General features: G+C 36.0%; 10 non-coding genes across 10 annotated transcripts; all 10 read right to left on the reverse strand.

Moving 5' to 3' along the window:
• Nucleotides 1-1,867: 1,867 nt before the first annotated feature.
• Nucleotides 1,868-1,950, reverse strand: TRNAL-CAG (transfer RNA leucine (anticodon CAG)). Its single transcript has one exon. It is a non-coding gene; the product is annotated as a tRNA-Leu (tRNA).
• Nucleotides 1,951-4,931: 2,981 nt separating this feature from the next.
• Nucleotides 4,932-5,004, reverse strand: TRNAL-CAA (transfer RNA leucine (anticodon CAA)). Its single transcript has one exon. It is a non-coding gene; the product is annotated as a tRNA-Leu (tRNA).
• Nucleotides 5,005-22,026: 17,022 nt separating this feature from the next.
• TRNAL-UAG (transfer RNA leucine (anticodon UAG)) lies at nucleotides 22,027-22,109 on the reverse strand. The gene has a single exon. It is a non-coding gene; the product is annotated as a tRNA-Leu (tRNA).
• Nucleotides 22,110-28,074: 5,965 nt separating this feature from the next.
• Nucleotides 28,075-28,157, reverse strand: TRNAL-UAG (transfer RNA leucine (anticodon UAG)). Its single transcript has one exon. It is a non-coding gene; the product is annotated as a tRNA-Leu (tRNA).
• A 995-nt stretch (nucleotides 28,158-29,152) lies between these two features.
• On the reverse strand, nucleotides 29,153-29,225 carry TRNAF-GAA (transfer RNA phenylalanine (anticodon GAA)). Its single transcript has one exon. It is a non-coding gene; the product is annotated as a tRNA-Phe (tRNA).
• Nucleotides 29,226-30,060: 835 nt separating this feature from the next.
• On the reverse strand, nucleotides 30,061-30,143 carry TRNAL-UAG (transfer RNA leucine (anticodon UAG)). Its single transcript has one exon. It is a non-coding gene; the product is annotated as a tRNA-Leu (tRNA).
• Nucleotides 30,144-34,031: 3,888 nt separating this feature from the next.
• On the reverse strand, nucleotides 34,032-34,114 carry TRNAL-UAG (transfer RNA leucine (anticodon UAG)). The gene has a single exon. It is a non-coding gene; the product is annotated as a tRNA-Leu (tRNA).
• Nucleotides 34,115-41,153: 7,039 nt separating this feature from the next.
• Nucleotides 41,154-41,226, reverse strand: TRNAF-GAA (transfer RNA phenylalanine (anticodon GAA)). The gene has a single exon. It is a non-coding gene; the product is annotated as a tRNA-Phe (tRNA).
• Nucleotides 41,227-46,118: 4,892 nt separating this feature from the next.
• TRNAF-GAA (transfer RNA phenylalanine (anticodon GAA)) lies at nucleotides 46,119-46,191 on the reverse strand. The gene has a single exon. It is a non-coding gene; the product is annotated as a tRNA-Phe (tRNA).
• A 4,892-nt stretch (nucleotides 46,192-51,083) lies between these two features.
• On the reverse strand, nucleotides 51,084-51,156 carry TRNAF-GAA (transfer RNA phenylalanine (anticodon GAA)). Its single transcript has one exon. It is a non-coding gene; the product is annotated as a tRNA-Phe (tRNA).
• Nucleotides 51,157-60,948: the final 9,792 nt, after the last annotated feature.

A 60,948-nucleotide genomic window follows, 5' to 3' on the forward strand; every position in this document is an offset into this window, starting at 1 on the left:
AGTCAGCAGAAATGTTACCATTCCTTGTGATTAAAAACTTGTCACACCACCCCAAAAAAGTCAATAAATAACATTTTTTATATGCGTACTTTTCGTCTGCATTAATTTTTAAACCTCCATTTATTTTGTTTGGATATTAGAAATGTTAGATTTCTCACAAATACGGTGATGCACCACATTTCTTCAGAAACTACTGTTTGGCCACACAGCAGGGCTTTGAAAGGAAGAGCCCTATTTGGGTTTTGCAATGCAGATTTTGCAGGAATACCTTGCAGATGAAATTTGCAGAGTACCAAAACAGCAGAAAACCTCCCAAAGTGACCACATTTTAGAAATTATTTTGCACAATGAGTTAATCAACACCTGCAATTACTATTGTCAGCCTATAGGTGTTTTTACTCTGAACCATCCAGCATTGCAAGTATGCCAGTTTAGTGCCCAGCTTTTGCTTGCAGAGACAAGCAACCCATACATTTTTAAGTGGGCTCTACTCACTGGAGCAATGTCAAATATGTAGATGCTTTGTCTCACCATTAAAGTAGAAACCTCCTATATTTCAAATTAAAGATGACGGACCTGTGTGGAGCTTGTGTTTTTTGCCTTTTTGACGTTGTCCACAGCATATTTTTTAAGGACATTTGTCTCAGTAATGCCTCAGTGTTTCAAAGTCAAACAAGCTGACTATAATCATTCAGCTAGTGTCTGATAAGTGCTGTCTGTTTCAGCTATCAGGTTACCTTTTAATCCTCTTACAGCTAAGTCAATCTGAAATAAAACAAAATAGAGGAAAAATTACTAAAAAACATTCATGTGTTCAAAAGGAAAAAGTTACCGTTTCTCAAATTTTTAACATTTTGTTTTCTGTAGATAGTTAAGATTTTTAGGCCTTTTGATCATGATCAGTCCATGTGCTTTGTTTAATATCTCCTTAAAATGTAAACGGTGAAGAAAAAGCATTTTGCCAAAACCCGGGATTGGACCAAGGACCTTTAGATCTTCAGTCTAACGCTCTCCCAACTGAGCTATTTCAGCCATATCTATACATTTTCTGGGGGGTTTGACACTCTGCAAATGTCAAGTGTCACACCTGGAGGGATATATTATAATTTTTCATTTGACTGTTTTTTGAAGCATGATTTCTATTTGAAACGCCTTCCATTTTGCTGTACATATTTAATAACATTCATTAACTATTTGTGAATGAGTAGAAAAAGACAGCAATTTTGCCATTGAATTTTTACATTTTCAGTTTGTCTCCATGCACCAGTATAATTCTGACCCTGTGCTTCTAGAATAGGTCATGGTCACACATAAAACACAATTTGCATGCATAATGTTACATCAAGTTTTATTTTTTATGAGATGCAAACAATTGGAGCAAAAAAGAGACAAAAATTTAGAGAAAATATTTTATTGATTGTTAAAAGTGAGACCATTTGTCCCAAAATGTGCTGAAACATGTCAGAATGACATGGGCATTTCACATTTTTTAAACTATGATTACCTACTTGTTAAGTTTTTGTTTATTAAGTATCGTTATGGTCTATTGATGTATGAGGTGAAAACTATGAAAGTAGACTTACCAGCAAATCCGTTTCTAGATATATTTCATGACAGCACTGTAGAAGGTTGATTCCCTACCCTAATAGGGACAGAGAACACAAAGAGGTGAAATAGTCCCTCCTCATTGACTGTCCAAAGGATTTTTCTAGTGCCAAAAGAACAACAGACATATGCACAAAAAATCTGTTTGATGTTCCTAGAGTTCTTTTTTGAGAGGACAAATTCAGATTCACTCCAAAGACTCTCAGGAAATTTTTCAAAACCACATTACATGAAGATAAAGTTACTTGAAATTAAATGTTGATGTCAGAAGTGGGATTTGAACCCACGCCTCCAGGGGAGACTGCGACCTGAACGCAGCGCCTTAGACCGCTCTGCCATCCTGACTTCGATATGCAATTGGAACTTAACTCCTTCCATGCTAGTCAGCAGAAATGTTACCATTCCTTGTGATTACAAACTTGTCACACCACCCCAAAAAAGTCAATAAATAACATTTTTTACATTCGTACTTTTCGTCTGCATTAATTTTTAAACCTCCATTTATTTTGTTTGGATATTAGAAATGTTAGATTTCTCACAAATACGGTGATGCACCACATTTCTTCAGAAACTACTGTTTGGCCACACAGCAGGGCTTTGAAAGGAAGAGCCCTATTTGGGTTTTGCAATGCAGATTTTGCAGGAATACCTTGCAGATGAAATTTGCAGAGTACCAAAACAGCAGAAAACCTCCCAAAGTGACCACATTTTAGAAATTATTTTGCACAATGAGTTAATCAACACCTGCAATTACTATTGTCAGCCTATAGGTGTTTTCACTCTGAACCATCCAGCATTGCAAGTATGCCAGTTTAGTGCCCAGCTTTTGCTTGCAGAGGCAAGCAACCCATACATTTTTAAGTGGGCTCTACTCACTGGAGCAATGTCAAATATGTAGATGCTTTGTCTCACCATTAAAGTAGAAACCTCCTATATTTCAAATTAAAGATGACGGACCTGTGTGGAGCTTGTGTTTTTTGCCTTTTTGACGTTGTCCACAGCATATTTTTTAAGGACATTTGTCTCAGTAATGCCTCAGTGTTTCAAAGTCAAACAAGCTGACTATAATCATTCAGCTAGTGTCTGATAAGTGCTGTCTGTTTCAGCTATCAGGTTACCTTTTAATCCTCTTACAGCTAAGTCAATCTGAAATAAAACAAAATAGAGGAAAAATTACTAAAAAACATTCATGTGTTCAAAAGGAAAAAGTTACCGTTTCTCAAATTTTTAACATTTTGTTTTCTGTAGATAGTTAAGATTTTTAGGCCTTTTGATCATGATCAGTCCATGTGCTTTGTTTAATATCTCCTTAAAATGTAAATGGTGAAGAAAAAGCATTTTGCCGAAACCCGGGATTGGACCAAGGACCTTTAGATCTTCAGTCTAACACTCTCCCAACTGAGCTATTTCTGCCATATCTATACATTTTCTGGGGGGTTTGACACTCTGCAAATGTCAAGTGTCACACCTGGAGGGATATATTATAATTTTTCATTTGACTGTTTTTTGAAGCATGATTTCTATTTGAAACGCCTTCCATTTTGCTGTACATATTTAATAACATTCATTAACTATTTGTGAATGAGTAGAAAAAGACAGCAATTTTGCCATTGAATTTTTACATTTTCAGTTTGTCTCCATGCACCAGTATAATTCTGACCCTGTGCTTCTAGAATAGGTCATGGTCGCACATAAAACACAATTTGCATGCATAATGTTACATCAAGTTTTATTTTTTATGAGATGCAAACAATTGGAGCAAAAAAGAGACAAAAATTTAGAGAAAATATTTTATTGATTGTTAAAAGTGAGACCATTTGTCCCAAAATGTGCTGAAACATGTCAGAATGACATGGGCATTTCACATTTTTTAAACTATGATTACCTACTTGTTAAGTTTTTGTTTATTAAGTATCGTTATGGTCTATTGATGTATGAGGTGAAAACTATGAAAGTAGACTTACCAGCAAATCCGTTTCTAGATATATTTCATGACAGCACTGTAGAAGGTTGATTCCCTACCCTAATAGGGACAGAGAACACAAAGAGGTGAAATAGTCCCTCCTCATTGACTGTCCAAAGGATTTTTCTAGTGCCAAAAGAACAACAGACATATGCACAAAAAATCTGTTTGATGTTCCTAGAGTTCTTTTTTGAGAGGACAAATTCAGATTCACTCCAAAGACTCTCAGGAAATTTTTCAAAACCACATTACATGAAGATAAAGTTACTTGAAATTAAATGTTGATGTCAGAAATGGGATTTGAACCCACGCCTCCAGGGGAGACTGCGACCTGAACGCAGCGCCTTAGACCGCTCGCCCATCCTGACTTCGATATGCAATTGGAACTTAACTCCTTCCATGCTAGTCAGCAGAAATGTTACCATTCCTTGTGATTAAAAACTTGTCACACCACCCCAAAAAAGTCAATAAATAACATTTTTTATATGCGTACTTTTCGTCTGCATTAATTTTTAAACCTCCATTTATTTTGTTTGGATATTAGAAATGTTAGATTTCTCACAAATACGGTGATGCACCACATTTCTTCAGAAACTACTGTTTGGCCACACAGCAGGGCTTTGAAAGGAAGAGCCCTATTTGGGTTTTGCAATGCAGATTTTGCAGGAATACCTTGCAGATGAAATTTGCAGAGTACCAAAACAGCAGAAAACCTCCCAAAGTGACCACATTTTAGAAATTATTTTGCACAATGAGTTAATCAACACCTGCAATTACTATTGTCAGCCTATAGGTGTTTTTACTCTGAACCATCCAGCATTGCAAGTATGCCAGTTTAGTGCCCAGCTTTTGCTTGCAGAGACAAGCAACCCATACATTTTTAAGTGGGCTCTACTCACTGGAGCAATGTCAAATATGTAGATGCTTTGTCTCACCATTAAAGTAGAAACCTCCTATATTTCAAATTAAAGATGACGGACCTGTGTGGAGCTTGTGTTTTTTGCCTTTTTGACGTTGTCCACAGCATATTTTTTAAGGACATTTGTCTCAGTAATGCCTCAGTGTTTCAAAGTCAAACAAGCTGACTATAATCATTCAGCTAGTGTCTGATAAGTGCTGTCTGTTTCAGCTATCAGGTTACCTTTTAATCCTCTTACAGCTAAGTCAATCTGAAATAAAACAAAATAGAGGAAAAATTACTAAAAAACATTCATGTGTTCAAAAGGAAAAAGTTACCGTTTCTCAAATTTTTAACATTTTGTTTTCTGTAGATAGTTAAGATTTTTAGGCCTTTTGATCATGATCAGTCCATGTGCTTTGTTTAATATCTCCTTAAAATGTAAACGGTGAAGAAAAAGCATTTTGCCAAAACCCGGGATTGGACCAAGGACCTTTAGATCTTGAGTCTAACGCTCTCCCAACTGAGCTATTTCAGCCATATCTATACATTTTCTGGGGGGTTTGACACTCTGCAAATGTCAAGTGTCACACCTGGAGGGATATATTATAATTTTTCATTTGACTGTTTTTTGAAGCATGATTTCTATTTGAAACGCCTTCCATTTTGCTGTACATATTTAATAACATTCATTAACTATTTGTGAATGAGTAGAAAAAGACAGCAATTTTGCCATTGAATTTTTACATTTTCAGTTTGTCTCCATGCACCAGTATAATTCTGACCCTGTGCTTCTAGAATAGGTCATGGTCACACATAAAACACAATTTGCATGCATAATGTTACATCAAGTTTTATTTTTTATGAGATGCAAACAATTGGAGCAAAAAAGAGACAAAAATTTAGAGAAAATATTTTATTGATTGTTAAAAGTGAGACCATTTGTCCCAAAATGTGCTGAAACATGTCAGAATGACATGGGCATTTCACATTTTTTAAACTATGATTACCTACTTGTTAAGTTTTTGTTAATTAAGTATCGTTATGGTCTATTGATGTATGAGGTGAAAACTATGAAAGTAGACTTACCAGCAAATCCGTTTCTAGATATATTTCATGACAGCACTGTAGAAGGTTGATTCCCTACCCTAATAGGGACAGAGAACACAAAGAGGTGAAATAGTCCCTCCTCATTGACTGTCCAAAGGATTTTTCTAGTGCCAACAACAGACATATGCACAAAAAATCTGTTTGATGTTCCTAGAGTTCTTCTTTGAGAGGACAAATTCAGATTCACTCCAAAGACTCTCAGGAAATTTTTCAAAACCACATTACTAAGTTTTGTTTGACCTCATCTAATCAATAAATGAAGATAAAGTTTCTTGAAATTAAATGTTGATGTCAGAAGTGGGATTTGAACCCACGCCTCCAGGGGAGACTGCGACCTGAACGCTGCGCCTTAGACCGCTCGGCCATCCTGACTTCGATATGCAATTGGAACTTAACTCCTTCCATGCTAGTCAGCAGAAATGTTACCATTCCTTGTGATTAAAAACTTGTCACACCACCCCAAAAAAGTCAATAAATAACATTTTTTATATGCGTACTTTTCGTCTGCATTAATTTTTAAACCTCCATTTATTTTGTTTGGATATTAGAAATGTTAGATTTCTCACAAATACGGTGATGCACCACATTTCTTCAGAAACTACTGTTTGGCCACACAGCAGGGCTTTGAAAGGAAGAGCCCTATTTGGGTTTTGCAATGCAGATTTTGCAGGAATACCTTGCAGATGAAATTTGCAGAGTACCAAAACAGCAGAAAACCTCCCAAAGTGACCACATTTTAGAAATTATTTTGCACAATGAGTTAATCAACACCTGCAATTACTATTGTCAGCCTATAGGTGTTTTCACTCTGAACCATCCAGCATTGCAAGTATGCCAGTTTAGTGCCCAGCTTTTGCTTGCAGAGACAAGCAACCCATACATTTTTAAGTGGGCTCTACTCACTGGAGCAATGTCAAATATGTAGATGCTTTGTCTCACCATTAAAGTAGAAACCTCCTATATTTCAAATTAAAGATGACGGACCTGTGTGGAGCTTGTGTTTTTTGCCTTTTTGACGTTGTCCACAGCATATTTTTTAAGGACATTTGTCTCAGTAATGCCTCAGTGTTTCAAAGTCAAACAAGCTGACTATAATCATTCAGCTAGTGTCTGATAAGTGCTGTCTGTTTCAGCTATCAGGTTACCTTTTAATCCTCTTACAGCTAAGTCAATCTGAAATAAAACAAAATAGAAGAAAAATTACTAAAAAACATTCATGTGTTCAAAAGGAAAAAGTTACCGTTTCTCAAATTTTTAACATTTTGTTTTCTGTAGATAGTTAAGATTTTTAGGCCTTTTGATCATGATCAGTCCATGTGCTTTGTTTAATATCTCCTTAAAATGTAAACGGTGAAGAAAAAGCATTTTGCCGAAACCCGGGATTGGACCAGGGACCTTTAGATCTTCAGTCTAACGCTCTCCCAACTGAGCTATTTCAGCCATATATATACATTTTCTGGGGGGTTTGACACTCTGCAAATGTCAAGTGTCACACCTGGAGGGATATATTATAATTTTTCATTTGACTGTTTTTTGAAGCATGATTTCTATTTGAAACGCCTTCCATTTTGCTGTACATATTTAATAACATTCATTAACTATTTGTGAATGAGTAGAAAAAGACAGCAATTTTGCCATTGAATTTTTACATTTTCAGTTTGTCTCCATGCACCAGTATAATTCTGACCCTGTGCTTCTAGAATAGGTCATGGTCACACATAAAACACAATTTGCATGCATAATGTTACATCAAGTTTTATTTTTTATGAGATGCAAACAATTGGAGCAAAAAAGAGACAAAAATTTAGAGAAAATATTTTATTGATTGTTAAAAGTGAGTCCATTTGTCCCAAAATGTGCTGAAACATGTCAGAATGACATGGGCATTTCACATTTTTTAAACTATGATTACCTACTTGTTAAGTTTTTGTTAATTAAGTATCGTTATGGTCTATTGATGTATGAGGTGAAAACTATGAAAGTAGACTTACCAGCAAATCCGTTTCTAGATATATTTCATGACAGCACTGTAGAAGGTTGATTCCCTACCCTAATAGGGACAGAGAACACAAAGAGGTGAAATAGTCCCTCCTCATTGACTGTCCAAAGGATTTTTCTAGTGCCAAAAGAACAACAGACATATGCACAAAAAATCTGTTTGATGTTCCTAGAGTTCTTCTTTGAGAGGACAAATTCAGATTCACTCCAAAGACTCTCAGGAAATTTTTCAAAACCACATTACTAAGTTTTGTTTGACCTCATCTAATCAATAAATGAAGATAAAGTTTCTTGAAATTAAATGTTGATGTCAGAAGTGGGATTTGAACCCACGCCTCCAAGGGAGACTGCGACCTGAACGCTGCGCCTTAGACCACTCTGCCATCCTGACTTCGATATGCAATTGGAACTTAACTCCTTCCATGCTAGTCAGCAGAAATGTTACCATTCCTTGTGATTACAAACTTGTCACACCACCCCAAAAAAGTCAATAAATAACATTTTTTATATGCGTACTTTTCGTCTGCATTAATTTTTAAACCTCCATTTATTTTGTTTGGATATTAGAAATGTTAGATTTCTCACAAATACGGTGATGCACCACATTTCTTCAGAAACTACTGTTTGGCCACACAGCAGGACTTTGAAAGGAAGAGCCCTATTTGGGTTTTGCAATGCAGATTTTGCAGGAATACCTTGCAGATGAAATTTGCAGAGTACCAAAACAGCAGAAAACCTCCCAAAGTGACCACATTTTAGAAATTATTTTGCACAATGAGTTAATCAACACCTGCAATTACTATTGTCAGCCTATAGGTGTTTTCACTCTGAACCATCCAGCATTGCAAGTATGCCAGTTTAGTGCCCAGCTTTTGCTTGCAGAGGCAAGCAACCCATACATTTTTAAGTGGGCTCTACTCACTGGAGCAATGTCAAATATGTAGATGCTTTGTCTCACCATTAAAGTAGAAACCTCCTATATTTCAAATTAAAGATGACGGACCTGTGTGGAGCTTGTGTTTTTTGCCTTTTTGACTTTGTCCACAGCATATTTTTTAAGGACATTTGTCTCAGTAATGCCTCAGTGTTTCAAAGTCAAACAAGCTGACTATAATCATTCAGCTAGTGTCTGATAAGTGCTGTCTGTTTCAGCTATCAGGTTACCTTTTAATCCTCTTACAGCTAAGTCAATCTGAAATAAAACAAAATAGAGGAAAAATTACTAAAAAACATTCATGTGTTCAAAAGGAAAAAGTTACCGTTTCTCAAATTTTTAACATTTTGTTTTCTGTAGATAGTTAAGATTTTTAGGCCTTTTGATCATGATCAGTCCATGTGCTTTGTTTAATATCTCCTTAAAATGTAAATGGTGAAGAAAAAGCATTTTGCCGAAACCCGGGACCTTTAGATCTTCAGTCTAACGCTCTCCCAACTGAGCTATTTCGTCCATAACTATACATTTTCTGGGGGGTTTGACACTCTGCAAATGTCAAGTGTCACACCTGGAGGGATATATTATAATTTTTCATTTGACTGTTTTTTGAAGCATGATTTCTATTTGAAATGCCTTCCATTTTGCTGTACATATTTAATAACATTCATTAACTATTTGTGAATGAGTAGAAAAAGACAGCAATTTTGCCATTGAATTTTTACATTTTCAGTTTGTCTCCATGCACCAGTATAATTCTGACCCTGTGCTTCTAGAATAGGTCATGGTCGCACATAAAACACAATTTGCATGCATAATGTTACATCAAGTTTTATTTTTTATGAGATGCAAACAATTGGAGCAAAAAAGAGACAAAAATTTAGAGAAAATATTTTATTGATTGTTAAAAGTGAGACCATTTGTCCCAAAATGTGCTGAAACATGTCAGAATGACATGGGCATTTCACATTTTTTAAACTATGATTACCTACTTGTTAAGTTTTTGTTTATTAAGTATCGTTATGGTCTATTGATGTATGAGGTGAAAACTATGAAAGTAGACTTACCAGCAAATCCGTTTCTAGATATATTTCATGACAGCACTGTAGAAGGTTGATTCCCTACCCTAATAGGGACAGAGAACACAAAGAGGTGAAATAGTCCCTCCTCATTGACTGTCCAAAGGATTTTTCTAGTGCCAAAAGAACAACAGACATATGCACAAAAAATCTGTTTGATGTTCCTAGAGTTCTTTTTTGAGAGGACAAATTCAGATTCACTCCAAAGACTCTCAGGAAATTTTTCAAAACCACATTACTAAGTTTTGTTTGACCTCATCTAATCAATAAATGAAGATAAAGTTTCTTGAAATTAAATGTTGATGTCAGAAGTGGGATCTGAACCCACGCCTCCAGGGGAGACTGCGACCTGAACGCTGTGCTTTTGACCGCTCGGCCTTTGACCGCTCGGCCATCCTGACTTCGATATGCAATTGGAACTTAACTCCTTCCATGCTAGTCAGCAGAAATGTTACCATTCCTTGTGATTACAAACTTGTCACACCACCCCAAAAAAGTCAATAAATAACATTTTTTATATGCGTACTTTTCGTCTGCATTAATTTTTAAACCTCCATTTATTTTGTTTGGATATTAGAAATGTTAGATTTCTCACAAATGCGGTGATGCACCACATTTCTTCAGAAACTACTGTTTGGCCACACAGCAGGGCTTTGAAAGGAAGAGCCCTATTTGGGTTTTGCAATGCAGATTTTGCAGGAATACCTTGCAGATGAAATTTGCAGAGTACCAAAACAGCAGAAAACCTCCCAAAGTGACCACATTTTAGAAATTATTTTGCACAATGAGTTAATCAACACCTGCAATTACTATTGTCAGCCTATAGGTGTTTTCACTCTGAACCATCCAGCATTGCAAGTATGCCAGTTTAGTGCCCAGCTTTTGCTTGCAGAGACAAGCAACCCATACATTTTTAAGTGGGCTCTACTCACTGGAGCAATGTCAAATATGTAGATGCTTTGTCTCACCATTAAAGTAGAAACCTCCTATATTTCAAATTAAAGATGACGGACCTGTGTGGAGCTTGTGTTTTTTTGCCTTTTTGACTTTGTCCACAGCATATTTTTTAAGGACATTTGTCTCAGTAATGCCTCAGTGTTTCAAAGTCAAACAAGCTGACTATAATCATTCAGCTAGTGTCTGATAAGTGCTGTCTGTTTCAGCTATCAGGTTACCTTTTAATCCTCTTACAGCTAAGTCAATCTGAAATAAAACAAAATAGAGGAAAAATTACTAAAAAACATTCATGTGTTCAAAAGGAAAAAGTTACCGTTTCTCAAATTTTTAACATTTTGTTTTCTGTAGATAGTTAAGATTTTTAGGCCTTTTGATCATGATCAGTCCATGTGCTTTGTTTAATATCTCCTTAAAATGTAAACGGTGAAGAAAAAGCATTTTGCCGAAACCCGGGATCTTTAGATCTTCAGTCTTACGCTCTCCCAACTGAGCTATTTCGGCCATATCTATACATTTTCTGGGGGGTTTGACACTCTGCAAATGTCAAGTGTCACACCTGGAGGGATATATTATAATTTTTCATTTGACTGTTTTTTGAAGCATGATTTCTATTTGAAACGCCTTCCATTTTGCTGTACATATTTAATAACATTCATTAACTATTTGTGAATGAGTAGAAAAAGACAGCAATTTTGCCATTGAATTTTTACATTTTCAGTTTGTCTCCATGCACCAGTATAATTCTGACCCTGTGCTTCTAGAATAGGTCATGGTCGCACATAAAACACAATTTGCATGCATAATGTTACATCAAGTTTTATTTTTTATGAGATGCAAACAATTGGAGCAAAAAAGAGACAAAAATTTAGAGAAAATATTTTATTGATTGTTAAAAGTGAGACCATTTGTCCCAAAATGTGCTGAAACATGTCAGAATGACATGGGCATTTCACATTTTTTAAACTATGATTACCTACTTGTTAAGTTTTTGTTTATTAAGTATCGTTATGGTCTATTGATGTATGAGGTGAAAACTATGAAAGTAGACTTACCAGCAAATCCGTTTCTAGATATATTTCATGACAGCACTGTAGAAGGTTGATTCCCTACCCTAATAGGGACAGAGAACACAAAGAGGTGAAATAGTCCCTCCTCATTGACTGTCCAAAGGATTTTTCTAGTGCCAAAAGAACAACAGACATATGCACAAAAAATCTGTTTGATGTTCCTAGAGTTCTTTTTTGAGAGGACAAATTCAGATTCACTCCAAAGACTCTCAGGAAATTTTTCAAAACCACATTACTAAGTTTTGTTTGACCTCATCTAATCAATAAATGAAGATAAAGTTTCTTGAAATTAAATGTTGATGTCAGAAGTGGGATTGGAACCCAAGCCTCCAGGGGAGACTGCGACCTGAACGCAGCGCCTTAGACCGCTCGCCTTAGACCGCTTCGATATGCAATTGGAACTTAACTCCTTCCATGCTAGTCAGCAGAAATGTTACCATTCCTTGTGATTAAAAACTTGTCACACACCCCAAAAAAGTCAATAAATAACATTTTTTATATGCGTACTTTTCGTCTGCATTAATTTTTAAACCTCCATTTATTTTGTTTGGATATTAGAAATGTTAGATTTCTCACAAATGCGGTGATGCACCACATTTCTTCAGAAACTACTGTTTGGCCACACAGCAGGTCTTTGAAAGGAAGAGCCCTATTTGGGTTTTGCAATGCAGATTTTGCAGGAATACCTTGCAGATGAAATTTGCAGAGTACCAAAACAGCAGAAAACCTCCCAAAGTGATCACATTTTAGAAATTATTTTGCACAATGAGTTAATCAACACCTGCAATTACTATTGTCAGCCTATAGGTGCTTTCACTCTGAACCATCCAGCATTGCAAGTATGCCAGTTTAGTGGCCAGCTTTTGCTTGCAGAGACAAGCAACCCATACATTTTTAAGTGGGCTCTACTCACTGGAGCAATGTCAAATATGTAGATGCTTTGTCTCACCATTAAAGTAGAAACCTCCTATATTTCAAATTAAAGATGACGGACCTGTGTTCAGCTTGTGTTTTTTGCCTTTTTGACTTTGTCCACAGCATATTTTTTAAGGACATTTGTCTCAGTAATGCCTCAGTGTTTCAAAGTCAAACAAGCTGACTATAATCATTCAGCTAGTGTCTGATAAGTGCTGTCTGTTTCAGCTATCAGGTTACCTTTTAATCCTCTTACAGCTAAGTCAATCTGAAATAAAACAAAATAGAGGAAAAATTACTAAAAAACATTCATGTGTTCAAAAGGAAAAAGTTACCGTTTCTCAAATTTTTAACATTTTGTTTTCTGTAGATAGTTAAGATTTTTAGGCCTTTTGATCATTATCAGTCCATGTGCTTTGTTTAATATCTCCTTAAAATGTAAACGGTGAAGAAAAAGCATTTTGCCGAAACCCGGGATTGGACCAGGGACCTTTAGATCTTCAGTCTAACGCTCTCCCAACTGAGGTATTTCGGCCATTTCTATACATTTTCTGGGGGGTTTGACACTCTGCAAATGTCAAGTGTCACACCTGGAGGGATATATTATAATTTTTCATTTGACTGTTTTTTGAAGCATGATTTCTATTTGAAACGCCTTCCATTTTGCTGTACATATTTAATAACATTCATTAACTATTTGTGAATGAGTAGAAAAAGACAGCAATTTTGCCATTGAATTTTTACATTTTCAGTTTGTCTCCATGCACCAGTATAATTCTGACCCTGTGCTTCTAGAATAGGTCATGGTCGCACATAAAACACAATTTGCATGCATAATGTTACATCAAGTTTTATTTTTTATGAGATGCAAACAATTGGAGCAAAAAAGAGACAAAAATTTAGAGAAAATATTTTATTGATTGTTAAAAGTGAGACCATTTGTCCCAAAATGTGCTGAAACATGTCAGAATGACATGGGCATTTCACATTTTTTAAACTATGATTACCTACTTGTTAAGTTTTTGTTTATTAAGTATCGTTATGGTCTATTGATGTATGAGGTGAAAACTATGAAAGTAGACTTACCAGCAAATCCGTTTCTAGATATATTTCATGACAGCACTGTAGAAGGTTGATTCCCTACCCTAATAGGGACAGAGAACACAAAGAGGTGAAATAGTCCCTCCTCATTGACTGTCCAAAGGATTTTTCTAGTGCCAAAAGAACAACAGACATATGCACAAAAAACCTGTTTGATGTTCCTAGAGTTCTTTTTTGAGAGGACAAATTCAGATTCACTCCAAAGACTCTCAGGAAATTTTTCAAAAACCACATTACTAAGTTTTGTTTGACCTCATCTAATCAATAAATGAAGATAAAGTTTTTTGAAATTAAATGTTGATGTCAGAAGTGGGATTTGAACCCACGCCTCCAGGGGAGACTGCGACCTGAACGCAGCGCCTTAGACCGCTTGGTATTAGACCGCTCGCCTTAGACCGCTTCAATATGCAATTGGAACTTAACTCCTTCCATGCTAGTCAGCAGAAATGTTACCATTCCTTGTGATTAAAAACTTGTCACACCACCCCAAAAAAGTCAATAAATAACATTTTTTATATGCGTACTTTTCGTCTGCATTAATTTTTAAACCTCCATTTATTTTGTTTGGATATTAGAAATGTTAGATTTCTCACAAATGCGGTGATGCACCACATTTCTTCAGAAACTACTGTTTGGCCACACAGCAGGGCTTTGAAAGGAAGAGCCCTATTTGGGTTTTGCAATGCAGATTTTGCAGGAATACCTTGCAGATGAAATTTGCAGAGTACCAAAACAGCAGAAAACCTCCCAAAGTGACCACATTTTAGAAATTATTTTGCACAATGAGTTAATCAACACCTGCAATTACTATTGTCAGCCTATAGGTGTTTTTACTCTGAACCATCCAGCATTGCAAGTATGCCAGTTTAGTGCCCAGCTTTTGCTTGCAGAGACAAGCAACCCATACATTTTTAAGTGGGCTCTACTCACTGGAGCAATGTCAAATATGTAGATGCTTTGTCTCACCATTAAAGTAGAAACCTCCTATATTTCAAATTAAAGATGACGGACCTGTGTTCAGCTTGTGTTTTTTGCCTTTTTGACTTTGTCCACAGCATATTTTTTAAGGACATTTGTCTCAGTAATGCCTCAGTGTTTCAAAGTCAAACAAGCTGACTATAATCATTCAGCTAGTGTCTGATAAGTGCTGTCTGTTTCAGCTATCAGGTTACCTTTTAATCCTCTTACAGCTAAGTCAATCTGAAATAAAACAAAATAGAGGAAAAATTACTAAAAAACATTCATGTGTTCAAAAGGAAAAAGTTACCGTTTCTCAAATTTTTAACATTTTGTTTTCTGTAGATAGTTAAGATTTTTAGGCCTTTTGATCATGATCAGTCCATGTGCTTTGTTTAATATCTCCTTAAAATGTAAACGGTGAAGAAAAAGCATTTTGCCGAAACCCGGGATTGGACCAGGGACCTTTAGATCTTCAGTCTAACGCTCTCCCAACTGAGTTATTTCTGCCTTATCTATACATTTTCTGGGGGGTTTGACACTCTGCAAATGTCAAGTGTCACACCTGGAGGGATATATTATAATTTTTCATTTGACTGTTTTTTGAAGCATGATTTCTATTTGAAACGCCTTCCATTTTGCTGTACATATTTAATAACATTCATTAACTATTTGTGAATGAGTAGAAAAAGACAGCAATTTTGCCATTGAATTTTTACATTTTCAGTTTGTCTCCATGCACCAGTATAATTCTGACCCTGTGCTTCTAGAATAGGTCATGGTCGCACATAAAACACAATTTGCATGCATAATGTTACATCAAGTTTTATTTTTTATGAGATGCAAACAATTGGAGCTAAAAAGAGACAAAAATTTAGAGAAAATATTTTATTGATTGTTAATGTTAAAAGTGAGACCATTTGTCCCAAAATGTGCTGAAACATGTCAGAATGACATGGGCATTTCACATTTTTTAAACTATGATTACCTACTTGTTAAGTTTTTGTTTATTAAGTATCGTTATGGTCTATTGATGTATGAGGTGAAAACTATGAAAGTAGACTTACCAGCAAATCCGTTTCTAGATATATTTCATGACAGCACTGTAGAAGGTTGATTCCCTACCCTAATAGGGACAGAGAACACAAAGAGGTGAAATAGTCCCTCCTCATTGACTGTCCAAAGGATTTTTCTAGTGCCAAAAGAACAACAGACATATGCACAAAAAATATGTTTGATGTTCCTAGAGTTCTTTTTTGAGAGGACAAATTCAGATTCACTCCAAAGACTCTCAGGAAATTTTTCAAAACCACATTACTAAGTTTTGTTTGACCTCATCTAATCAATAAATGAAGATAAAGTTACTTGAAATTAAATGTTGATGTTAGAAGTGGGATTTGAACCCACGCCTCCAGGGGAGACTGCGACCTGAACGCAGCGCCTTAGACCGCTCGGTATTAGACCGCTCGCCTTAGACCGCTTCGATATGCAATTGGAACTTAACTCCTTCCATGCTAGTCAGCAGAAATGTTACCATTCCTTGTGATTAAAAACTTGTCACACCACCCCAAAAAAGTCAATAAATAACATTTTTTATATGCGTACTTTTCGTCTGCATTAATTTTTAAACCTCCATTTATTTTGTTTGGATATTAGAAATGTTAGATTTCTCACAAATGCGGTGATGCACCACATTTCTTCAGAAACTACTGTTTGGCCACACAGCAGGGCTTTGAAAGGAAGAGCCCTATTTGGGTTTTGCAATGCAGATTTTGCAGGAATACCTTGCAGATGAAATTTGCAGAGTACCAAAACAGCAGAAAACCTCCCAAAGTGACCACATTTTAGAAATTATTTGCACAATGAGTTAATCAACACCTGCAATTACTATTGTCAGCCTATAGGTGTTTTCACTCTGAACCATCCAGCATTGCAAGTATGCCAGTTTAGTGGCCAGCTTTTGCTTGCAGAGACAAGCAACCCATACATTTTTAAGTGGGCTCTACTCACTGGAGCAATGTCAAATATGTAGATGCTTTGTCTCACCATTAAAGTAGAAACCTCCTATATTTCAAATTAAAGATGACGGACCTGTGTGGAGCTTGTGTTTTTTGCCTTTTTGACTTTGTCCACAGCATATTTTTTAAGGACATTTGTCTCAGTAATGTCTCAGTGTTTCAAAGTCAAACAAGCTGACTATAATCATTCAGCTAGTGTCTGATAAGTGCTGTCTGTTTCAGCTATCAGGTTACCTTTTAATCCTCTTACAGCTAAGTCAATCTGAAATAAAACAAAATAGAGGAAAAATTACTAAAAAACATTCATGTGTTCAAAAGGAAAAAGTTACAGTTTCTCAAATTTTTAACATTTTGTTTTCTGTAGATAGTTAAGATTTTTAGGCCTTTTGATCATGATCAGTCCATGTGCTTTGTTTAATATCTCCTTAAAATGTAAACGGTGAAGAAAAAGCATTTTGCCGAAACCCAGGATTGGACCAGGGACCTTTAGATCTTCAGTCTAACGCTCTCCCAACTGAGCTATTTCTGCCATATCTATACATTTTCTGGGGGGTTTGACACTCTGCAAATGTCAAGTGTCACACCTGGAGGGATATATTATAATTTTTCATTTGACTGTTTTTTGAAGCATGATTTCTATTTGAAACGCCTTCCATTTTGCTGTACATATTTAATAACATTCATTAACTATTTGTGAATGAGTAGAAAAAGACAGCAATTTTGCCATTGAATTTTTACATTTTCAGTTTGTCTCCATGCACCAGTATAATTCTGACCCTGTGCTTCTAGAATAGGTCATGGTCGCACATAAAACACAATTTGCATGCATAATGTTACATCAAGTTTTATTTTTTATGAGATGCAAACAATTGGAGCAAAAAAGAGACAAAAATTTAGAGAAAATATTTTATTGATTGTTAAAAGTGAGACCATTTGTCCCAAAATGTGCTGAAACATGTCAGAATGACATGGGCATTTCACATTTTTTAAACTATGATTACCTACTTGTTAAGTTTTTGTTTATTAAGTATCGTTATGGTCTATTGATGTATGAGGTGAAAACTATGAAAGTAGACTTACCAGCAAATCCGTTTCTAGATATATTTCATGACAGCACTGTAGAAGGTTGATTCCCTACCCTAATAGGGACAGAGAACACAAAGAGGTGAAATAGTCCCTCCTCATTGACTGTCCAAAGGATTTTTCTAGTGCCAAAAGAACAACAGACATACGCACAAAAAATCTGTTTGATGTTCCTAGAGTTCTTTTTTGAGAGGACAAATTCAGATTCACTCCAAAGACTCTCAGGAAATTTTTCAAAACCACATTACTAAGTTTTGTTTGACCTCATCTAATCAATAAATGAAGATAAAGTTTCTTGAAATTAAATGTCAGAAGTGGGATTTGAACCCACGCCTCGAGGGGAGACTGCGACCTGAACGCAGCACCTTAGACCGCTCGGTATTAGACCGCTCGCCTTAGACCGCTTTGATATGCAATTGGAACTTAACTCCTTCCATGCTAGACAGCAGAAATGTTACCATTCCTTGTGATTAAAAACTTGTCACACCACCCCAAAAAAGTCAATAAATAACATTTTTTATATGCGTACTTTTCGTCTGCATTAATTTTTAAACCTCCATTTATTTTGTTTGGATATTAGAAATGTTAGATTTCTCACAAATGCGGTGATGCACCACATTTCTTCAGAAACTACTGTTTGGCCACACAGCAGGGCTTTGAAAGGAAGAGCCCTATTTGGGTTTTGCAATGCAGATTTTGCAGGAATACCTTGCAGATGAAATTTGCAGAGTACCAAAACAGCAGAAAACCTCCCAAAGTGACCACATTTTAGAAATTATTTTGCACAATGAGTTAATCAACACCTGCAATTACTATTGTCAGCCTATAGGTGTTTTCACTCTGAACCATCCAGCATTGCAAGTATGCCAGTTTAGTGCCCAGCTTTTGCTTGCAGAGACAAGCAACCCATACATTTTTAAGTGGGCTCTACTCACTGGAGCAATGTCAAATATGTAGATGCTTTGTCTCACCATTAAAGTAGAAACCTCCTATATTTCAAATTAAAGATGACGGACCTGTGTGGAGCTTGTGTTTTTTGCCTTTTTGACTTTGTCCACAGCATATTTTTTAAGGACATTTGTCTCAGTAATGCCTCAGTGTTTCAAAGTCAAACAAGCTGACTATAATCATTCAGCTAGTGTCTGATAAGTGCTGTCTGTTTCAGCTATCAGGTTACCTTTTAATCCTCTTACAGCTAAGTCAATATGAAATAAAACAAAATAGAGGAAAAATTACTAAAAAAAATTCATGTGTTCAAAAGGAAAAAGTTACCGTTTCTCAAATTTTTAACATTTTGTTTTCTGTAGATAGTTAAGATTTTTAGGCCTTTTGATCATGATCAGTCCATGTGCTTTGTTTAATATCTCCTTAAAATGTAAACGGTGAAGAAAAAGCATTTTGCCGAAACCCGGGATTGGACCAGGGACCTTTAGATCTTCAGTCTAACGCTCTCCCAAGTGAGCTATTTCGGCCTTATCTATACATTTTCTGGGGGGTTTGACACTCTGCAAATGTCAAGTGTCACACCTGGAGGGATATATTATAATTTTTCATTTGACTGTTTTTTGAAGCATGATTTCTATTTGAAACGCCTTCCATTTTGCTGTACATATTTAATAACATTCATTAACTATTTGTGAATGAGTAGAAAAAGACAGCAATTTTGCCATTGAATTTTTACATTTTCAGTTTGTCTCCATGCACCAGTATAATTCTGACCCTGTGCTTCTAGAATAGGTCATGGTCGCACATAAAACACAATTTGCATGCATAATGTTACATCAAGTTTTATTTTTTATGAGATGCAAACAATTGGAGCAAAAAAGAGACAAAAATTTAGAGAAAATATTTTATTGATTGTTAATGTTAAAAGTGAGACCATTTGTCCCAAAATGTGCTGAAACATGTCAGAATGACATGGGCATTTCACATTTTTTAAACTATGATTACCTACTTGTTAAGTTTTTGTTTATTAAGTATCGTTATGGTCTATTGATGTATGAGGTGAAAACTATGAAAGTAGACTTACCAGCAAATCCGTTTCTAGATATATTTCATGACAGCACTGTAGAAGGTTGATTCCCTACCCTAATAGGGACAGAGAACACAAAGAGGTGAAATAGTCCCTCCTCATTGACTGTCCAAAGGATTTTTCTAGTGCCAAAAGAACAACAGACATATGCACAAAAAATCTGTTTGATGTTCCTAGAGTTCTTTTTTGAGAGGACAAATTCAGATTCACTCCAAAGACTCTCAGGAAATTTTTCAAAACCACATTACTAAGTTTTGTTTGACCTCATCTAATCAATAAATGAAGATAAAGTTTCTTGAAATTAAATATTGATGTCAGAAGTGGGATTTGAACCCACGCCTCCAGGGGAGACTGCGACCTGAACGCAGCGCCTTAGACGGCTCGGTATTAGACCGCTCGCCTTAGACCGCTTCGATATGCAATTGGAACTTAACTCCTTCCATGCTAGTCAGCAGAAATGTTACCATTCCTTGTGATTAAAAACTTGTCACACCACCCCAAAAAAGTCAATAAATAACATTTTTTATATGCGTACTTTTCGTCTGCATTAATTTTTAAACCTCCATTTATTTTGTTTGGATATTAGAAATGTTAGATTTCTCACAAATGCGGTGATGCACCACATTTCTTCAGAAACTACTGTTTGGCCACACAGCAGGGCTTTGAAAGGAAGAGCCCTATTTGGGTTTTGCAATGCAGATTTTGCAGGAATACCTTGCAGATGAAATTTGCAGAGTACCAAAACAGCAGAAAACCTCCCAAAGTGACCACATTTTAGAAATTATTTTGCACAATGAGTTAATCAACACCTGCAATTACTATTGTCAGCCTATAGGTGTTTTCACTCTGAACCATCCAGCATTGCAAGTATGCCAGTTTAGTGCCCAGCTTTTGCTTGCAGAGACAAGCAACCCATACATTTTTAAGTGGGCTCTACTCACTGGAGCAATGTCAAATATGTAGATACTTTGTCTCACCATTAAAGTAGAAACCTCCTATATTTCAAATTAAAGATGACGGACCTGTGTTCAACTTGTGTTTTTTGCCTTTTTGACTTTGTCCACAGCATATTTTTTAAGGACATTTGTCTCAGTAATGCCTCAGTGTTTCAAAGTCAAACAAGCTGACTATAATCATTCAGCTAGTGTCTGATAAGTGCTGTCTGTTTCAGCTATCAGGTTACCTTTTAATCCTCTTACAGCTAAGTCAATCTGAAATAAAACAAAATAGAGGAAAAATTACTAAAAAACATTCATGTGTTCAAAAGGAAAAAGTTACCGTTTCTCAAATTTTTAACATTTTGTTTTCTGTAGATAGTTAAGATTTTTAGGCCTTTTGATCATGATCAGTCCATGTGCTTTGTTTAATATCTCCTTAAAATGTAAACGGTGAAGAAAAAGCATTTTGCCGAAACCCGGGATTGGACCAGGGACCTTTAGATCTTCAGTCTAACGCTCTCCCAACTGAGCTATTTCTGCCATATCTATACATTTTCTCGGGGGTTTGACACTCTGCAAATGTCAAGTGTCACACCTGGAGGGATATATTATAATTTTTCATTTGACTGTTTTTTGAAGCATGATTTCTGTTTGAAACGCCTTCCATTTTGCTGTACATATTTAATAACATTCATTAACTATTTGTGAATGAGTAGAAAAAGACAGCAATTTTGCCATTGAATTTTTACATTTTCAGTTTGTCTCCATGCACCAGTATAATTCTGACCCTGTGCTTCTAGAATAGGTCATGGTCGCACATAAAACACAATTTGCATGCATAATGTTACATCAAGTTTTATTTTTTATGAGATGCAAACAATTGGAGCAAAAAAGAGACAAAAATTTAGAGAAAATATTTTATTGATTGTTAAAAGTGAGACCATTTGTCCCAAAATGTGCTGAAACATGTCAGAATGACATGGGCATTTCACATTTTTTAAACTATGATTACCTACTTGTTAAGTTTTTGTTTATTAAGTATCGTTATGGTCTATTGATGTATGAGGTGAAAACTATGAAAGTAGACTTACCAGCAAATCCGTTTCTAGATATATTTCATGACAGCACTGTAGAAGGTTGATTCCCTACCCTAATAGGGACAGAGAACACAAAGAGGTGAAATAGTCCCTCCTCATTGACTGTCCAAAGGATTTTTCTAGTGCCAAAAGAACAACAGACATATGCACAAAAATCTGTTTGATGTTCCTAGAGTTCTTTTTTGAGAGGACAAATTCAGATTCACTCCAAAGACTCTCAGGAAATTTTTCAAAACCACATTACATGAAGATAAAGTTTCTTGAAATTAAATGTTGATGTCAGAAGTGGGATTTGAACCCACGCCTCCAGGGGAAACTGCAACCTAAACGCAGCGCCTTAGACCACTCTGCCATCTTGACTTTGATATGCAATTGGAACTTAACTCCTTCCATGCTAGTCAGCAGAAATGTTACCATTCCTTGTGATTAAAAACTTGTCACACCACCCCAAAAAAGTCAATAAATAACATTTTTTATATGCGTACTTTTCGTCTGCATTAATTTTTAAACCTCCATTTATTTTGTTTGGATATTAGAAATGTTAGATTTCTCACAAATGCGGTGATGCACCACATTTCTTCAGAAACTACTGTTTGGCCACACAGCAGGGCTTTGAAAGGAAGAGCCCTATTTGGGTTTTGCAATGCAGATTTTGCAGGAATACCTTGCAGATGAAATTTGCAGAGTACCAAAACAGCAGAAAACCTCCCAAAGTGACCACATTTTAGAAATTATTTGCACAATGAGTTAATCAACACCTGCAATTACTATTGTCAGCCTATAGGTGTTTTCACTCTGAACCATCCAGCATTGCAAGTATGCCAGTTTAGTGGCCAGCTTTTGCTTGCAGAGACAAGCAACCCATACATTTTTAAGTGGGCTCTACTCACTGGAGCAATGTCAAATATGTAGATGCTTTGTCTCACCATTAAAGTAGAAACCTCCTATATTTCAAATTAAAGATGACGGACCTGTGTGGAGCTTGTGTTTTTTGCCTTTTTGACTTTGTCCACAGCATATTTTTTAAGGACATTTGTCTCAGTAATGTCTCAGTGTTTCAAAGTCAAACAAGCTGACTATAATCATTCAGCTAGTGTCTGATAAGTGCTGTCTGTTTCAGCTATCAGGTTACCTTTTAATCCTCTTACAGCTAAGTCAATCTGAAATAAAACAAAATAGAGGAAAAATTACTAAAAAACATTCATGTGTTCAAAAGGAAAAAGTTACAGTTTCTCAAATTTTTAACATTTTGTTTTCTGTAGATAGTTAAGATTTTTAGGCCTTTTGATCATGATCAGTCCATGTGCTTTGTTTAATATCTCCTTAAAATGTAAACGGTGAAGAAAAAGCATTTTGCCGAAACCCAGGATTGGACCAGGGACCTTTAGATCTTCAGTCTAACGCTCTCCCAACTGAGCTATTTCTGCCATATCTATACATTTTCTGGGGGGTTTGACACTCTGCAAATGTCAAGTGTCACACCTGGAGGGATATATTATAATTTTTCATTTGACTGTTTTTTGAAGCATGATTTCTATTTGAAACGCCTTCCATTTTGCTGTACATATTTAATAACATTCATTAACTATTTGTGAATGAGTAGAAAAAGACAGCAATTTTGCCATTGAATTTTTACATTTTCAGTTTGTCTCCATGCACCAGTATAATTCTGACCCTGTGCTTCTAGAATAGGTCATGGTCGCACATAAAACACAATTTGCATGCATAATGTTACATCAAGTTTTATTTTTTATGAGATGCAAACAATTGGAGCAAAAAAGAGACAAAAATTTAGAGAAAATATTTTATTGATTGTTAAAAGTGAGACCATTTGTCCCAAAATGTGCTGAAACATGTCAGAATGACATGGGCATTTCACATTTTTTAAACTATGATTACCTACTTGTTAAGTTTTTGTTTATTAAGTATCGTTATGGTCTATTGATGTATGAGGTGAAAACTATGAAAGTAGACTTACCAGCAAATCCGTTTCTAGATATATTTCATGACAGCACTGTAGAAGGTTGATTCCCTACCCTAATAGGGACAGAGAACACAAAGAGGTGAAATAGTCCCTCCTCATTGACTGTCCAAAGGATTTTTCTAGTGCCAAAAGAACAACAGACATACGCACAAAAAATCTGTTTGATGTTCCTAGAGTTCTTTTTTGAGAGGACAAATTCAGATTCACTCCAAAGACTCTCAGGAAATTTTTCAAAACCACATTACTAAGTTTTGTTTGACCTCATCTAATCAATAAATCAAGATAAAGTTTCTTGAAATTAAATGTCAGAAGTGGGATTTGAACCCACGCCTCGAGGGGAGACTGCGACCTGAACGCAGCACCTTAGACCGCTCGGTATTAGACCGCTCGCCTTAGACCGCTTCGATATGCAATTGGAACTTAACTCCTTCCATGCTAGACAGCAGAAATGTTACCATTCCTTGTGATTAAAAACTTGTCACACCACCCCAAAAAAGTCAATAAATAACATTTTTTATATGCGTACTTTTCGTCTGCATTAATTTTTAAACCTCCATTTATTTTGTTTGGATATTAGAAATGTTAGATTTCTCACAAATGCGGTGATGCACCACATTTCTTCAGAAACTACTGTTTGGCCACACAGCAGGGCTTTGAAAGGAAGAGCCCTATTTGGGTTTTGCAATGCAGATTTTGCAGGAATACCTTGCAGATGAAATTTGCAGAGTACCAAAACAGCAGAAAACCTCCCAAAGTGACCACATTTTAGAAATTATTTTGCACAATGAGTTAATCAACACCTGCAATTACTATTGTCAGCCTATAGGTGTTTTCACTCTGAACCATCCAGCATTGCAAGTATGCCAGTTTAGTGCCCAGCTTTTGCTTGCAGAGACAAGCAACCCATACATTTTTAAGTGGGCTCTACTCACTGGAGCAATGTCAAATATGTAGATGCTTTGTCTCACCATTAAAGTAGAAACCTCCTATATTTCAAATTAAAGATGACGGACCTGTGTGGAGCTTGTGTTTTTTGCCTTTTTGACTTTGTCCACAGCATATTTTTTAAGGACATTTGTCTCAGTAATGCCTCAGTGTTTCAAAGTCAAACAAGCTGACTATAATCATTCAGCTAGTGTCTGATAAGTGCTGTCTGTTTCAGCTATCAGGTTACCTTTTAATCCTCTTACAGCTAAGTCAATATGAAATAAAACAAAATAGAGGAAAAATTACTAAAAAAAATTCATGTGTTCAAAAGGAAAAAGTTACCGTTTCTCAAATTTTTAACATTTTGTTTTCTGTAGATAGTTAAGATTTTTAGGCCTTTTGATCATGATCAGTCCATGTGCTTTGTTTAATATCTCCTTAAAATGTAAACGGTGAAGAAAAAGCATTTTGCCGAAACCCGGGATTGGACCAGGGACCTTTAGATCTTCAGTCTAACGCTCTCCCAAGTGAGCTATTTCGGCCTTATCTATACATTTTCTGGGGGGTTTGACACTCTGCAAATGTCAAGTGTCACACCTGGAGGGATATATTATAATTTTTCATTTGACTGTTTTTTGAAGCATGATTTCTATTTGAAACGCCTTCCATTTTGCTGTACATATTTAATAACATTCATTAACTATTTGTGAATGAGTAGAAAAAGACAGCAATTTTGCCATTGAATTTTTACATTTTCAGTTTGTCTCCATGCACCAGTATAATTCTGACCCTGTGCTTCTAGAATAGGTCATGGTCGCACATAAAACACAATTTGCATGCATAATGTTACATCAAGTTTTATTTTTTATGAGATGCAAACAATTGGAGCAAAAAAGAGACAAAAATTTAGAGAAAATATTTTATTGATTGTTAATGTTAAAAGTGAGACCATTTGTCCCAAAATGTGCTGAAACATGTCAGAATGACATGGGCATTTCACATTTTTTAAACTATGATTACCTACTTGTTAAGTTTTTGTTTATTAAGTATCGTTATGGTCTATTGATGTATGAGGTGAAAACTATGAAAGTAGACTTACCAGCAAATCCGTTTCTAGATATATTTCATGACAGCACTGTAGAAGGTTGATTCCCTACCCTAATAGGGACAGAGAACACAAAGAGGTGAAATAGTCCCTCCTCATTGACTGTCCAAAGGATTTTTCTAGTGCCAAAAGAACAACAGACATATGCACAAAAAATCTGTTTGATGTTCCTAGAGTTCTTTTTTGAGAGGACAAATTCAGATTCACTCCAAAGACTCTCAGGAAATTTTTCAAAACCACATTACTAAGTTTTGTTTGACCTCATCTAATCAATAAATGAAGATAAAGTTTCTTGAAATTAAATATTGATGTCAGAAGTGGGATTTGAACCCACGCCTCCAGGGGAGACTGCGACCTGAACGCAGCGCCTTAGACGGCTCGGTATTAGACCGCTCGCCTTAGACCGCTTCGATATGCAATTGGAACTTAACTCCTTCCATGCTAGTCAGCAGAAATGTTACCATTCCTTGTGATTAAAAACTTGTCACACCACCCCAAAAAAGTCAATAAATAACATTTTTTATATGCGTACTTTTCGTCTGCATTAATTTTTAAACCTCCATTTATTTTGTTTGGATATTAGAAATGTTAGATTTCTCACAAATGCGGTGATGCACCACATTTCTTCAGAAACTACTGTTTGGCCACACAGCAGGGCTTTGAAAGGAAGAGCCCTATTTGGGTTTTGCAATGCAGATTTTGCAGGAATACCTTGCAGATGAAATTTGCAGAGTACCAAAACAGCAGAAAACCTCCCAAAGTGACCACATTTTAGAAATTATTTTGCACAATGAGTTAATCAACACCTGCAATTACTATTGTCAGCCTATAGGTGTTTTCACTCTGAACCATCCAGCATTGCAAGTATGCCAGTTTAGTGCCCAGCTTTTGCTTGCAGAGACAAGCAACCCATACATTTTTAAGTGGGCTCTACTCACTGGAGCAATGTCAAATATGTAGATACTTTGTCTCACCATTAAAGTAGAAACCTCCTATATTTCAAATTAAAGATGACGGACCTGTGTTCAACTTGTGTTTTTTGCCTTTTTGACTTTGTCCACAGCATATTTTTTAAGGACATTTGTCTCAGTAATGCCTCAGTGTTTCAAAGTCAAACAAGCTGACTATAATCATTCAGCTAGTGTCTGATAAGTGCTGTCTGTTTCAGCTATCAGGTTACCTTTTAATCCTCTTACAGCTAAGTCAATCTGAAATAAAACAAAATAGAGGAAAAATTACTAAAAAACATTCATGTGTTCAAAAGGAAAAAGTTACCGTTTCTCAAATTTTTAACATTTTGTTTTCTGTAGATAGTTAAGATTTTTAGGCCTTTTGATCATGATCAGTCCATGTGCTTTGTTTAATATCTCCTTAAAATGTAAACGGTGAAGAAAAAGCATTTTGCCGAAACCCGGGATTGGACCAGGGACCTTTAGATCTTCAGTCTAACGCTCTCCCAACTGAGCTATTTCTGCCATATCTATACATTTTCTCGGGGGTTTGACACTCTGCAAATGTCAAGTGTCACACCTGGAGGGATATATTATAATTTTTCATTTGACTGTTTTTTGAAGCATGATTTCTGTTTGAAACGCCTTCCATTTTGCTGTACATATTTAATAACATTCATTAACTATTTGTGAATGAGTAGAAAAAGACAGCAATTTTGCCATTGAATTTTTACATTTTCAGTTTGTCTCCATGCACCAGTATAATTCTGACCCTGTGCTTCTAGAATAGGTCATGGTCGCACATAAAACACAATTTGCATGCATAATGTTACATCAAGTTTTATTTTTTATGAGATGCAAACAATTGGAGCAAAAAAGAGACAAAAATTTAGAGAAAATATTTTATTGATTGTTAAAAGTGAGACCATTTGTCCCAAAATGTGCTGAAACATGTCAGAATGACATGGGCATTTCACATTTTTTAAACTATGATTACCTACTTGTTAAGTTTTTGTTTATTAAGTATCGTTATGGTCTATTGATGTATGAGGTGAAAACTATGAAAGTAGACTTACCAGCAAATCCGTTTCTAGATATATTTCATGACAGCACTGTAGAAGGTTGATTCCCTACCCTAATAGGGACAGAGAACACAAAGAGGTGAAATAGTCCCTCCTCATTGACTGTCCAAAGGATTTTTCTAGTGCCAAAAGAACAACAGACATATGCACAAAAATCTGTTTGATGTTCCTAGAGTTCTTTTTTGAGAGGACAAATTCAGATTCACTCCAAAGACTCTCAGGAAATTTTTCAAAACCACATTACATGAAGATAAAGTTTCTTGAAATTAAATGTTGATGTCAGAAGTGGGATTTGAACCCACGCCTCCAGGGGAAACTGCAACCTAAACGCAGCGCCTTAGACCACTCTGCCATCTTGACTTTGATATGCAATTGGAACTTAACTCCTTCCATGCTAGTCAGCAGAAATGTTACCATTCCTTGTGATTAAAAACTTGTCACACCACCCCAAAAAAGTCAATAAATAACATTTTTTATATGCGTACTTTTCGTCTGCATTAATTTTTAAACCTCCATTTATTTTGTTTGGATATTAGAAATGTTAGATTTCTCACAAATGCGGTGATGCACCACATTTCTTCAGAAACTACTGTTTGGCCACACAGCAGGACTTTGAAAGGAAGAGCCCTCTTTGGGTTTTGCAATGCAGATTTTGCAGGAATACCTTGCAGATGAAATTTGCAGAGTACCAAAACAGCAGAAAACCTCCCAAAGTGACCACATTTTAGAAATTATTTTGCACAATGAGTTAATCAACACCTGCAATTACTATTGTCAGCCTATAGGTGTTTTCACTCTGAACCATCCAGCATTGCAAGTATGCCAGTTTAGTGCCCAGCTTTTGCTTGCAGAGGCAAGCAACCCATACATTTTTAAGTGGGCTCTACTCACTGGAGCAATGTCAAATATGTAGATGCTTTGTCTCACCATTAAAGTAGAAACCTCCTATATTTCAAATTAAAGATGACGGACCTGTGTGGAGCTTGTGTTTTTTGCCTTTTTGACTTTGTCCACAGCATATTTTTTAAGGACATTTGTCTCAGTAATGCCTCAGTGTTTCAAAGTCAAACAAGCTGACTATAATCATTCAGCTAGTGTCTGATAAGTGCTGTCTGTTTCAGCTATCAGGTTACCTTTTAATCCTCTTACAGCTAAGTCAATCTGAAATAAAACAAAATAGAGGAAAAATTACTAAAAAACATTCATGTGTTCAAAAGGAAAAAGTTACCGTTTCTCAAATTTTTAACATTTTGTTTTCTGTAGATAGTTAAGATTTTTAGGCCTTTTGATCATGATCAGTCCATGTGCTTTGTTTAATATCTCCTTAAAATGTAAACGGTGAAGAAAAAGCATTTTGCCGAAACCCGGGATTGGACCAGGGACCTTTAGATCTTCAGTCTAACGCTCTCCCAACTGAGCTATTTCGGCCATATCTATACATTTTCTGGGGGGTTTGACACTCTGCAAATGTCAAGTGTCACACCTGGAGGGATATATTATAATTTTTCATTTGACTGTTTTTTGAAGCATGATTTCTATTTGAAACGCCTTCCATTTTGCTGTACATATTTAATAACATTCATTAACTATTTGTGAATGAGTAGAAAAAGACAGCAATTTTGCCATTGAATTTTTACATTTTCAGTTTGTCTCCATGCACCAGTATAATTCTGACCCTGTGCTTCTAGAATAGGTCATGGTCGCACATAAAACACAATTTGCATGCATAATGTTACATCAAGTTTTATTTTTTATGAGATGCAAACAATTGGAGCAAAAAAGAGACAAAAATTTAGAGAAAATATTTTATTGATTGTTAAAAGTGAGACCATTTGTCCCAAAATGTGCTGAAACATGTCAGAATGACATGGGCATTTCACATTTTTTAAACTATGATTACCTACTTGTTAAGTTTTTGTTTATTAAATATCGTTATGGTCTATTGATGTATGAGGTGAAATCTATGAAAGTAGACTTACCAGCAAATCCATTTCTAGATATATTTCATGACAGCACTGTAGAAGGTTGATTCCCTACCCTAATAGGGACAGAGAACACAAAGAGGTGAAATAGTCCCTCCTCATTGACTGTCCAAAGGATTTTTCTAGTGCCAAAAGAACAACAGACATATGCACAAAAAATCTGTTTGATGTTCCTAGAGTTCTTTTTTGAGAGGACAAATTCAGATTCACTCCAAAGACTCTCAGGAAATTTTTCAAAACCACATTACATGAAGATAAAGTTTCTTGAAATTAAATGTTGATGTCAGAAGTGGGATTTGAACCCACAACTACAGGGGAAACTGCAACCTAAACGCAGCGCCTTAGACCACTCAGCCATCCTGACTTCGAAATGCAATTGGAACTTAACTCCTTCCATGCTAGTCAGCAGAAATGTTACCATTCCTTGTGATTAAAAACTTGTCACACCACCCCAAAAAAGTCAATAAATAACATTTTTTATATGCATACTTTTCGTCTGCATTAATTTTTAAACCTCCATTTATTTTGTTTGGATATTAGAAATGTTAGATTTCTCACAAATGCGGTGATGCACCACATTTCTTCAGAAACTACTGTTTGGCCACACAGCAGGGCTTTGAAAGGAAGAGCCCTATTTGGGTTTTGCAATGCAGATTTTGCAGGAATACCTTGCAGATGAAATTTGCAGAGTACCAAAACAGCAGAAAACCTCCCAAAGTGACCACATTTTAGAAATTATTTTGCACAATGAGTTAATCAACATCTGCAATTACTATTGTCAGCCTATAGGTGTTTTCACTCTGAACCATCCAGCATTGCAAGTATGCCAGTTTAGTGCCCAGCTTTTGCTTGCAGAGACAAGCAACCCATACATTTTTAAGTGGGCTCTACTCACTGGAGCAATGTCAAATATGTAGATGCTTTGTCTCACCATTAAAGTAGAAACCTCCTATATTTCAAATTAAAGATGACGGACCTGTGTGGAGCTTGTGTTTTTTGCCTTTTTGACTTTGTCCACAGCATATTTTTTAAGGACATTTGTCTCAGTAATGCCTCAGTGTTTCAAAGTCAAACAAGCTGACTATAATCATTCAGCTAGTGTCTGATAAGTGCTGTCTGTTTCAGCTATCAGGTTACCTTTTAATCCTCTTACAGCTAAGTCAATCTGAAATAAAACAAAATAGAGGAAAAATTACTAAAAAACATTCATGTGTTCAAAAGGAAAAAGTTACCGTTTCTCAAATTTTTAACATTTTGTTTTCTGTAGATAGTTAAGATTTTTAGGCCTTTTGATCATGATCAGTCCATGTGCTTTGTTTAATATCTCCTTAAAATGTAAACGGTGAAGAAAAAGCATTTTGCCGAAACCCGGGATTGGACCAGGGACCTTTAGATCTTCAGTCTAACGCTCTCCCAACTTTGCTATTTTGGCCATATCTATACATTTTCTGGGGGGTTTGACACTCTGCAAATGTCAAGTGTCACACCTGGAGGGATATATTATAATTTTTCATTTGACTGTTTTTTGAAGCATGATTTCTATTTGAAACGCCTTCCATTTTGCTGTACATATTTAATAACATTCATTAACTATTTGTGAATGAGTAGAAAAAGACAGCAATTTTGCCATTGAATTTTTACATTTTCAGTTTGTCTCCATGCACCAGTATAATTCTGACCCTGTGCTTCTAGAATAGGTCATGGTCGCACATAAAACACAATTTGCATGCATAATGTTACATCAAGTTTTATTTTTTATGAGATGCAAACAATTGGAGCAAAAAAGAGACAAAAATTTAGAGAAAATATTTTATTGATTGTTAAAAGTGAGACCATTTGTCCCAAAATGTGCTGAAACATGTCAGAATGACATGGGCATTTCACATTTTTTAAACTATGATTACCTACTTGTTAAGTTTTTGTTTATTAAATATCGTTATGGTCTATTGATGTATGAGGTGAAAACTATGAAAGTAGACTTACCAGCAAATCCGTTTCTAGATATATTTCATGACAGCACTGTGGAAGGTTGATTCCCTACCCTAATAGGGACAGAGAACACAAAGAGGTGAAATAGTCCCTCCTCATTGACTGTCCAAAGGATTTTTCTAGTGCCAAAAGAACAACAGACATATGCACAAAAATCTGTTTGATGTTCCTAGAGTTCTTTTTTGAGAGGACAAATTCAGATTCACTCCAAAGACTCTCAGGAAATTTTTCAAAACCACATTACATGAAGATAAAGTTTCTTGAAATTAAATGTTGATGTCAGAAGTGGGATTTGAACCCACCCCTCCAGGGGAAACTGCAACCTAAACGCAGCACCTTAGACCACTCTGCCATCTTGACTTCGATATGCAATTGGAACTTAACTCCTTCCATGCTAGTCAGCAGAAATGTTACCATTCCTTGTGATTAAAAACTTGTCACACCACCCCAAAAAAGTCAATAAATAACATTTTTTATATGCGTACTTTTCGTCTGCATTAATTTTTAAACCTCCATTTATTTTGTTTGGATATTAGAAATGTTAGATTTCTCACAAATGCGGTGATGCACCACATTTCTTCAGAAACTACTGTTTGGCCACACAGCAGGGCTTTGAAAGGAAGAGCCCTATTTGGGTTTTGCAATGCAGATTTTGCAGGAATACCTTGCAGATGAAATTTGCAGAGTACCAAAACAGCAGAAAACCTCCCAAAGTGACCACATTTTAGAAATTATTTTGCACAATGAGTTAAACAACACCTGCAATTACTATTGTCAGCCTATAGGTGTTTTCACTCTGAACCATCCAGCATTGCAAGTATGCCAGTTTAGTGCCCAGCTTTTGCTTGCAGAGACAAGCAACTCATACATTTTTAAGTGGGCTCTACTCACTGGAGCAATGTCAAATATGTAGATGCTTTGTCTCACCATTAAAGTAGAAACCTCCTATATTTCAAATTAAAGATGACGGACCTGTGTGGAGCTTGTGTTTTTTGCCTTTTTGACTTTGTCCACAGCATATTTTTTAAGGACATTTGTCTCAGTAATGCCTCAGTGTTTCAAAGTCAAACAAGCTGACTATAATCATTCAGCTAGTGTCTGATAAGTGCTGTCTGTTTCAGCTATCAGGTTACCTTTTAATCCTCTTAAAGCTAAGTCAATCTGAAATAAAACAAAATAGAGGAAAAATTACTAAAAAACATTCATGTGTTCAAAAGGAAAAAGTTACCGTTTCTCAAATTTTTAACATTTTGTTTTCTGTAGATAGTTAAGATTTTTAGGCCTTTTGATCATGATCAGTCCATGTGCTTTGTTTAATATCTCCTTAAAATGTAAACGGTGAAGAAAAAGCATTTTGCCGAAACCCGGGATTGGACCAGGGACCTTTAGATCTTCAGTCTAACGCTCTCCCAACTGAGCTATTTTGGCCATATCTATACATTTTCTGGGGGGTTTGACACTCTGCAAATGTCAAGTGTCACACCTGGAGGGATATATTATAATTTTTCATTTGACTGTTTTTTGAAGCATGATTTCTATTTGAAACGCCTTCCATTTTGCTGTACATATTTAATAACATTCATTAACTATTTGTGAATGAGTAGAAAAAGACAGCAATTTTGCCATTGAATTTTTACATTTTCAGTTTGTCTCCATGCACCAGTATAATTCTGACCCTGTGCTTCTAGAATAGGTCATGGTCGCACATAAAACACAATTTGCATGCATAATGTTACATCAAGTTTTATTTTTTATGAGATGCAAACAATTGGAGCAAAAAAGAGACAAAAATTTAGAGAAAATATTTTATTGATTGTTAAAAGTGAGACCATTTGTCCCAAAATGTGCTGAAACATGTCAGAATGACATGGGCATTTCACATTTTTTAAACTATGATTACCTACTTGTTAAGTTTTTGTTTATTAAATATCGTTATGGTCTATTGATGTATGAGGTGAAAACTATGAAAGTAGACTTACCAGCATATCCGTTTCTAGATATATTTCATGACAGCACTGTAGAAGGTTGATTCCCTACCCTAATAGGGACAGAGAACACAAAGAGGTGAAATAGTCCCTCCTCATTGACTGTCCAAAGGATTTTTCTAGTGCCAAAAGAACAACAGACATATGCACAAAAAATCTGTTTGATGTTCCTAGAGTTCTTTTTTGAGAGGACAAATTCAGATTCACTCCAAAGACTCTCAGGAAATTTTTCAAAACGACATTACATGAAGATAAAGTTTCTTGAAATTAAATGTTGATGTCAGAAGTGGGATTTGAACCCACGCCTCCAGGGGAAACTGCAACCTAAACGCAGCACCTTAGACCACTCGGCCATCTTGACTTCGATATGCAATTGGAACTTAACTCCTTCCATGCTAGTCAGCAGAAATGTAACCATTCCTTGTGATTAAAAACTTGTCACACCACCCCAAAAAAGTCAATAAATAACATTTTTTATATGCGTACTTTTCGTCTGCATTAATTTTTAAACCTCCATTTATTTTGTTTGGATATTAGAAATGTTAGATTTCTCACAAATGCGGTGATGCACCACATTTCTTCAGAAACTACTGTTTGGCCACACAGCAGGGCTTTGAAAGGAAGAGCCCTATTTGGGTTTTGCAATGCAGATTTTGCAGGAATACCTTGCAGATGAAATTTGCAGAGTACCAAAACAGCAGAAAACCTCCCAAAGTGACCACATTTTAGAAATTATTTTGCACAATGAGTTAATCAACACCTGCAATTACTATTGTCAGCCTATAGGTGTTTTCACTCTGAACCATCCAGCATTGCAAGTATGCCAGTTTAGTGCCCAGCTTTTGCTTGCAGAGACAAGCAACCCATACATTTTTAAGTGGGCTCTACTCACTGGAGCAATGTCAAATATGTAGATGCTTTGTCTCACCATTAAAGTAGAAACCTCCTATATTTCAAATTAAAGATGATGGACCTGTGTGGAGCTTGTGTTTTTTGCCTTTTTGACTTTGTCCACAGCATATTTTTTAAGGACATTTGTCTCAGTAATGCCTCAGTGTTTCAAAGTCAAACAAGCTGACTATAATCATTCAGCTAGTGTCTGATAAGTGCTGTCTGTTTCAGCTATCAGGTTACCTTTTAATCCTCTTACAGCTAAGTCAATCTGAAATAAAACAAAATAGAGGAAAAATTACTAAAAAACATTCATGTGTTCAAAAGGAAAAAGTTACCGTTTCTCAAATTTTTAACATTTTGTTTTCTGTAGATAGTTAATATTTTTAGGCCTTTTGATCATGATCAGTCCATGTGCTTTGTTTAATATCTCCTTAAAATGTAAACGGTGAAGAAAAAGCATTTTGCCGAAACCCGGGATTGGACTCGGGACCTTTAGATTTTCAGTCTAACACTCTCCCAACGGAGCTATTTCGGCCATATCTATACATTTTCTGGGGGGTTTGACACTCTGCAAATGTCAAGTGTCACACCTGGAGGGATATATTATAATTTTTCATTTGACTGTTTTTTGAAGCATGATTTCTATTTGAAACGCCTTCCATTTTGCTGTACATATTTAATAACATTCATTGACTATTTGTGAATGAGTAGAAAAAGACAGCAATTTTGCCATTGAATTTTTACGTTTTCAGTTTGTCTCCATGCACCAGTATAATTCTGACCCTGTGCTTCTAGAATAGGTCATGGTCGCACATAAAACACAATTTGCATGCATAATGTTACATCAAGTTTTATTTTTTATGAGATGCAAACAATTGGAGCAAAAAAGAGACAAAAATTTAGAGAAAATATTTTATTGATTGTTAAAAGTGAGACCATTTGTCCCAAAATGTGCTGAAACATGTCAGAATGACATGGGCATTTCACATTTTTTAAACTATGATTACCTACTTGTTAAGTTTTTGTTTATTAAGTATCGTTATGGTCTATTTATGTATGAGGTGAAAACTATGAAAGTAGACTTACCAGCAAATCCATTTCTAGATATATTTCATGACAGCACTGTAGAAGGTTGATTCCCTACCCTAATAGGGACAGAGAACACAAAGAGGTGAAATAGTCCCTCCTCATTGACTGTCCAAAGGATTTTTCTAGTGCCAAAAGAACAACAGACATATGCACAAAAAATCTGTTTCATGTTCCTAGAGTTCTTTTTTGAGAGGACAAATTCAGATTCACTCCAAAGACTCTCAGGAAATTTTTCAAAACCACATTACTAAGTTTTGTTTGACCTCATCTAATCAATAAATGAAGATAAAGTTTCTTGAAATTAAATGTTGATGTCAGAAGTGGGATTTGAACCCACAACTGCGACCTGAACACAGCGCCTTAGACCACTCGGCCATCCTGACTTTGATATGCAATTGGAACTTAACTCCTTCCATGCTAGTCAGCAGAAATGTTACCATTCCTTGTGATTAAAAACTTGTCACACCACCCCAAAAAAGTCAATAAATAACATTTTTTATATGCGTACTTTTCATCTGCATTAATTTTTAAACCTCCATTTATTTTGTTTGGATATTAGAAATGTTAGATTTCTCACAAATGCGGTGATGCACCACATTTCTTCAGAAACTACTGTTTGGCCACACAGCAGGGCTTTGAAAGGAAGAGCCCTATTTGGGTTTTGCAATGCAGATTTTTCAGGAATACCTTGCAGATGAAATTTGCAGAGTACCAAAACAGCAGAAAACCTCCCAAAGTGACCACATTTTAGAAATTATTTTGCACAATGAGTTAATCAACACCTGCAATTACTATTGTCAGCCTATAGGTGTTTTCACTCTGAACCATCCAGCATTGCAAGTATGCCAGTTTAGTGCCCAGCTTTTGCTTGCAGAGACAAGCAACCCATACATTTTTAAGTGGGCTCTACTCACTGGAGCAATGTCAAATATGTAGATGCTTTGTCTCACCATTAAAGTAGAAACCTCCTATATTTCAAATTAAAGATGACGGACCTGTGTGGAGCTTGTGTTTTTTTGCCTTTTTGACTTTGTCCATAGCATATTTTTTAAGGACATTTGTCTCAGTAATGCCTCAGTGTTTCAAAGTCAAACAAGCTGACTATAATCATTCAGCTAGTGTCTGATAAGTGCTGTCTGTTTCAGCTATCAGGTTACCTTTTAATCCTCTTACAGCTAAGTCAATCTGAAATAAAACAAAATAGAGGAAAAATTACTAAAAAACATTCATGTGTTCAAAAGGAAAAAGTTACCGTTTCTCAAATTTTTAACATTTTGTTTTCTGTAGATAGTTAAGATTTTTAGGCCTTTTGATCATGATCAGTCCATGTGCTTTGTTTAATATCTCCTTAAAATGTAAACGGTGAAGAAAAAGCAATCTGCCGAAACCCGGGATTGGACCAGGGACCTTTAGATATTCAGTCTAACGCTCTCCCAACTGAGATATTTCGGCCATATCTATACATTTTCTGGGGGGTTTGACACTCTGCAAATGTCAAGTGTCACACCTGGAGGGATATATTATAATTTTTCATTTGACTGTTGTTTGAAGCATGATTTCTATTTGAAACGCCTTCCATTTTGCTGTACATATTTAATAACATTCATTGACTATTTGTCAATGAGTAGAAAAAGACAGCAATTTTGCCATTGAATTTTTACATTTTCAGTTTGTCTCCATGCACCAGTATAATTCTGACCCTGTGCTTCTAGAATAGGTCATGGTCGCACATAAAACACAATTTGCATGCATAATGTTACATCAAGTTTTATTTTTTATGAGATGCAAACAATTAGAGCAAAAAAGAGACAAAAATTTAGAGAAAATATTTTATTGATTGTTAAAAGTGAGACCATTTGTCCCAAAATGTGCTGAAACATGTCAGAATGACATGGGCATTTCACATTTTTTAAACTATGATTACCTACTTGTTAAGTTTTTGTTTATTAAGTATCGTTATGGTCTATTGATGTATGAGGTGAAAACTATGAAAGTAGACTTACCAGCAAATCCGTTTCTAGATATATTTCATGACAGCACTGTAGAAGGTTGATTCCCTACCCTAATAGGGACAGAGAACACAAAGAGGTGAAATAGTCCCTCCTCATTGACTGTCCAAAGGATTTTTCTAGTGCCAAAAGAACAACAGACATATGCACAAAAAATCTGTTTGATGTTCCTTTTTGAGTTCTTTTTTGAGAGGACAAATTAAGATTCACTCCAAAGACTCTCGGGAAATTTTTCAAAACCACATTACATGAAGATAAAGTTTCTTGAAATTAAATGTTGATGTCAGAAGTGGGATTTGAACACACGCACACGCCTCCAGGGGAGACTGCGACCTGAACGCAGCGCCTTAGACCGCTCGGCCATCCTGACATCGATATGAAATTGGAACTTAACTACTTCCATGCTAGTCAGCAGAAATGTTACCATTCCTTGTGATTAAAAACTTGTCACACCACCCCAAAAAAGTCAATAAATATCATTTTTTATATGCATACTTTTCGTCTGCATTAATTTTTAAACCTCCATTTATTTTGTTTGGATATTAGAAATGTTAGATTTCTCACAAATGCGGTGATGCACCACATTTCTTCAGAAACTACTGTTTGGCCACACAGCAGGGCTTTGAAAGGAAGAGCCCTATTTGGGTTTTGCAATGCAGATTTTGCAGGAATACCTTGCAGATGAAATTTGCAGAGTACCAAAACAGCAGAAAACCTCCCAAAGTGACCACATTTTAGAAATTATTTTGCACAATGAGTTAATCAACACCTGCAATTACTATTGTCAGCCTATAGGTGTTTTCACTCTGAACCATCCAGCATTGCAAGTATGCCAGTTTAGTGCCCAGCTTTTGCTTGCAGAGACAAGCGACCCATACATTTTGCAGAGACAAGCAACCCATACATTTTTAAGTGGGCTCTACTCACTGGAGCAATGTCAAATATGTAGATGCTTTGTCTCACCATTAAAGTAGAAACCTCCTATATTTCAAATTAAAGATGACGGACCTGTGTGGAGCTTGTGTTTTTTGCCTTTTTGACTTTGTCCACAGCATATTTTTTAAGGACATTTGTCTCAGTAATGCCTCAGTGTTTCAAAGTCAAACAAGCTGACTATAATCATTCAGCTAGTGTCTGATAAGTGCTGTCTGTTTCAGCTATCAGGTTACCTTTTAATCCTCTTACAGCTAAGTCAATCTGAAATAAAACAAAATAGAGGAAAAATTACTAAAAAACATTCATGTGTTCAAAAGGAAACAGTTACCGTTTCTCAAATTTTTAACATTTTGTTTTCTGTAGATAGTTAAGATTTTTAGGCCTTTTGATCATGATCAGTCCATGTGCTTTGTTTAATATCTCCTTAAAATGTAAACGGTGAAGAAAAAGGATTTTGCCGAAACCCGGGATTGGACTAGGGACCTTTAGATCTTCAGTCTAACGCTCTCCCAACTGAGCTATTTCAGCCATATCTATACATTTTCTGGGGGGTTTGACACTCTGCAAATGTCAAGTGTCACACCTGGAGGGATATATTATAATTTTTCATTTGACTGTTTTTTGAAGCATGATTTCTATTTGAAACGCCTTCCATTTTGCTGTACATATTTAATAACATTCATTGACTATTTGTGAATGAGTAGAAAAAGACAGCAATTTTGCCATTGAATTTTTACATTTTCAGTTTGTCTCCATGCACCAGTATAATTCTGACCCTGTGCTTCTAGAATAGGTCATGGTCGCACATAAAACACAATTTGCATGCATAATGTTACATCAAGTTTTATTTTTTATGAGATGCAAACAATTGGAGCAAAAAAGAGACAAAAATTTAGAGAAAATATTTTATTGATTGTTAAAAGTGAGACCATTTGTCCCAAAATGTGCTGAAACATGTCAGAATGACATGGGCATTTCACATTTTTTAAACTATGATTACCTACTTGTTAAGTTTTTGTTTATTAAGTATCGTTATGGTCTATTGATGTATGAGGTGAAAACTATGAAAGTAGACTTACCAGCAAATCCGTTTCTAGATATATTTCATGACAGCACTGTAGAAGGTTGATTCCCTACCCTAATAGGGACAGAGAACACAAAGAGGTGAAATAGTCCCTCCTCATTGACTGTCCAAAGGATTTTTCTAGTGCCAAAAGAACAACAGACATATGCACAAAAAATCTGTTTGATGTTCCTAGAGTTCTTTTTTGAGAGGACAAATTCAGATTCACTCCAAAGACTCTCAGGAAATTTTTCAAAACCACATTACTAAGTTTTGTTTGACCTCATCAAATCAATAAATGAAGATAAAGTTTCTTGAAATTAAATGTTGATGTCAGAAGTGGGATCTGAACCCACGACTCCAGGGGAGACTGCGACCTGAACGCTGCGCCTTAGACCGCTCGGCCATCCTGACTTCGATATGCAATTGGAACTTAACTCCTTCCATGCTAGTCAGCAGAAATGTTACCATTCCTTGTGATTACAAACTTGTCACACCACCCCAAAAAAGTCAATAAATAACATTTTTTATATGCGTACTTTTCGTCTGCATTAATTTTTAAACCTCCATTTATTTTGTTTGGATATTAGAAATGTTAGATTTCTCACAAATACGGTGATGCACCACATTTCTTCAGAAACTACTGTTTGGCCACACAGCAGGGCTTTGAAAGGAAGAGCCCTATTTGGGTTTTGCAATGCAGATTTTGCAGGAATACCTTGCAGATGAAATTTGCAGAGTACCAAAACAGCAGAAAACCTCCCAAAGTGACCACATTTTAGAAATTATTTTGCACAATGAGTTAATCAACACCTGCAATTACTATTGTCAGCCTATAGGTGTTTTCACTCTGAACCATCCAGCATTGCAAGTATGCCAGTTTAGTGCCCAGCTTTTGCTTGCAGAGACAAGCAACCCATACATTTTTAAGTGGGCTCTACTCACTGGAGCAATGTCAAATATGTAGATGCTTTGTCTCACCATTAAAGTAGAAACCTCCTATATTTCAAATTAAAGATGACGGACCTGTGTGGAGCTTGTGTTTTTTGCCTTTTTGACTTTGTCCACAGCATATTTTTTAAGGACATTTGTCTCAGTAATGCCTCAGTGTTTCAAAGTCAAACAAGCTGACTATAATCATTCAGCTAGTGTCTGATAAGTGCTGTCTGTTTCAGCTATCAGGTTACCTTTTAATCCTCTTACAGCTAAGTCAATCTGAAATAAAACAAAATAGAGGAAAAATTACTAAAAAACATTCATGTGTTCAAAAGGAAAAAGTTACCGTTTCTCAAATTTTTAACATTTTGTTTTCTGTAGATAGTTAAGATTTTTAGGCCTTTTGATCATGATCAGTCCATGTGCTTTGTTTAATATCTCCTTAAAATGTAAACGGTGAAGAAAAAGCATTTTGCCGAAACCCGGGATTGGACCAGGGACCTTTAGATCTTCAGTCTAACGCTCTCCCAACTGAGCTATTTCGGCCATATCTATACATTTTCTGGGGGGTTTGACACTCTGCAAATGTCAAGTGTCACACCTGGAGGGATATATTATAATTTTTCATTTGACTGTTTTTTGAAGCATGATTTCTATTTGAAACGCCTTCCATTTTGCTGTACATATTTAATAACATTCATTGACTATTTGTGAATGAGTAGAAAAAGACAGCAATTTTGCCATTGAATTTTTACATTTTCAGTTTGTCTCCATGCACCAGTATAATTCTGACCCTGTGCTTCTAGAATAGGTCATAGTCGCACATAAAACACAATTTGCATGCATAATGTTACATCAAGATTTATTTTTTATGAGATGCAAACAATTGGAGCAAAAAAGAGACAAAAATTTAGAGAAAATATTTTATTGATTGTTAAAAGTGAGACCATTTGTCCCAAAATGTGCTGAAACATGTCAGAATGACATGGGCATTTCACATTTTTTAAACTATGATTACCTACTTGTTAAGTTTTTGTTTATTAAGTATCGTTATGGTCTATTGATGTATGAGGTGAAAACTATGAAAGTAGACTTACCAGCAAATCCGTTTCTAGATATATTTCATGACAGCACTGTAGAAGGTTGATTACCTACCCTAATAGGGACAGAGAACACAAAGAGGTGAAATAGTCCCTCCTCATTGACTGTCCAAAGGATTTTTCTAGTGCCAAAAGAACAACAGACATATGCACAAAAAGTCTGTTTGATGTTTCTAGAGTTCTTTTTTGAGAGGACAAATTCAGATTCACTCCAAAGACTCTCAGGAAATTTTTCAAAACCACATTACATGAAGATAAAGTTTCTTGAAATTAAATGTTGATGTCAGAAGTGGGATTTGAAACCACACCTCCAGGGGAGACTGCGACCTGAACGCAGCGCCTTAGACCGCTCGGCAATCTTGACTTCGATATGCAATTGGAACTTAACTCCTTCCATGCTAGTCAGCAGAAATGTTACCATTTCTTGTGATTAAAAACTTGTCACACCACCCCAAAAAAGTCAATAAATAACATTTTTTATATGCGTACTTTTCGTCTGCATTAATTTTTAAACCTCCATTTATTTTGTTTGGATATTAGAAATGTTAGATTTCTCACAAATGCGGTGATGCACCACATTTCTTCAGAAACTACTGTTTGGCCACACAGCAGGGCTTTGAATGGAAGAGCCCTATTTGGGTTTTGCAATGCAGATTTTGCAGGAATACCTTGCAGATGAAATTTGCAGAGTACCAAAACAGCAGAAAACCTCCCAAAGTGACCACATTTTAGAAATTATTTTGCACAATGAGTTAATCAACACCTGCAATTACTATTGTCAGCCTATAGGTGTTTTCACTCTGAACCATCCAGCATTGCAAGTATGCCAGTTTAGTGCCCAGCTTTTGCTTGCAGAGACAAGCAACCCATACATTTTTAAGTGGGCTCTACTCACTGGAGCAATGTCAAATATGTAGATGCTTTGTCTCACCATTAAAGTAGAAACCTCCTATATTTCAAATTAAAGATGACGGACCTGTGTGGAGCTTGTGTTTTTTGCCTTTTTGACTTTGTCCACAGCATATTTTTTAAGGACATTTGTCTCAGTAATGCCTCAGTGTTTCAAAGTCAAACAAGCTGACTATAATCATTCAGCTAGTGTCTGATAAGTGCTGTCTGTTTCAGCTATCAGGTTACCTTTTAATCCTCTTACAGCTAAGTCAATCTGAAATAAAACAAAATAGAGGAAAAATTACTAAAAAACATTCATGTTTTCAAAAGGAAAAAGTTACCGTTTCTCAAATTTTTAACATTTTGTTTTCTGTAGATAGTTAAGATTTTTAGGCCTTTTGATCATGATCAGTCCATGTGCTTTGTTTAATATCTCCTTAAAATGTAAATGGTGAAGAAAAAGCATTTTGCCGAAACCAGGGACCTTTAGATCTTCAGTCTAACGCTCTCCCAACTGAGCTATTTCTGCCATATCTATACATTTTCTGGGGGGTTTGACACTCTGCAAATGTCAAGTGTCACACCTGGAGGGATATATTATAATTTTTCATTTGACTGTTTTTTGAAGCATGATTTCTATTTGAAACGCCTTCCATTTTGCTGTACATATTTAATAACATTCATTAACTATTTGTGAATGAGTAGAAAAAGACAGCAATTTTGCCATTGAATTTTTACATTTTCAGTTTGTCTCCATGCACCAGTATAATTCTGACCCCGTGCTTCTAGAATAGGTCATGGTCGCACATAAAACACAATTTGCATGCATAATGTTACATCAAGTTTTATTTTTTATGAGATGCAAACAATTGGAGCAAAAAAGAGACAAAAATTTAGAGAAAATATTATATTGATTGTTAATGTTAAAAGTGAGACCATTTGTCCCAAAATGTGCTGAAACATGTCAGAATGACATGGGCATTTCACATTTTTTAAACTATGATTAGCTACTTGTTACGTTTTTGTTTATTAAGTATCGTTATGGTCTATTGATGTATGAGGTGAAAACTATGAAAGTAGACTTACCAGCAAATCCGTTTCTAGATATATTTCATGACAGCACTGTAGAAGGTTGATTCCCTACCCTAATAGGGACAGAGAACACAAAGAGGTGAAATAGTCCCTCCTCATTGACTGTCCAAAGGATTTTTCTAGTGCCAAAAGAACAACAGACATATGCACAAAAAATCTGTTTGATGTTCCTAGAGTTCTTTTTTGAGAGGACAAATTCAGATTCACTCCAAAGACTCTCAGGAAATTTTTCAAAACCACATTACTAAGTTTTGTTTGACCTCATCTAATCAATAAATGAAGAAAAAAGTTTCTTGAAATTAAAAGTTGATGTCAGAGGTGGGATTTGAACCACTTGTAAACGGTGAAGAAAAAGCATTTTGCCGAAACCCGGGATTGGACCAGGGACCTTTAAGATGTTCAGTCTAACGCTCTCCCAACTGCGCTATTTCGGCCATATCTATACATTTTCTGGGGGGTTTGACACTCTGCAAATGTCAAGTGTCACACCTGGAGGGATATATTATAATTTTTCATTTGACTGTTTTTTGAAGCATGATTTCTATTTGAAACACCTTCCATTTTGCTGTACATATTTAATAACATTCATTAACTATTTGTGAATGAGTAGAAAAAGACAGCAATTTTGCCATTGAATTTTTACATTTTCAGTTTGTCTCCATGCACCAGTATAATTCTGATCCTGTGCTTCTAAAATAGGTCATGGTCGCACATAAAACACAATTTGCATGCATAATGTTACATCAAGTTTTATTTTTTATGAGATGCAAACAATTGGAGCAAAATAGAGACAAAAATTTAGAGAAAATATTTTATTGATTGTTAAAAGTGAGACCATTTGTCCCAAAATGTGCTGAAACATGTCAGAATGACATGGGCATTTCACATTTTTTAAACTATGATTACCTACTTGTTAAGTTTTTGTTTATTAAGTATCGTTATGGTCTATTGATGTATGAGGTGAAAACTATGAAAGTAGACTTACCAGCAAATCCGTTTCTAGATATATTTCATGACAGCACTGTAGAAGGTTGATTCCCTACCCTAATAGGGACAGAGAACACAAAGAGGTGAAATAGTCCCTCCTCATTGACTGTCCAAAGGATTTTTCTAGTGCCAAAAGAACAACAGACATATGCACAAAAAGTCTGTTTGATGTTCCTAGAGTTCTTTTTTGAGAGGACAAATTCAGATTCACTCCAAAGACTCTCAGGAAATTTTTCAAAACCACATTACTAAGTTTTGTTTGACCTCATCTAATCAATAAATGAAGATAAAGTTTCTTGAAATTAAATGTTGATGTCAGAAGTGGGAGTCTGCAACCTGAACGCAGCGCCTTAGACCGCTCGGCCATCCTGACTTCGATATGCAATTGGAACTTAACTCCTTCCATGCTAGTCAGCAGAAATGTTACCATTTCTTGTGATTAAAAACTTGTCACACCACCCCAAAAAAGTCAATAAATAACATTTTTTATATGCGTACTTTTCGTCTGCATTAATTTTTAAACCTCCATTTATTTTGTTTGGATATTAGAAATGTTAGATTTCTCACAAATACGGTGATGCACCACATTTCTTCAGAAACTACTGTTTGGCCACACAGCAGGGCTTTGAAAGGAAGAGCCCTATTTGGGTTTTGCAATGCAGATTTTGCAGGAATACCTTGCAGATGAAATTTGCAGAGTACCAAAACAGCAGAAAACCTCCCAAAGTGACCACATTTTAGAAATTATTTTGCACAATGAGTTAATCAACACCTGCAATTACTATTGTCAGCCTATAGGTGTTTTCACTCTGAACCATCCAGCATTGCAAGTATGCCAGTTTAGTGCCCAGCTTTTGCTTGCAGAGGCAAGCAACCCATACATTTTTAAGTGGGCTCTACTCACTGGAGCAATGTCAAATATGTAGATGCTTTGTCTCACCATTAAAGTAGAAACCTCCTATATTTCAAATTAAAGATGATGGACCTGTGTGGAGCTTGTGTTTTTTGCCTTTTTGACTTTGTCCACAGCATATTTTTTAAGGACATTTGTCTCAGTAATGCCTCAGTGTTTCAAAGTCAAACAAGCTGACTATAATCATTCAGCTAGTGTCTGATAAGTGCTGTCTGTTTCAGCTATCAGGTTACCTTTTAATCCTCTTACAGCTAAGTCAATCTGAAATAAAACAAAATAGAGGAAAAATTACTAAAAAACATTCATGTGTTCAAAAGGAAAAAGTTACCGTTTCTCAAATTTTTAACATTTTGTTTTCTGTAGATAGTTAAGATTTTTAGGCCTTTTGATCATGATCAGTCCATGTGCTTTGTTTAATATCTCCTTAAAATGTAAACGGTGAAGAAAAAGCATTTTGCCGAAACCCGGGATTGGACCAGGGACCTTTAGATCTTCAGTCTAACGCTCTCCCAACTGAGCTATTTCGGCCATATCTATACATTTTCTGGGGGGTTTGACACTCTGCAAATGTCAAGTGTCACACCTGGAGGGATATATTATAATTTTTCATTTGACTGTTTTTTGAAGCATGATTTCTATTTGAAACGCCTTCCATTTTGCTGTACATATTTAATAACATTCATTGACTATTTGTGAATGAGTAGAAAAAGACAGCAATTTTGCCATTGAATTTTTACATTTTCAGTTTGTCTCCATGCACCAGTATAATTCTGACCCTGTGCTTCTAGAATAGGTCATGGTCGCACATAAAACACAATTTGCATGCATAATGTTACATCAAGATTTATTTTTTATGAGATGCAAACAATTGGAGCAAAAAAGAGACAAAAATTTAGAGAAAATATTTTATTGATTGTTAAAAGTGAGACCATTTGTCCCAAAATGTGCTGAAACATGTCAGAATGACATGGGCATTTCACATTTTTTAAACTATGATTACCTACTTGTTAAGTTTTTGTTTATTAAGTATCGTTATGGTCTATTGATGTATGAGGTGAAAACTATGAAAGTAGACTTACCAGCAAATCCGTTTCTAGATATATTTCATGACAGCACTGTAGAAGGTTGATTACCTACCCTAATAGGGACAGAGAACACAAAGAGGTGAAATAGTCCCTCCTCATTGACTGTCCAAAGGATTTTTCTAGTGCCAAAAGAACAACAAACATATGCACAAAAAGTCTGTTTGATGTTTCTAGAGTTCTTTTTTGAGAGGACAAATTCAGATTCACTCCAAAGACTCTCAGGAAATTTTTCAAAACCACATTACATGAAGATAAAGTTTCTTGAAATTAAATGTTGATGTCAGAAGTGGGATTTGAAACCACACCTCCAGGGGAGACTGCGACCTGAACGCAGCGCCTTAGACCGCTCGGCAATCTTGACTTCGATATGCAATTGGAACTTAACTCCTTCCATGCTAGTCAGCAGAAATGTTACCATTTCTTGTGATTAAAAACTTGTCACACCACCCCAAAAAAGTCAATAAATAACATTTTTTATATGCGTACTTTTCGTCTGCATTAATTTTTAAACCTCCATTTATTTTGTTTGGATATTAGAAATGTTAGATTTCTCACAAATGCGGTGATGCACCACATTTCTTCAGAAACTACTGTTTGGCCACACAGCAGGGCTTTGAATGGAAGAGCCCTATTTGGGTTTTGCAATGCAGATTTTGCAGGAATACCTTGCAGATGAAATTTGCAGAGTACCAAAACAGCAGAAAACCTCCCAAAGTGACCACATTTTAGAAATTATTTTGCACAATGAGTTAATCAACACCTGCAATTACTATTGTCAGCCTATAGGTGTTTTCACTCTGAACCATCCAGCATTGCAAGTATGCCAGTTTAGTGCCCAGCTTTTGCTTGCAGAGACAAGCAACCCATACATTTTTAAGTGGGCTCTACTCACTGGAGCAATGTCAAATATGTAGATGCTTTGTCTCACCATTAAAGTAGAAACCTCCTATATTTCAAATTAAAGATGACGGACCTGTGTGGAGCTTGTGTTTTTTGCCTTTTTGACTTTGTCCACAGCATATTTTTTAAGGACATTTGTCTCAGTAATGCCTCAGTGTTTCAAAGTCAAACAAGCTGACTATAATCATTCAGCTAGTGTCTGATAAGTGCTGTCTGTTTCAGCTATCAGGTTACCTTTTAATCCTCTTACAGCTAAGTCAATCTGAAATAAAACAAAATAGAGGAAAAATTACTAAAAAACATTCATGTTTTCAAAAGGAAAAAGTTACCGTTTCTCAAATTTTTAACATTTTGTTTTCTGTAGATAGTTAAGATTTTTAGGCCTTTTGATCATGATCAGTCCATGTGCTTTGTTTAATATCTCCTTAAAATGTAAATGGTGAAGAAAAAGCATTTTGCCGAAACCAGGGACCTTTAGATCTTCAGTCTAACGCTCTCCCAACTGAGCTATTTCTGCCATATCTATACATTTTCTGGGGGGTTTGACACTCTGCAAATGTCAAGTGTCACACCTGGAGGGATATATTATAATTTTTCATTTGACTGTTTTTTGAAGCATGATTTCTATTTGAAACGCCTTCCATTTTGCTGTACATATTTAATAACATTCATTAACTATTTGTGAATGAGTAGAAAAAGACAGCAATTTTGCCATTGAATTTTTACATTTTCAGTTTGTCTCCATGCACCAGTATAATTCTGACCCCGTGCTTCTAGAATAGGTCATGGTCGCACATAAAACACAATTTGCATGCATAATGTTACATCAAGTTTTATTTTTTATGAGATGCAAACAATTGGAGCAAAAAAGAGACAAAAATTTAGAGAAAATATTATATTGATTGTTAATGTTAAAAGTGAGACCATTTGTCCCAAAATGTGCTGAAACATGTCAGAATGACATGGGCATTTCACATTTTTTAAACTATGATTAGCTACTTGTTACGTTTTTGTTTATTAAGTATCGTTATGGTCTATTGATGTATGAGGTGAAAACTATGAAAGTAGACTTACCAGCAAATCCGTTTCTAGATATATTTCATGACAGCACTGTAGAAGGTTGATTCCCTACCCTAATAGGGACAGAGAACACAAAGAGGTGAAATAGTCCCTCCTCATTGACTGTCCAAAGGATTTTTCTAGTGCCAAAAGAACAACAGACATATGCACAAAAAATCTGTTTGATGTTCCTAGAGTTCTTTTTTGAGAGGACAAATTCAGATTCACTCCAAAGACTCTCAGGAAATTTTTCAAAACCACATTACTAAGTTTTGTTTGACCTCATCTAATCAATAAATGAAGAAAAAAGTTTCTTGAAATTAAAAGTTGATGTCAGAGGTGGGATTTGAACCACTTGTAAACGGTGAAGAAAAAGCATTTTGCCGAAACCCGGGATTGGACCAGGGACCTTTAAGATGTTCAGTCTAACGCTCTCCCAACTGCGCTATTTCGGCCATATCTATACATTTTCTGGGGGGTTTGACACTCTGCAAATGTCAAGTGTCACACCTGGAGGGATATATTATAATTTTTCATTTGACTGTTTTTTGAAGCATGATTTCTATTTGAAACACCTTCCATTTTGCTGTACATATTTAATAACATTCATTAACTATTTGTGAATGAGTAGAAAAAGACAGCAATTTTGCCATTGAATTTTTACATTTTCAGTTTGTCTCCATGCACCAGTATAATTCTGATCCTGTGCTTCTAAAATAGGTCATGGTCGCACATAAAACACAATTTGCATGCATAATGTTACATCAAGTTTTATTTTTTATGAGATGCAAACAATTGGAGCAAAATAGAGACAAAAATTTAGAGAAAATATTTTATTGATTGTTAAAAGTGAGACCATTTGTCCCAAAATGTGCTGAAACATGTCAGAATGACATGGGCATTTCACATTTTTTAAACTATGATTACCTACTTGTTAAGTTTTTGTTTATTAAGTATCGTTATGGTCTATTGATGTATGAGGTGAAAACTATGAAAGTAGACTTACCAGCAAATCCGTTTCTAGATATATTTCATGACAGCACTGTAGAAGGTTGATTCCCTACCCTAATAGGGACAGAGAACACAAAGAGGTGAAATAGTCCCTCCTCATTGACTGTCCAAAGGATTTTTCTAGTGCCAAAAGAACAACAGACATATGCACAAAAAGTCTGTTTGATGTTCCTAGAGTTCTTTTTTGAGAGGACAAATTCAGATTCACTCCAAAGACTCTCAGGAAATTTTTCAAAACCACATTACTAAGTTTTGTTTGACCTCATCTAATCAATAAATGAAGATAAAGTTTCTTGAAATTAAATGTTGATGTCAGAAGTGGGAGTCTGCAACCTGAACGCAGCGCCTTAGACCGCTCGGCCATCCTGACTTCGATATGCAATTGGAACTTAACTCCTTCCATGCTAGTCAGCAGAAATGTTACCATTTCTTGTGATTAAAAACTTGTCACACCACCCCAAAAAAGTCAATAAATAACATTTTTTATATGCGTACTTTTCGTCTGCATTAATTTTTAAACCTCCATTTATTTTGTTTGGATATTAGAAATGTTAGATTTCTCACAAATACGGTGATGCACCACATTTCTTCAGAAACTACTGTTTGGCCACACAGCAGGGCTTTGAAAGGAAGAGCCCTATTTGGGTTTTGCAATGCAGATTTTGCAGGAATACCTTGCAGATGAAATTTGCAGAGTACCAAAACAGCAGAAAACCTCCCAAAGTGACCACATTTTAGAAATTATTTTGCACAATGAGTTAATCAACACCTGCAATTACTATTGTCAGCCTATAGGTGTTTTCACTCTGAACCATCCAGCATTGCAAGTATGCCAGTTTAGTGCCCAGCTTTTGCTTGCAGAGGCAAGCAACCCATACATTTTTAAGTGGGCTCTACTCACTGGAGCAATGTCAAATATGTAGATGCTTTGTCTCACCATTAAAGTAGAAACCTCCTATATTTCAAATTAAAGATGATGGACCTGTGTGGAGCTTGTGTTTTTTGCCTTTTTGACTTTGTCCACAGCATATTTTTTAAGGACATTTGTCTCAGTAATGCCTCAGTGTTTCAAAGTCAAACAAGCTGACTATAATCATTCAGCTAGTGTCTGATAAGTGCTGTCTGTTTCAGCTATCAGGTTACCTTTTAATCCTCTTACAGCTAAGTCAATCTGAAATAAAACAAAATAGAGGAAAAATTACTAAAAAACATTCATGTGTTCAAAAGGAAAAAGTTACCGTTTCTCAAATTTTTAACATTTTGTTTTCTGTAGATAGTTAAGATTTTTAGGCCTTTTGATCATGATCAGTCCATGTGCTTTGTTTAATATCTCCTTAAAATGTAAACGGTGAAGAAAAAGCATTTTGCCGAAACCCGGGATTGGACCAGGGACCTTTAGATCTTCAGTCTAACGCTCTCCCAACTGAGCTATTTCGGCCATATCTATACATTTTCTGGGGGGTTTGACACTCTGCAAATGTCAAGTGTCACACCTGGAGGGATATATTATAATTTTTCATTTGACTGTTTTTTGAAGCATGATTTCTATTTGAAACGCCTTCCATTTTGCTGTACATATTTAATAACATTCATTGACTATTTGTGAATGAGTAGAAAAAGACAGCAATTTTGCCATTGAATTTTTACATTTTCAGTTTGTCTCCATGCACCAGTATAATTCTGACCCTGTGCTTCTAGAATAGGTCATGGTCGCACATAAAACACAATTTGCATGCATAATGTTACATCAAGATTTATTTTTTATGAGATGCAAACAATTGGAGCAAAAAAGAGACAAAAATTTAGAGAAAATATTTTATTGATTGTTAAAAGTGAGACCATTTGTCCCAAAATGTGCTGAAACATGTCAGAATGACATGGGCATTTCACATTTTTTAAACTATGATTACCTACTTGTTAAGTTTTTGTTTATTAAGTATCGTTATGGTCTATTGATGTATGAGGTGAAAACTATGAAAGTAGACTTACCAGCAAATCCGTTTCTAGATATATTTCATGACAGCACTGTAGAAGGTTGATTACCTACCCTAATAGGGACAGAGAACACAAAGAGGTGAAATAGTCCCTCCTCATTGACTGTCCAAAGGATTTTTCTAGTGCCAAAAGAACAACAAACATATGCACAAAAAGTCTGTTTGATGTTTCTAGAGTTCTTTTTTGAGAGGACAAATTCAGATTCACTCCAAAGACTCTCAGGAAATTTTTCAAAACCACATTACATGAAGATAAAGTTTCTTGAAATTAAATGTTGATGTCAGAAGTGGGATTTGAAACCACACCTCCAGGGGAGACTGCGACCTGAACGCAGCGCCTTAGACCGCTCGGCAATCTTGACTTCGATATGCAATTGGAACTTAACTCCTTCCATGCTAGTCAGCAGAAATGTTACCATTTCTTGTGATTAAAAACTTGTCACACCACCCCAAAAAAGTCAATAAATAACATTTTTTATATGCGTACTTTTCGTCTGCATTAATTTTTAAACCTCCATTTATTTTGTTTGGATATTAGAAATGTTAGATTTCTCACAAATGCGGTGATGCACCACATTTCTTCAGAAACTACTGTTTGGCCACACAGCAGGGCTTTGAATGGAAGAGCCCTATTTGGGTTTTGCAATGCAGATTTTGCAGGAATACCTTGCAGATGAAATTTGCAGAGTACCAAAACAGCAGAAAACCTCCCAAAGTGACCACATTTTAGAAATTATTTTGCACAATGAGTTAATCAACACCTGCAATTACTATTGTCAGCCTATAGGTGTTTTCACTCTGAACCATCCAGCATTGCAAGTATGCCAGTTTAGTGCCCAGCTTTTGCTTGCAGAGACAAGCAACCCATACATTTTTAAGTGGGCTCTACTCACTGGAGCAATGTCAAATATGTAGATGCTTTGTCTCACCATTAAAGTAGAAACCTCCTATATTTCAAATTAAAGATGACGGACCTGTGTGGAGCTTGTGTTTTTTGCCTTTTTGACTTTGTCCACAGCATATTTTTTAAGGACATTTGTCTCAGTAATGCCTCAGTGTTTCAAAGTCAAACAAGCTGACTATAATCATTCAGCTAGTGTCTGATAAGTGCTGTCTGTTTCAGCTATCAGGTTACCTTTTAATCCTCTTACAGCTAAGTCAATCTGAAATAAAACAAAATAGAGGAAAAATTACTAAAAAACATTCATGTTTTCAAAAGGAAAAAGTTACCGTTTCTCAAATTTTTAACATTTTGTTTTCTGTAGATAGTTAAGATTTTTAGGCCTTTTGATCATGATCAGTCCATGTGCTTTGTTTAATATCTCCTTAAAATGTAAATGGTGAAGAAAAAGCATTTTGCCGAAACCAGGGACCTTTAGATCTTCAGTCTAACGCTCTCCCAACTGAGCTATTTCTGCCATATCTATACATTTTCTGGGGGGTTTGACACTCTGCAAATGTCAAGTGTCACACCTGGAGGGATATATTATAATTTTTCATTTGACTGTTTTTTGAAGCATGATTTCTATTTGAAACGCCTTCCATTTTGCTGTACATATTTAATAACATTCATTAACTATTTGTGAATGAGTAGAAAAAGACAGCAATTTTGCCATTGAATTTTTACATTTTCAGTTTGTCTCCATGCACCAGTATAATTCTGACCCCGTGCTTCTAGAATAGGTCATGGTCGCACATAAAACACAATTTGCATGCATAATGTTACATCAAGTTTTATTTTTTATGAGATGCAAACAATTGGAGCAAAAAAGAGACAAAAATTTAGAGAAAATATTATATTGATTGTTAATGTTAAAAGTGAGACCATTTGTCCCAAAATGTGCTGAAACATGTCAGAATGACATGGGCATTTCACATTTTTTAAACTATGATTAGCTACTTGTTACGTTTTTGTTTATTAAGTATCGTTATGGTCTATTGATGTATGAGGTGAAAACTATGAAAGTAGACTTACCAGCAAATCCGTTTCTAGATATATTTCATGACAGCACTGTAGAAGGTTGATTCCCTACCCTAATAGGGACAGAGAACACAAAGAGGTGAAATAGTCCCTCCTCATTGACTGTCCAAAGGATTTTTCTAGTGCCAAAAGAACAACAGACATATGCACAAAAAATCTGTTTGATGTTCCTAGAGTTCTTTTTTGAGAGGACAAATTCAGATTCACTCCAAAGACTCTCAGGAAATTTTTCAAAACCACATTACTAAGTTTTGTTTGACCTCATCTAATCAATAAATGAAGAAAAAAGTTTCTTGAAATTAAAAGTTGATGTCAGAGGTGGGATTTGAACCACTTGTAAACGGTGAAGAAAAAGCATTTTGCCGAAACCCGGGATTGGACCAGGGACCTTTAAGATGTTCAGTCTAACGCTCTCCCAACTGCGCTATTTCGGCCATATCTATACATTTTCTGGGGGGTTTGACACTCTGCAAATGTCAAGTGTCACACCTGGAGGGATATATTATAATTTTTCATTTGACTGTTTTTTGAAGCATGATTTCTATTTGAAACACCTTCCATTTTGCTGTACATATTTAATAACATTCATTAACTATTTGTGAATGAGTAGAAAAAGACAGCAATTTTGCCATTGAATTTTTACATTTTCAGTTTGTCTCCATGCACCAGTATAATTCTGATCCTGTGCTTCTAAAATAGGTCATGGTCGCACATAAAACACAATTTGCATGCATAATGTTACATCAAGTTTTATTTTTTATGAGATGCAAACAATTGGAGCAAAATAGAGACAAAAATTTAGAGAAAATATTTTATTGATTGTTAAAAGTGAGACCATTTGTCCCAAAATGTGCTGAAACATGTCAGAATGACATGGGCATTTCACATTTTTTAAACTATGATTACCTACTTGTTAAGTTTTTGTTTATTAAGTATCGTTATGGTCTATTGATGTATGAGGTGAAAACTATGAAAGTAGACTTACCAGCAAATCCGTTTCTAGATATATTTCATGACAGCACTGTAGAAGGTTGATTCCCTACCCTAATAGGGACAGAGAACACAAAGAGGTGAAATAGTCCCTCCTCATTGACTGTCCAAAGGATTTTTCTAGTGCCAAAAGAACAACAGACATATGCACAAAAAGTCTGTTTGATGTTCCTAGAGTTCTTTTTTGAGAGGACAAATTCAGATTCACTCCAAAGACTCTCAGGAAATTTTTCAAAACCACATTACTAAGTTTTGTTTGACCTCATCTAATCAATAAATGAAGATAAAGTTTCTTGAAATTAAATGTTGATGTCAGAAGTGGGAGTCTGCAACCTGAACGCAGCGCCTTAGACCGCTCGGCCATCCTGACTTCGATATGCAATTGGAACTTAACTCCTTCCATGCTAGTCAGCAGAAATGTTACCATTTCTTGTGATTAAAAACTTGTCACACCACCCCAAAAAAGTCAATAAATAACATTTTTTATATGCGTACTTTTCGTCTGCATTAATTTTTAAATCTCCATTTATTTTGTTTGGATATTAGAAATGTTAGATTTCTCACAAATGCGGTGATGCGCCACATTTCTTCAGAAACTACTGTTTGGCCACACAGCAGGGCTTTGAAAGGAAGAGCCCTATTTGGGTTTTGCAATGCAGATTTTGCAGGAATACCTTGCAGATGAAATTTGCAGAGTACCAAAACAGCAGAAAACCTCCCAAAGTGACCACATTTTAGAAATTATTTTGCACAATGAGTTAATCAACACCTGCAATTACTATTGTCAGCCTATAGGTGTTTTCACTCTGAACCATCCAGCATTGCAAGTATGCCAGTTTAGTGCCCAGCTTTTGCTTGCAGAGACAAGCAACCCATACATTTTTAAGTGGGCTCTACTCACTGGAGCAATGTCAAATATGTAGATGCTTTGTCTCACCATTAAAGTAGAAACCTCCTATATTTCAAATTAAAGATGACGGACCTTTGTGGAGCTTGTGTTTTTTGCCTTTTTGACTTTGTCCACAGCATATTTTTTAAGGACATTTGTCTCAGTAATGCCTCAGTGTTTCAAAGTCAAACAAGCTGACTATAATCATTCAGCTAGTGTCTGATAAGTGCTGACTGTTTCAGCTATCAGGTTACCTTTTAATCCTCTTACAGCTAAGTCAATCTGAAATAAAACAAAATGGAGGAAAAATTACTAAAAAACATTCATGTGTTCAAAAGGAAAAAGTTACCGTTTCTCAAATTTTTAACATTTTGTTTTCTGTAGATAGTTAAGATTTTTAGGCCTTTTGATCATGATCAGTCCATGTGCTTTGTTTAATATCTCTTTAAAATGTAAACGGTGAAGAAAAAGCATTTTGCCGAAACCCGGGATTGGACCAGGGACCTTTAGATGTTCAGTCTAACGCTCTCCCAACTGAGCTATTTCGGCCATATCTATACATTTTCTGAGGGGTTTGACACTCTGCAAATGTCAAGTGTCACATCTGGAGGGATATATTATAATTTTTCATTTGACTGTTTTTTGAAGCATGATTTCTATTTGAAACGCCTTCCATTTTGCTGCACATATTTAATAACATTCATTAACTATTTGTGAATGAGTAGAAAAAGACAGCAATTTTGCCATTGAATTTTTACATTTTCAGTTTGTCTCCATGCACCAGTATAATTCTGACCCCGTGCTTCTAGAATAGGTCATGGTCGCACATAAAACACAATTTGCATGCATAATGTTACATCAAGTTTTATTTTTTATGAGATGCAAACAATTGGATCAAAAAAGAGACAAAAATTTAGAGAAAATATTTTATTGATTGTTAATGTTAAAAGTGAGACCATTTGTCCCAAAATGTGCTGAAACATGTCAGAATGACATGGGCATTTCACATTTTTTAAACTATGATTAGCTACTTGTTACGTTTTTGTTTATTAAGTATCGTTATGGTCTATTGATGTATGAGGTGAAAACTATGAAAGTAGACTTACCAGCAAATCCGTTTCTAGATATATTTCATGACAGCACTGTAGAAGGTTGATTCCCTACCCTAATAGGGACAGAGAACACAAAGAGGTGAAATAGTCCCTCCTCATTGACTGTCCAAAGGATTTTTCTAGTGCCAACAACAGACATATGCACAAAAAATCTGTTTGATGTTCCTAGAGTTCTTCTTTGAGAGGACAAATTCAGATTCACTCCAAAGACTCTCAGGAAATTTTTCAAAACCACATTACTAAGTTTTGTTTGACCTCATCTAATCAATAAATGAAGAAAAAAGTTTCTTGAAATTAAAAGTTGATGTCAGAGGTGGGATTTGAACCACTTGTAAACGGTGAAGAAAAAGCATTTTGCCGAAACCCGGGATTGGACCAAGGACCTTTAGATCTTCAGTCTAACGCTCTCCCAACTGAGATATTTCAGCCATATCTATACATTTTCTGGGGGGTTTGACACTCTGCAAATGTCAAGTGTCACACCTGGAGGGATATATTATAATTTTTCATTTGACTGTTTTTTGAAGCATGATTTCTATTTGAAACACCTTCCATTTAGCTGTACATATTTAATAACATTCATTAACTATTTGTGAATGAGTAGAAAAAGACAGCAATTTTGCCATTGAAGTTTTACATTTTCAGTTTGTCTCCATGCACCAGTATAATTCTGACCCTGTGCTTCTAGAATAGGTCATGGTCGCACATAAAACACAATTTGCATGCATAATGTTACATCAAGTTTTATTTTTTATGAGATGCAAACAATTGGAGCAAAAAAGAGACAAAAATTTAGAGAAAATATTTTATTGATTTTTAATGTTAAAAGTGAGACCATTTGTCCCAAAATGTGCTGAAACATGTCAGAATGACATGGGCATTTCACATTTTTTAAACTATGATTACCTACTTGTTACGTTTTTGTTTATTAAGTATCGTTATGGTCTATTGATGTATGAGGTGAAAACTATGAAAGTAGACTTACCAGCAAATCCGTTTCTAGATATATTTCATGACAGCACTGTAGAAGGTTGATTCCCTACCCTAATAGGGACAGAGAACACAAAGAGGTGAAATAGTCCCTCCTCATTGACTGTCCAAAGGATTTTTCTAGTGCCAAAAGAACAACAGACATATGCACAAAAAATCTGTTTGATGTTCCTAGAGTTCTTTTTTGAGAGGACAAATTCAGATTCACTCCAAAGACTCTCAGGAAATTTTTCAAAACAACATTACATGAAGATAAAGTTTCTTGAAATTAAATGTTGATGTCAGAAGTGGAATTTGAACCCACGCCTCCAGGGGAGACTGCGATCTGAACGCAGCGCCTTAGACCTTTCGGCCGTCCTGACTTCGATAAGCAACTGGAACTTAACTTGTCACACCACCCCAAAAAAGTCAATAAATAACATTTTTTATTTGCGTACTTTTCATCTGCATTAATTTTTAAACCTCCATTTATTTTGTTTGGATATTAGAAATGTTAGATTTCTCACAAATGCGGTGATGCACCACATTTCTTCAGAAACTACTGTTTGGCCACACAGCAGGGCTTTGAAAGGAAGAGCCCTATTTGGGTTTTGCAATGCAGATTTTGCAGGAATACCTTGCAGATGAAATTTGCAGAGTACCAAAACAGCGGAAAATCTCCCAAAGTGACCACATTTTAGAAATTATTTTGCACAATGAGTTAATCAACACCTGCAATTACTATTGTCAGCCTATAGGTGTTTTCACTCTGAACCATCCAGCATTGCAAGTATGCCAGTTTAGTGCCCAGCTTTTGCTTGCAGAGACAAGCAACCCATACAGTTTTAAGTGGGCTCTACTCACTGGAGCAATGTCAAATATGTAGATGCTTTGTCTCACCATTAAAGTAGAAACCTCCTATATTTCAAATTAAAGATGACGGACCTGTGTGGAGCTTGTGTTTTTTGCCTTTTTGACTTTGTCCACAGCATATTTTTTAAGGACATTTGTCTCAGTAATGCCTCAGTGTTTCAAAGTCAAACAAGCTGACTATAATCATTCAGCTAGTGTCTGATAAGTGCTGTCTGTTTCAGCTATCAGGTTACCTTTTAATCCTCTTACAGCTAAGTCAATCTGAAATAAAACAAAATAGAGGAAAAATTACTAAAAAACATTCATGTGTTCAAAAGGAAAAAGTTACCGTTTCTCAAATTTTTAACATTTTGTTTTCTGTAGATAGTTAAGATTTTTAGGCCTTTTGATCATGATCAGTCCATGTGCTTTGTTTAACCCCTTCCTGACATGAGACGTACTATCCCGTCCACGGTACCCGGGCCCGTATGACCGGGGACGGGATAGTACGTCTACCGCGATCAGCGGCGCCTACGTGGTGAGCGCCGCTGATCGCGGCCGGGTGTCAGCTGATTATCACAGCTGACACCCGGCACTATGTGTCAGGGGCGGTCACGGACCGCCCCCGACACATTAACCCCTTGCACACCGCGATCAAACGCGATCGCGGTGTACCGGGAGTTAAAGGGAAGCATCGGCAGGGAGGGGGCTCCCTCCGTGCTTCCCTGAGCCCCCCACGGCAGCGCAATGTGCAGCGCTGCTGCGGGGGACTCCTATCCTCCAGGCCCCCGAATCCAAGATGGCGACGGGGGCCTTCGGGGGCCTGGGGAAGCTGGCTTCCTCAGTGCCTGCAAAGCGCAGGCATGAGGAAGCCTTGTGCACTGCCTGTGACAGATTGCTGATCTGTCACAGTGATCTGTGATGTGACAGATCAGCGATCTGTCACAGGACAGTGATGTCCCACCTGGGACTATGTAATAAAGTAAAAAAAAATTTAAAAAAAAGTGTAAAAATAAATTAAAAAAAATCGCCAAATAAATTAGTAAAAAAAAAAAAAAATATTCCCCAATAAATTCATTTTTTTAAAATAATAAAAAAAACAAACAATAAATGTACACATATTTGGTATCGCCGCGTCCGTAACGACCTGCCCTATAAAACTGTCCCATTAGTTAACCCCTTTAGCGAACCCCTTAAAAAATAAAAATAAAAAACGAAGCAAAAAATAATGATTTATTATCATACCGCCAAACAAAAAGTGCAATAACGCGAGATCAAAAAGACGCATATAAATATCCATGGTACCGCTGAAAACGTCATCTTGTCCCGCAAAAAACAAGCCGCCACACAGCATCATCAGCAAAAAAATAAAAAAGTTATAACTCGCAGAATAAAGCGATGCAAAAATAATTATTTTTTATATAAAATAGTTTTCATTGCATAAAACCGACAAAAACATAAAAAAATGACCTAAATGAGGTATCGCTGTAACCGTACTGACCCGAAGAATAAAAGCGCTTTATCAATTTTACCGCACGCGGAACGGTGTAAACGCACCCCCCCCAAAAGAAATTCATGAAACGCTGGTTTTTGTTCATTCTGCGTCCCAAAAATCGGAATAAAAAGCGATCAAAAAATTTCACGTGCCCGAAAATGGTACCAATAAAAACGTCAACTCGTCCCGCAAAAAATAAGACCTCACATGACTCGGTGGGTCAAAATACGGAAAAATTATAGCTCTCAATATGTGGTGATGCAAAAACTATTTTTACAATAAAAAGCGTCTTTTAGCGTGCGACAGCCGCCAAACATAAAAACCGCCATAAATAGTAAATCAAACCCCCCGTTATCACCCCTTTAGTTAGGGAAAAATAATAAAATAAAAAAAATGTATTTATTTCCATTTTTCCATTAGGGTTAGGGCTAGGGTTAGGGCTAGGGGTGTGTTGGGGTAGGGTTAGGGCTAGGGTTAGGGTTAGGGCTAGGGTTAGGGTTAGGGCTAGGGCTAGGGCTAGGGTTAGGGCTAGGGCTAGGGTTAGGGCTAGGGTTAGGGCTAGGGTTAGGGGCGTGTTGGGGTTCGGGTTGGAGTTAGAATTGGGGGTTTCCACTGTTTGGGCACATCAGGGGCTCTCCAAATGCAACATGGCGTCTGATCTCAATTCCAGCCAATTCTGAGTTGAAAAAGTCAAATGGTGCTCCTTCCCTTCCAAGCTCTGCTATGCGCCCAAACAGTGTTTTACCCCCTCATGTAGGGTATCAGCCTACTCAGGACAAATTGCAAAACAATTTTTGGGGTCCAATTTCTCCTGTTACCCTTAGGAAAATAAAAAATTGGGGGCAAAAATATCATTTTTGTGGAAAAAAAATGATTTTTTTATTTTCACGTCCGAGTGTTATAAACTTCTGTGAAGCACTTGGGGGTTCAAAGTGCTCACCACACATC

Source organism: Dendrobates tinctorius, unplaced genomic scaffold (genome assembly GCF_039654945.1).
Source record: "Dendrobates tinctorius isolate UK_male_01 unplaced genomic scaffold, ASM3965494v1 ptg000184l, whole genome shotgun sequence".
NCBI classification, from domain to species: Eukaryota; Metazoa; Chordata; class Amphibia; order Anura; family Dendrobatidae; genus Dendrobates; species Dendrobates tinctorius.